Below are 72,089 nucleotides of genomic sequence, written 5' to 3'. Positions count from 1 at the left end.
TCTAGACTAAGCCCTATAGACATTGCAGGTCATTGTTGTATTTAAATTATTTATTTAGTAAATTTAAAACCGGTATGGAATAATAGACAGGTTTATCAGGTCACTCAATGAAGATGCTCTAAATAGTAAGAGCCGGGGGAGGGGCGCACTACACGCAAATAAAAACGATAAGACAAATCTACGGCTAACATAAACTAAAAAGAAAACAGAGTACGATTTACAAGAAAGACGTAATAGAAATAATGCGACGGATGGCGGTGTAAAATCAGTAGAAAATAATGTGAAGTTTATGTGGTCGTAATTTACGTTATGACTGGTCGATTCTAACAATCTCTAAGCCCAATTTGAATGTTTCCGGTTAAATTTTAAAATGGTTTTAATTCTCAGAATTATATTGAAATTGATTTTCCCTCTTTGTTTATATCATTCTTATTCAATGTTGGATCTTTTGAAATGCCACAATCAATATTTTAATTCGAGAGTATTATACAAATTGATGAAATTTAAAGACAAAATCTTTCCTGGCTATTATTTCATCATAGATGATCATAATAATATTTCAATTATTATTATTCAAATTTAAAGCTCCGCCATGCCAGAATAAAGCCTTAATGTAGAGCTTCTAATATTTTGACTGTCTCGATCAAGAGACATAATTCAGCAGACGACAACCATCAACAGAGTTCGCATTATTTCTATTGCGTCTGAATTGTCTTTTTTATACTTTAAGGGAGTGTGGGGGGGGGGCTCTGTTTTATTGTAATTTTCTTTTTTTTTCATTTTGAATGTAGCCTGTATCATTACAGGCCTGGGACTATACAGCGCAGTGGACACTTACAACCTTTTGATCCAGTCGCTTGACTTGCTAATTTTTTTTTATTACTTCATGCAATATCTGTGTAGCTTGTGTCTTGTCCATAGATTTGCCTTAAGCAGGTCCCGCGACAGGGCACTCAGAGAAGCAAGTCTCTCCGAGCGTGCTAGAAATTTTATGAAAGATACATGATCTCTAGCGTCATTGTGGCGTATATCTGGGGTAATTAAAGGTCAATTTTATAAAACATAGAATCTGCAATTTAACACAACAGGATATGACATACCAAATATATGTATTAAGTTTTAGTTTTACTGATGTAATAATAATCAGATGTACACGATTTTCACAGGAAATTTTAATCAAGCAGGTACATGTAAAAACAAAAACAGTGACCATCAGACGCCAAAATTTCAAAAAGATAATTTTGTCATCACATAAACTAGATGTTTATTTTTTTTCTTTTATTTTTAAATACCCAAAATTATGCTGAACTGGATTCAAACGGAAGGGGGACGAGATATCTTGACGGTGAAGACGGTCTCTAGCGGAAGAACGAGGACGGGCCGGGGCCTCACGGCAACAATGACGGTCAGGTGGCTGATAGTTTTCAATTCACCATTTTTTTCAAAAAATGTATAATGACAGAATTTGATTCTAACCTTACCCACGCCAATTGGTACCCACATTCGAAAAAGTCACTGATTTTCTTCTACTTTACGATCAATTAACAGTATATTCAAACAAATTTTTAAAAAAAAACACAATATAAATCGGCATACTTCCGGGTCCCTCTAGGCTTCGGACCCTTGAACAACTGTCCCAACTGCCCTCTCTCTCTCTCTCTCTTACAGCTTACATTGATTCAACATTACCATCAAGTTAGATTTTTATACTTTGTTTTAAATCCATGCACACACCAACGAGTTTGTTGCCGGCGACCATCTATCAGGAACAAACAGTAAGTGTGTGATGCACAAGATCCTGGCTACACGGTGGTGTTTTTTTTTATCATCATTATGTCTCAGACAAATAAAGTAATAATAGTTCTGCCACATTTTCTGATCACTCCAGTTCAGTTCTGTCTTCAAGTAGGTGTTTTTTTCAGTGTGATTATTTCAGACACCTACCTTTCAACTGTCTCACCCGTACCTCCATTTGACACTGTCCGTCATTATATGGACACGGTTACAGTCCCTGTAAATATACCCTAATTTTCCCGTAAATGTTTTTCTTCCTTTTCAGGCGTTTTTGGGGTGTTTTTGGATGTGGAATTGCTGTGAAGGTTTTAAATATTTAGCCAGCTTTGGTGGAAAAAGAGTATATTTGTGCCGAAGAATAACATGGGCAAAGGGGCCCCAAAGTCGTCTCACGTTGAACCGGAAGTAAAGAATTGACCCCATGCAGTCTACTTTAACTTCTCCTTTTCTCAGATTTCCATGATGAACCTCATACATTCTTCGGAGAAGATTATTGCAAGGTGTTATAGTATATGCCTTGTGAAGGAATTAGCTCAACGAATATTTTAGAAAGAGTTACAACTTGTGACATAAGCATGAAATAATGGGGCAATGATTGGTGAGCTGTGCCCATATCATTCGGCAAACCTCGGCTGATTCCAGTACTCTACATCTACCCTCGGTTGTATGACGAATTCTGCCATTGGGACGCGAATAAAAAAACCCGTGAAGAGTGTTTTATCTAAAGAAACTGTATATTGTGTGTTAAGCACTTACGATGTCTGAAGCTGTTTTCCTTTCAAATTTATCCGATTTTCTAAAACAAAGGATAACTTTGCGATGAAAACTCTACACGCACTTTCTACCACATATGAACCAATATGTGACAATTTCCTGCTCAAGAGTATGGCGAAGGAGGTTCAGAAATCTTGAGATACAGAACCTAGAAGTAGCATACTATAAACATGCATTTATCCGCACTATATTCCAAACTAGACAATCTGTAGCACCATGGGTCCTCTGTCAGACGTGGAAAGCAGCCATACCGCAAAACCGGTCGCCACATCCGCCGTCTAACCAATGCACTCCTTTCTTACTACATATTTTGGAACAGCCCTTGACCGTCTAGTATTGTCTCTAGTTGCATTTGTAATTCTTTAACGGGTTAGGACGTATCTTTAAATGCCATTCCCCATTAATGACGACTTCGCATTGTGCTTGAATATACAGCATCTTAAATAGTATGGTTAACAAACAAGATGCTAGGAACAAAGGTACGGTTTCTACAGTTTTATATCAAGCTGGTGACATAGTTACAAGCACAGATTATAATAAAGTCATTCTCTCTATCTTTCAATCCAGATGTTGTCTCTTCAACCTCACCCGTCTGTCCTAACGAATTTCTACATGATGTGCCCTCTCTCAAATCTTCATGATGTCTACCCTAAAGCGCACATTCTATAAATTATATACTCTCAGACTCAAAGCCATTTATTATTTTATTGGCTAATTATGATGTAATTAATCATATGATTGCTCACTCATACCAAATATGAAATGGTAACTTTCCGATCACGTGCTTTTAGACATAGACTTTATCCTTGAACTTAGACCCCTTTCCCTGTTATTCTCATAATATTTCATAAACAATTTAATTTGCGTTTTAAATAAACTCATACCATAGCTAATATACTGACAATGGGGAATACAAATAAAACATATGCATTTATCAAATTGTAACGTATGTCCTATGGTGCAGTTATATTCGTCTAATACAATTTCGCATAAATTATCAAATAGTACTACAAATCACCTAACTATATTACCTTTTCGCCACAAAATCGTGAATATTCAACACACCGAGAGGCAAAATGAAATGAAATGAAATGGAGTTTAACGTCCTACTGTTCTGCTCCTAACCTGGGCTAATGAAGACGGGCATACGCCATACAGTGTGCTATGAGGGAAATTTTGCCCGGACAGCGGCACTACGGCCTACTCTTATATCGAATTCCAACTGCCAAGGGATCTTTTACGCGCACGCCAATGAATACACGGGACCTCGGTTTTTCGTCCCATCCGAACGACTAGACAGCTTTCCTTGTCAGCCCCTCCGTCCTGCATCACTGACAAGGGAGAACCACGCCGGAAAATCTGGATGAACTTTCTCGGCCAATGCAGGGATCGAACACCCGACCTCCAGGCTAGCGAGCTAGCGTCTTACCCACTTAGCCACGTGATCCCCCCGAGAGGCAAAATGTATATTCAAATATTTTTCATCGAATCTACACCAAAGTCAACAACAATCGCCACGCAAAAGGCCGGGGGGGGGGGGGTAAACCTAATACTACAAATGCAGGAATTTATTGTTTCCTGTGTCCATGTCATTGTGTAATTTTCAAATAGGAATTTAAAAAAACACACGTCTCTTCGGTTTATTTGATAGTCATGTGAACTGGGGGTGCACTAGTTAGACAAACTAGTCAAACAAATTTGTATTTGGCATTTCACATAAGGATGATGTAAATGGCACAGCTGGCCCGCATTTATTTTCACGAGAAGCCCTCGGAACCCCGCATTTTTACTCGCTAGGTTGTCACACCCCGCTCGCCCCTCACCCATATGAATATCGTGCGATGGGTCTGAATATTATATCAAGCCACTGAGAGACTTTTGCCAAAATACCACACAAATTATGAAATGGTGTATGTTGAAAAGACATATGTCATGCAATTGGAATAGGCTGGTTGTGTTTAGGTGAAATATTTAATAGCTGTTCATTTCCATTATCCAAATTCTAAGCGGTTCACGTTTCTGGGTAAATTTACTTTTGGGTGTTCCATTTAATTAATTGTAATTGGATGAGGAAATCTATATTTGGCTTTAGAAGTAATTGTTTTATATTACCAATTAATATTAATATTGGTAGACATATATATTTACATAGCTGAAAGAACTTGTCGCATAAGAAAGAAGTTGTTTGAAATTCTTATATCAGACAGAAAATAGAATACAATCTGAGAAAATGAGAATGTTGAAAGTTTTATATGAAGGTACACTAGAAATTTATTTTCTGTCTATTTATCTATAAAACATGTGAGAACTTTCTTCGATTACTTTACTTGCACGAGTTAACCTTAAATCAATACATTTTATTGTGAAATGGTTCCGATGACCAAGCAAGTGCCTAGGTGCATTCATTTATCACTGGTACATCTGTAGGTAAGCGAGGATCGGCCATTTTAAAGGGCCTATAGCTATAGCTCTTTACTCAATGTTATGCATAATATTTGAAATTAGAAATACGAATTAAAGTTCACTAGTGGTCCATTTTAATCAGTGTTGTTCTTGTAATCGTGAAATTATGTGCTCCTGATATTCATTATTTAAGACACGCTGAGCATCTTAAATCAGTTTCCGATCTCGGGTAATGAACACATCCCACCTATCAATAAAATAAAATGTGGTATTATGACTTTTATTTCCAGGAGACGAGAATTCGACACCTCAGGCGACACAGTAGATCAGCTGAATATCAACAACATGAGTAAAGTGTTCTGAAAGCCATCCATAAGTTGAGTTAATTTTTGTAACACAGGCTATAATATCGTCTTTATCTGCTTTATTGGCGAGAAAAATGCATGGAGTTCGTCGACTAAGGGCAATCAGGAATGATAAGTTAGTCCAACAGTTTAGAATATAATACATGTACATCAAAAGAAACAGTACAAAGACTACACTTTTTTATAATGGCACAGATATTATAAAACCCAACACTTCTCTACATAGCACAGTTGTCAACTGAATGTCTGCTAGAGTTATTGATGTCAAAAATGTAGACATCACTGAACATGTCCAATCTTTAATGTTATGTAATTTATACAGAGCGAAAGTATTTAACTTCGTCTACTTTACAAAGTTGCTATATACTTTTATTTAGCTTTAAACGATACAAGTTTTAGGAAATGTCAAACTTATATCAGTTGTACCCACAGGATCATAGTAATTATTGGATAATTATCATATTTTATATCAGTTGTACCCAGGGTGTCATAGGTATTATTGGATAAGCTTCAAAGTAATTATTGAATAAATGTCATATTTTATATCAATGGTACCCAGAGCTTCATAGTTGTTATTGGCGCTTAGTCGATGATTATGGCATATTTATAGGCTGACTCAACTCTAAAGGGGGCCTGTGTTGAATTTTGACCTCTTGGTTACTAAACATACATTATGCAAGAGCTAAATCTGTCTATTGCAGGTCTTTCTTTAGGCCTGAGATGTTATCTAAATTATTAATTGGACATTAATTAACCTATCCAGACTAGATGGCATCGCTAGCCTGCGATCTTTAGTGAATTGTGAGCCGATTTACAGCATATCTTTCCTTCACGATTTAACGATTGTACATCAAACATCAAGCAGAATCGATGAAAACACGTAGTCAAAAACATAGTCCATTGGGAATTTTGGTCAAACGGAGTGGCGACATCAATGAGTCGCCTGATGAGGATAAAACCGTGGAAAGTGGCACTATGTGTTTATGAATGGGTACGAATAACATGTTCCGTGTTGTAAGAATAAGTTAGATAGAAAACACAGACACGTATTCCGATCACCAATAACGTAATAATGACGATCATAAAACTTTAAAATGCATAATTTAGACTAGGTGGTAAATTGCAAGAATTTGTAATAAAATGAGCATCATCTGTCATACCTATTTAGCTAAGAAATAAACACTCTAAAAAAGAAACGAACATAATATATTTATTTCTTACATATAATGAAATATGATACATCAAATTTTTCAAATTAAGTTATATAAATTAAAGATATTAATTTGAGTGCTAGGAAAGTAATTACGTTGCATTCTGTTGATTAACAAGCCGACAGCGAGGCTGATGTCCCCCCTCCGCCGCAATCCCAAAATAAATAGATAACAGATATAAATTAATTGCACATTTATCTTTCTGAAAACTATCGAACAATCAAACTGATTATCTACCTGGTAGTGAAACTATACACTAAATTTCATCACTCTCTATCAGTTAAAGTTCTCTTGTCTTAAAGCATCGACCAGTGAAATTCCTGAGCTCTGCTCAGCTTTAGCGTAAAATGTTAATCATTGAACTCAGTCAAAATATTCACTTAATCAACGCCTACACCAGGTTTAAACGTTCTACCTCAATTAGAAGAAGAGTTATGTCCCAAAAAGTGTGATGGGCAGACAGACGCACAGACAGACCCATTTGTATCTAAATTACCATGATTATCACAAATTCAATTACCGATCGGTAACAGCGATATGGATTTCACAAGAAATTAGGGTCATTTTTAAACATCTGCCATTTTCAAAACGTGGCGTTGTTTTTGATACTATTCTAAATGGAGACATGAACTATATTTCGCTGCATCATAAGGCCAGCCATTGAGTCAACTGGCGAGGTCTTGAATCCCCGGTTGTACGTGACAAGGAGTAGGGTCGCCTGTCCAACCTCGTGGGTTTTCTCCGGTTCCTCCGGTTTCCTCCCACTGCTAAAGACCCCTACGCTCAAGCGAATTATTGAAATAAAATTAAACCATACGTTAGTCCCGAAATGACCTAGTTTGTGTCGAGTGGACGTTAAACCCCTATTCTCTCGCTCTCTCTCTGAACTATATTTAAATGGCAGCCATTTTACTAGTAGATGGGCTTAAGTATTTTGTCAGTCCGTTAGAAGCATCACACATCAGGGGTAATAGCTCAAAATCAGTAGGAAACATCTGAAAGAATTGAACTATGTTCAGTAGGAGTAGGGGCAAGTATGTTTAGCAACAAGCATACAAAGAAATACGCATGAAACTAATACCCCGATACCAATCATTCCTTAAAGTTTGATCAAAACCTGTAAAGTAGGCCCAAGTGCCTGTATGTGTGGACGGACGGGGCGACATCAATATAGAACAACATTAATATGGGATTGTTTACACAGTCAAGACACAGGAAGTAAATTCTTGTTTGTGACCCATTGAAGAATCCCTGCGAATTAGAAAATTATACATTCACATCAAAAGTGGTCGTATGAAAATAATGGTTTAATCTTTAAAACCATTGTCGTTTTCTCTGCCACAGTGGAACCCCAGAGGAATCATCTGTAAAGCACACATTACCATATAATCTACAGATAGAATCATCTCTTGTATATTGGTAACATTCCTGGCTCTTGCTACATTCCATAGCACATTCCGTCTTCTTTATATAGGTAAATTCTTTTAGATAGATTTCCATAACCGGTACCATATTATACACGCGGCTGTAATAGTTGGTCAGGTTGTAGGTGCCACTTCCTGATTCTATAAAAAAAAGAAGACAGATTTAATTGTAGCCAACTGCTTTACTTTTCATTGGACTGTTTCATATTCAATAACAAACAGAATGTGGAGATGATTCAAATAGTACAAGAAGCGTTCACATAACTCTTCCAAGTTCGTACACAATATTTGCCAAATAGAATTTTTTAAAGTGCAACACGAATTATTTGTTATTAGCTCTGAAAAGATTGGAAGTGTTCTGTACGACACCATTCACAATTTTTTTAACTAAATCCGGCAATACTTGGATAGAACGTAACCATGACCACCATCATCCTCGTAAACATGTAAAAGTTATTTGAATGCCCATTTTCGATGGACGGTACTGTATTTCATATTTACCTTCGCTTGAGTTTCTTGTCTGACAAGCAAATGGAAAGTCTTTTCTCTCTATATGGATTACGGTACTGTCTTCAATGTGTGCTTCATTTATATGTAAACGGTGCTCGTCCTTCAATGTAAGAGCCGGTGAAAGTTCAACTCCAGTCAACCATTTAAAAACATTTCCACATTTGTATATACCTAACCAGACATCATTGTATCTGTAAAAGTATATATATATATATATATATATATATATAGTAATAATAATATACATTGGTAGACAGGACCGGCGGAAGCAATTCTTGATTGGAGGGGGGGGGGTACCATTCTAGGACTTTAGGCGAGGGTCCAAGGGCCGCCTAGGCCCCGGAAGCTCTTAGGGATCTAGATCGTCAGAGAAGCTTTCTGGCTAATGAAATTACTCAGCAATGAAGTGAAATTTTACGTTTTTTTCTAAATCCCTTACCATGCAAACACAGTCGATGGCGGTTTCCTGCGATGCTGAACTTGACAAATATATGCATAAAAATACCAAGGTTGTGGACCTTCCTAGGCTACAATTTTTGTCCGATTCATAAGATTCTAAAGTTCATGGACTTTGGTACGCTTCAGACCTTACCTATATCCCCATCTTTTTACGCAAAATGTGAAATATGTATGAATAGTTAGACCCTCCAAAGGGGCTACAATTGTTGTCCTATTCTGACGAAACTTAACAAATATGTTAAGGATCAAAGGATCTTGAATGAGAGGATGAGCCCTATTGATTTTACCTCTTCCCCATACATTTCTTTGAAATGTGGGCGTCCCTCATAATACACTGTGTAGCGTATGTCCGTCTTCATTAGCCCAGCCTGAGCAGAACAGGAAGTTAAAGCCCATTTCATTTCATTTTCCTACTTCTCTGCACTGATCTGACCATTGATGTTGTAGTGCCATTATAGTGTATAAGATTACTACCACCGAGGTGGTCCAAACAAAAATTTCTGACCATTTATAATGTTCGTATATTGCTTAATCATGTTTCCATGACTGTCATAATAATAAAGTTTGCTGCGTTAAATTCATATGTAAAAAATTATTTTGTAATGACATTCAATTGTTGATTTCAGCAAATATTTATACTGCCGCGAGAAGCAAATAAAGATTTATTATTTTTACAGTTCATATACAAATTTTAAAGATATATTCTGGGAGATAAGATAACGACATGGCAGTTCTCGCTAAAATAGTTAAAAACTAGATAGTGTAAAGGTAATTTGCTGAAAATTTCAGTCAAATTGATCCACCATGAGCCGAGAAAGAAGCTCGTGAAATTTTGGCATAGTCTCGGTCATCATTACTAAAATCATTAATATAAACAGCAAGTCTCGATTATCCACTTTTTTTTTATTTAATTATCAACGGCCGTTAGCGGCATATAGGAATCTAATCCAGCCAACATCGAAGGCTAGCCTTGACATCGAGAGCTTATTATGGTCTGGATAAGTTAATTAATGTCTAATTGATAATTTAGATAACATTTCAGGCCAAAAGAAAGACTTGTAATAAGCAGATTTTGCTCTTGCATAATGCATGTTTAAGTTCTTTGCGGATTGATTGCAACATGTTCTTGTCTTATGACTGCTGACCCAAGCGCGCCACCAATGATTTGCAGTTGAAGGAGCTAAATCGCTAATATTTAGTACGATAAATAGGATACCACTACATGATTCTGTAAGAAAATACCCACCGTGAAAATCCTATAAAATGACACTACTACACGATTGAGTCTATAATAAAATACCCACCGTGATGATCCATTAAAATAGTCTTGTTCTGTTTGTGTATTGATAATGGGTAAACTTTGCTCTAACTGAGCACAGCGTCGATAAGCTGTATAAAAATCTACAGCATCAGTACTTTCACTAGGAGTTGGTTCTAGTAAACAATTAAAACAAAGTTGAACATAAATACGGCAAGTACAGATTGTAATATACAGCTGACATTAGACTACTCTATGGATGTGGTCAATCTGGTAAATAATCTGCTTGACATCTGCTTCAACACTAGTATGTAGTAAAGTGATACCTTCTTTTTTATGATTTCATATTTTGTGATTATGCTCGAGAAAACTATTGGTGTAAGTGTGGATTGTAAGCCAGTGCCGCGGGGGTCCACGGTTGGGAGTAAACGGAACCTATTAAAACATCCCTAATCTCAGATCCAGCTGTTTAGACGCGTGAGTGTCGAGAAATTAGACCGTATTAAAACTTTCTTTCTTTCTTGAGAATTGCGGTTTATGTCATTTTATATTTATACAGTTCCTAACCTGTGACAGAGCCCGTACTACAGATATAGTGGTTAGGTTCTGTACATGGTGCTGTATACCACTGACCATCTGTTTTCATTACAACACATGTAGCTCTATTCTGAGGTTCGGAATCGGCCCACTTGACAACGGCAAATAGTTTACCATTATTCCACTGATAACTTTGTAGAGTTCCATTCCATTTTATACCAACTAATGCCTTGCGATCATGTCTGTCATAAATAAACACACCTATATTGAGAGAACTAGTAAGACCACAAAGAACGGTTTATTATCTGTAGTTCATATGGTAGTAATTTATGTTAACATTATAAAACAATTCACTTATACTTACATGTGGTTACTAAATAATGCATTTTAAGAGACCGCTAATGTCTACGCTTTAGTTTCTAATATTTACATTTTCATTAAAGGTATAATATTCCAGGAAAATATAGCATTGTCAGACCATACACAATCATAATTAGTACAATCTTTTAATAAATCGACCCTAAAGCATGTGCCCCACCGGAAGTACATGTACTGCATGCAAATATAGTGGCCGCGGGTTGGAGAGACCCATAGAGTAAACAAACTTAGGTATTCGGGTTCAATCGACATGCGCTACGAATGTTTCGAACCGGTGCTATGGAAATTCGTGGGTATTCTTGAGTATTTGTCACAATAACCGTATTTGTCGTAATAACCCGCGATGGAGCTTAGTAATATCTTAACGGGAGTTATGGCTATTTAAAGTTCCCATTGATTTCATGCCGCCATCTTCATTTGTCATAGATCGTTAGTTGACGCTTGGGCGACAATCCGTTTCCGTCGATGAACACGTGTTTCAAGAAATACCAATCTTGTTTTATTTATAGATAAAAGGAGTAATAGTTTTGACGTGGACAATACTATAATTAACTATGTAAATTTCCATATTAAATGACAAAATGATACCAGATGTTGTAGGAGTATTAACTTAGATATATGTATACATACATGTTTTCACTCTGTAAGAATTGTATAGCTTCGTCATACTCTTGTTGGGTAGACATCATCATTAAATCCATACTCCGATTCTTACAATATGCCTCGGCATACACTGCGGATCGTTCCTCATCCCCTTTTACAAGGCTACTTTCTGAAATACATAAGAACAAGTTTTAACACTACAAGTCATATCTCAAGTGCATGTTGTATTGTGGATGAGTTAAGACCGGTATCTTCTCGTCTCTTTCGGTCACTAAAAACATTCACAAGATATGGGCACGATATAAATAACATGGGTGAATTTAAAAGGTGTAATTTAAAAGGAAAAGTTATTAGAAATATCACAAAAGCAAACCGTCATAATGTAAAATAAAAAAATATTTAAATAAATTTGAAAGAGCAATGACCGAGGCCAGGCAAGGAATCTGAGCAATTAAAATAAATTTGAAATAGCACCAACCTGAGCTAAGTAAAGAATCTAAACAAACAAATTATCAAATATTGTAAAGAAAAGCGTCTCTTGAAAAGCAAATATAGGTTAATGATTGTTTCGCCCGCATTGGTCTTCTGGTCCGTACTCCGACGAAGACGTTAGCTCGCTAACCTGGGGTCCTGTGTTCGATCCATGCGTTGGCTGAGAAATTTCATCTGGATTTTTTTTTCGGCTTGGTTCCCCCTTGTCACTTGTGCAGTAAAGAGGGCCTGGCAAGGGATAACGTATAGTCGTTCCGATGGGACGAAAAACCAAGGTATCGTATATAGCGTGCACGTAAAAGAGCCCTTGGCAATTGGAATTCGGTATAAGAATCGACTGTAGCGCCATTGTCAGGGCAAACTTTCCCCCAGTCGGAGCAGAACAGTAGGACGTTAAACCCCATTTCATTTCTCCGATTACTATTCGCCACTGCAAAAGTCGACATATTCATAATAGCTTTGTCTCATTCTTATTATTTTATTATTTACAAAACATGTATTTTGATCCGCTTTACGTATTATAAGGTCCATGATACAAGTAAATGTTAACAGGGCTCACGCTGTCGGTCGCCAAAGTCGCAATTTTCGATAAAAATGAAAGTGGCGATTAAAATTTGATTTGGGGCATAATTTTGGCGATAGCGTTTAAGGGTATTTATCGTCGATTGACGTGGCGATAATTAATCAATTGACAATCATCTACATGTATATATAAAGCCTATCTCAAGTCATTATTTACACCTGCTGATTAATCCAAGTGGTGATAATTTACTGGTTTTTTTCGTCTTGAAGAGAAATAATCAAAAAGATCGACAATTCTTTTCCAAATAAATATTTTAATAGTTAAATCTGGTTTACTGTGGATTCATACGACTTAGAACATTATACACCTGGCCGAACATTACGTGTACATTAGATAAACTACTTTTAAAGCCCAAAACTGTTCAACTAGTCTCTTATGGTCAGTGCTTTTTGTCCCCCGCCTTTCGAAGAAAGCTGGGGACTAATAAAATGGGTTCGTCCGTCTGTCTGTCTGACCGTCCGTATGTCTGTCTGTCCGTCCGTCTGTATGTCTGTCCGCCTGTCTGTCTGTCCGTCACACAGGTGTTTATTAGGTCAATGCCTTGATGGAGTTCGAAGATGAGCATTTTCTGCTTAGGGTAAGCAGAGATAAGCAATTTGATTAGTTAATGCTTAGGGACACGATAACTTTAGTTCTAATTAAGCGAGAGTGGTGAAACTTGGTGTATAGTTTCATTACATCTCGACGATGAGAATCGTCTGCTTGGGCTAAGGAGCAATAAGCATTTTGATTGGTCAAGACTTTGGAACATAACTCTAATTGAGGTAGAATGTTTAAACTTGATGTAGATGTTCGTCTTGACTTAGTTGAATGATTATCATATCGAGCTAAAGCTAAGCAGAGATAAGCACTTTCCTTGGTCGATGCTTTGGGACAAGATAACTTTGATTCTATCTGATAGAGCGTGATGAAACTTAGTGTATAGTTGATAATCAGTTTGATTTCTCGATATTTTTGAAAAAAAATAGATGTGCGATTAATTAATATGTGTCATCTATTTATTTGGGGATTTCGGCGAGGGGGATCAGCCTCACTGTTGGCTTGTTTAGTTTCAAGCACCTGTTTTATGGAATAATCTACCATTTAGTATAAGATGTTGTACATCTCTATATGCTATTAAAAACAACTTAAACCACATTTATTTAATCAGGCTTTTAACTGACTCTGTATACAACTGTTAACATGTCCATATTCTTGTTGTTTATTTATGATTACATTGTCACTTTGTAAAGTGCCCCTGAACATGTTATAAACTTTCTGCTTACAGAATAGTTATTATATGATAACTGTTCGCTGTACATATTATTTGTATATTTATGGGAGGGTTGGATGGCTGAATGGTTAGCGTGCGCGCGCTGTATCATAAAGTCTGTCATTGAGTCGACTGGCGTGGTTTCGAATCCCCGGTTATACGTGACAAGGAGTAGGGTCGCCTGTCCAACCTTGTGGGTTTTCTCTGGGTTCTCCTGTTTCGTCTCACTGCTCAAGACCCCTACGCGCAAGCGAATTATTGAAATAAAATTAAAACCATGTTAGTCCCGAAATGACCTACTGTGTGTCTAGTGGACGTTAAACCCCATTTCTTTCTCTCTTTGTATATTTATACATTCCTCTTTAAATCTTTGTAAGTGTACTTATTTACGTACGAATAAATGAATTATTATATATGAAAGGGCGCACTATAAATATGCTGTAGTAATAATAATAATAATAGGTATACGCCACCCATGTTCCTCTCTCCTCTTGGAAATGCTGCATACCCCACTCGTACTCATCTGCCCTCTAGGAAATGCTGCATACACATGTTGTGCCCCTGTCCCACTCAAAGAAATGCAACCATAAATGCCCCTCAGCCAGGGATTGCCAGATCTCTCTAACATGTTGCATAATGTAAGCTAATTTGAACAGCTGCCGGAAAATGGGGGCATAATAAATATTTATTTACAGACAAGCGAAGTTCTCCAGATCCCTAATGCCCACACTTTTCTCTGAATTTTATGGATACAGGTCGACCAGATCTTGGGCTATTTAGTGAAAAAATTCCTCTGTGCCATTGTTTTAAGTCTACGAGTGCCGAGAGGTTTTTGTTTTGTTTATTATTGTAGCAACGGTACTCAGCTTCGATTCATTATTTTAAAATTAAGTCATTTAATGGCGATCGTGTTTCAATCCACCTAAATCTCTGCCATCCGATGGTCTAGGGAGTTGATTATAGGCTTGTCGTGTGAGTAAATGTGTAAATAATAATTTTTACAATACAGATGTGACGTCATCCTGTGATGATGGCGTACCATTCCATTATTTCAAATAATCGTACGGGCAATGTGCCAAGTGTAACTAGTTAAAATATTGAACCCAAATGACGCATTACATTGCAAAGCACGTGCAAGTGTCTGTATTTTAAGTTGTTTAATGGTCTCGAGCTTAAGACATTGCGTAATATATTGTAAAAACACTCGGAACTCACGGTCCTCTTGTTGTTACAATATATTACTTAATGTCTCGCTCTCGACCATTAAATAATACATATAACATTTGAAGCCAAAATAAATACCTGCAATGGGCAGATTTACCTCTTACATAATGCAATTTTTAAGGTAAGGTATTGTGAGTCAGCGTTGAGAGGCTGTTAAAACCTTTATTTCCATCGTGTAGGGTAATTAAACAACGGCGTCCCGTAGGACAATCAAAAGCAATAACAAGGGTGTCCTGTGGGATAACCTAAAGCTATTAAAAAACCCATCTGAGACAGGATAATTATAACACAAAACAATACATTAATATGCATATAAAAACAAATTCACATAGTTAACATATAAAAATGAAATTATACATGGCATCTAACATCTTTGAGATGCTTGCACTCATCCAAAATGTGCTTAAGGAACATGATAGTGTCTCCTAAGAAAGGTCTAACGTGATGAGGTTTGTTGTTTCCGCAATATTCCATGGCGATTGTTGGCGGCTATAAATGGAATGATTTAAAGATTCATTATGGGAGATTCGATAACGAGTTGGCAGTTCTCACTATAATAAGTACAATCTAGATAATGTAAAGGCAATATGCTGAAAATTTCACTCAAATTGATCCATTCTGAACCTAGAACTAAGCGATTGAAATTTCCGCCTAGCCTCGATCAGCATTACTAAAGTCAGTACGATAAACAGCATAGTCTCGATTATCCATTTAATCGTGAAGGAAAGATATGCAGTAAATCGGCTCATAATCCACTAAAGATCGCAGGCTAGCGATGCTCACGGGCTAGCGATGCCATTTAGAGTTGATTATGGTCTGGATCAGTTAATTAATGTCTAATTAATAATTTAGATAAAGAAAGACCTGCAATAGACAGATTTAGCTCTTGCATAATGTATGTTTAAGCAAGTTTTAAAATCGGTATATGGTATCTATAATTTTGATAGGGGGAATATCTATGAAAGCAATTATAACGCCTTCATGTAGGAAAATCAAAAGCTATTACAACCCCGCCATATAGGACAATCAAAAGTAATTAAAACTCCACCATAAAATACAATCAAAAGCAGTTACAACCTCTCCATGTAGGACACTCGTGTGGAATTACAACACCGCCATGTAGGAAATTCAAAAGCAATTACAACCCCTCCATATAGGGCAATCAAAAGCAATTACAGGCCCACCATGTACGACAAGTAAAAGTCATCACAACCCCACTATGTAATACAATCGAAAAAAGCACAACCCCGCCATATGTAGGACAATGAAACGCAATTATAGGTCCACCATGTAGGATAATCAAAAACAATTACAACTCCGTCGTATAGGATAATCAAAAACAATTACAACCCCACCAAGTAGAACAATCCAAACCAATTCTGTCATAGACTTAATGAAAATAATGTGAATGGCCAGTTAGTGAGTTATGATGTCGTTGATTTGTTTACGAACATACCTCGGGAAGAAGCAGTACAAGTGTTAAGGCAAAAAATTGAATCCATTTACCAAGAACTAACCACAAACCTCAAAATCGACAGTATCATTCAACTAATAGAGCAATGCATCAATTCTTCATATTTCTCATGGCAATCCGATCTTTATGAACAGGTCCATGGATTACCCATGGATTCCCCCATAAGTCCTCTCATAACAGAAGTGTATGACCTTTTTTGAAGAATCTGTCCTAAAGTCTACCCCTATCCCACCTATAACATGGATTAGAAAAGTTGATGACGTATTTGCCATTTTGGAACCAGGTCAGAATCCACAACACCTTCTTGAACACCTCAATAGCGTCCACCCTCGAATGAAATTTACTGTAGAATTAGAAAAAGACAACCAATTACCTTTCCTAGATGTATTAGTAATCAACTCCGCAGATACCCTAAAAACCACTATTTACCGCAAGCCAACCCACACGGACCAATACATACATAATAGTTCTAACCATCCAACCAAAGTCATAACAGGGATCATAAGTACCTTAACAAGACGCGCAAAATTAGTATGTCATGATGATCTACTCGATGCTGAACTACAGCACATCAACCACGTCCTTACACAATATAACAACTACCCTGTCAACACAGTTAAAACAACCATGAAGAAAACTCTGACGCACACTTGCAAACCACCCGATGCCATTACAAGAAATCAGCTAGCCACCATATTAAAAGAATTTTAACAGAGCAAATCGGCGCAGAGGTAGTATTCAGCAGCGGAACCACACTCGAAACTATCTTTAAAGCTGATGGTAGGATACAAAAACCAAGAGATGATCCAAAGGGTGTTGTATACAAGATAAATTGTGAGTGCGATGCGGCGTACATTGGAGAAACATTTCGTCCGATTTCAGTGAGAACAAAAGAACATCACACGGCAGTTATAAAACAAGAAAATAATAAATCAGCAATAGCAGAACACATCTACCAAAACCCAAACATAAAATCAAATGGGAGAATACAGAAATACTAGCCAGAAACTTATCAACATGGAAAAATAGAATTCTACGAGAAGCGCTAGAAATTCAAAAATATAAGCCAAAATTAAATAAGGACTCAGGACATTTTCTCCCAAATCTTTGGGTGGATTTATTTAATCCCGATTAATGTGTGTTTTTTGTATGTTTTCCTTCGCCTAGTTTTCGATTTCTTGCCTGTGCGGTTAAACCTTTTCATCTTGTAGTTATGGTTTCACCTGCTAATTAGAGTTTAATTGTTATCTATATATTGGTATCTCTCATCTCGTTAATCTCTTATAATTATTAGGTTGATCTGCTAAATTCAAATAATTTCTAATTGTTATCAATACATTACAATCTTTCAATTTGTTAATCCTTTGTAATTGTTTATCCATATTATTACTTCTTTCATCTTGTTAATTCTTAATTAATGATTAATCTGTTACATGGTTTCCAATTGTTAACTATATATTGCACCACATTTTTGTTATAAATCATTATTTGCTTGAAAAGGATAATCGGTATGTGTATCGAAACGTAGCATGTTAATAAATTCATAAGTAGTATATCCATATAAGTGTTTTTAATTTGTGAAATCTACCTCTATATGTCTTATAAGGATTATCAATTACAACCCCATAATGCAGGATAACCAAAAGCAAATACAACACCACCAGGTAGGATATTCAAAAAAAAATTACAATCTGCCCCGTAGAAGAATCAAGGAATTACAACCCCGACGATTTTTAATTTTTTGGGTCTAATCTAGACATTTTGAAACAGACTAAACGAATTAATTTCTACAATTATACCCATCGGTATTAACACGCGCTTCTTTTTTTTATGATTAATTATTATTGAAAGAAATTCCATTAGAGATTGTTAATACTCATTATAAATTTACACATGAATACTTACCACATAGAAAGAAGATAGAAAAGAAAACCAGCCATTGAAATAAATACATCATTTACCAAGATTCTATATTGCGAGCAATTGCAATGTCTACCAGTTAAAAACATTTGAAATTGCACAATTATATTGTCGCAATCTGTTTACACTAAATGTGACTGAAATGAGACACTTAAGGGTTTTTATTATGTAGTAAAACATTAATCGCGAGCGTCGATCAATTTCGAAATGCAATTAACATTCAAGAATGCAACACAGGAGTGGCTCCAGAAGTAGGGGGGGGGGGGGGTCTCGCACACGAACACATCTCTAGAAATCCAAAGTATATTTTTAGGTGCACATTTTAATAAAATGAGTGATGCGGTTCCGGTGGATTCGCTTTGCCAAATACCAAAAGGGCGTCTCTTTGATCGAGATTGCAGTCATCGGTAAAAATCAAGAATTTACGTATGATTTACTGGTACGAAATAAATTTATTTTCATAAGACAAGTGATGTAGTTCAAATTATAAAGTTATCTAATTCAGCTATGTTGTAATAAGGAACGTAATACTCCCATGCAATAAAAATTTTGATAAAAAATATTCCTGATTTTAAGATATATATTTGTTTTATTTGCATATCTGGGCTGTCCCAATTGTACAGTATGATAAGGACTGGTCAGTAATATTTGTTTCTATAAATGGACAGACTAACTTTTATTTGGTTCCAGTAAATAGTAGGACGTGCATTCTGGATTTTAACGAAGCCCCCAATCTCGACCAAAATGACATTTAGGCAATTTAGCAAAACGAACCCACCCTTGCGGTTCTGGGTTTGGCCCACTGTTGGCCGAACAAGCTTTTCGGAACTGACTTACCCTGCTCATTGACGTAATTAGTTGGAGCCCGGTAAGTGAGAAACAGCGTCTTCTTGTTTGAATGGTACAAAAACCTAAGGCCCATCACTGTACTCATTCGTGTGGCTAAATGGCACCTCATTTGCATGAAATTTTAAAAATAATTATCCCTTTTGACAGATTAATTTGGAAGTTTTAAAGAAATCGCATCACGAAATTTGAACACTTCCGAGAAGCTATTTAGATTTGTTTGGTTATCTATAAATAGTTACCTGTAACAACTGGTTTTCTATTTGGTATAAGAAAAATCCAACGAGTGGTAGATTTAAAAAAAATACATAGTCCAGGAACTAGTCAAGATTTAATTAACATTTCGAGTTTGATACATGGAATAAGTAGATATGTGATCGGAAATGCTTTTGGGGACACCACCAGAGGGCGCTGGTCATATTACCGCTTAAATTGGTTTTATAACACATCTCGAGCACATCCACGAAACCTGTGTCAAATTGTTCCATAGGATTCACCATGTTGTGCTTGTACTGAAGCTATGTACTGAGATGTCCATTTAAGCGTGTGACCGAACCTTGACCTACTCTGAAGTGCGTCAACTCCTTAAATTGCCAGTTTGATACCTATTTGTGGTCGACTGAAAGTGTGTACTAAGGTTGGTTGAGCGTGGCCGAGGGGTGGTGACCTTTAACCTACTCAATATTGGCTACTCAGGATTCATATTATCCCAGGGAGTCACAAGGAACAGCTTGCTACACATTTTGTACTTGTCTTGTACTGAGATATGCCTTTAAGGTTGATTTAAGGTTGATAGCGCCTGCCCGGCCAATGGTGAATATAGAGCTACTCAGAAGTGGATTAACCCCCAAAATTGACTCTCCAGAATGAAATATATTTCATTTGGAGTCCTTAGAAACATTTTGACACTTATTTCGTGATGTCCTCCAAAGACATTACGTAAGGGTGGCGTTCTAGTGTGTGTGTGTGTGTGTGTGTGTGTGTGTGGCGGGGGGGGGGGGTCACACATCTACTAATTCAAGGTGTCAAACCTTTTGTACTCGAAATGCTAATTAAATCTGTGCTAGCTCCTGGACATACATAAAAGACATAGATAAGGTCATCTAATGCAATCTACAAGTATTAAAATAACAAAACCTTGCCACATAAATATTGCTATTACAGAAATACAACATTGAAACCAGCGGAACTAACATCCGCATGTTCTACCGTCTTTGTTAACCACGAGCATATATGGAATACAAAAGAGAACTTAGAGACGAGAACTAAAGAACTGTATTTATATAGATACAAAGTGAGTGAGAAATATTTGCTTTATTTGCCCGTTTATACATGTTTTTACTATTGTACGTTATGAACTTTTCAAAACGCCTAGAATAGGTAAAATGCACACACACAAAAATCAATACACATATAAATGACTTTTTTTATGGCGTGTTAAGGACGTTGCCAAGTCTAACATTCCCATTAACATTTCAGACTATTTCTCGGTGATACTTTAGTACCTTGTCTCCGTTTTTTTGCTAAAACGTAAATCGTCAACACAAAGAAACATTCACTTTGCCGAATAGGTCAGGATAGTCGTCAAAGGCAGGGAATCCCTGACCTTGGTTGATCCAAAAATAGTATCCGAATTTGTTTGGACCTCACGCTAAATAAAGTAGATCGCCTTTCCTGGTTTTTGCTTAAAATATGCTTCTGTGGCCTTGTTTTAGTCATTTCTGGTACACAGCAAATAGGCTAGGGGGAATTCCTTAGATCTCTAATAACCAGTCTTTTTGACAGCTGCCAAGAACGAATACATGGCTCTGTTCGTTTTCTTTGTTTTGTGGGACGAAGATCCCATATTATTTTTCATAAAATACACTAACAGGAGCGGCAAAGTCTACTCATTGCTAATTCATATTTTTTTCGATTTTTTACCAAATCCTTTCTTTGCCAAAGGCACACCTTGGAACACATGAGAAAGTAGCGGCACGCCTGGCGAAATATGTATGAAAATATTTGAATTTTGCAAAATAAAAACATGGCAAGTCAGACGGAATACAACCGTAGACACAAACTAGTTATAAACACATAGAATGACTCAAACTAAATAAAGAAAAACACAGCTATGAACTTATCAGTAGATACCAGTGAATACTCTGTTGGGATCATGTGGTTCTTCACCATTTTTTTAGTGTGAAGTTCAAAATTTCGCGGCACATTTAAAAAGATCTTGCGGCACACTTGTTGAGAATTACTGTATTACACGAATACGTCACGATTCGAAAGGACCTTTTTTGTAAACCAAGGAAAACGATGAAAAATATCCAAGTTCTACTCAACCGATTTTAATAAACTTAGCATCAAATTGAAGCTTGCATGCGAAGTAACATTTCTATGGGACAAATTTCGATTATATGAACTAGATTTTATTTCAGACCAGTTTACATAACGACCTATGAAATTTTTTGATTTTCTGGAATTTTGGCATTATTTGGCGCCATGAAACAAACACTCCCGTAAATTTTTCAAGCACTAGCTTAGCTATTTGCATCCAAAAAATTATTTAATTCGGATCAGGCAATACTGATAACTTTTCAGATTTATGACGTAAGTTGGTCATATTTAAGCTGATTTCAAGATTTAATATCTTTAAAACCACAAGAGATATGTGCCCAAACTATGACTTGAATTGCATCTTCAGATGTCTTTTTAAAGATCATATCAAATTTATGTTGAGCAGAGTTTGAAAAATAATATAAAATTAATTGCCGAGTTACCATAGGTTAGACATGGCATTTTAAAAAAATTCCTATATAGCTCTTGGTGGCTTTACGTCTGGGAGGGTCTGGGGCCCCGGAATTCATCCTCTCCACAACGGACCACTGAGAAGGATGACTAAATCAAATATTTGCTCCAGATTGTTGTCTGGGGGGACCATTCAGAATTCTACACAATACTACTACAAACCATCCTTAATTTCCCATTGACTTCAATGTTAATTCTGGCTCACTTGCCTGTCTCTAAATTTTCCCAAACGGTTTTCACTATAGAGAGCAACAAATCGTCAAGTGCAGTATTGATCGATTTCCTAGACATGCTAGTAGATGACTTTTCAAAGATGAGCATTAACAACAGACCTTGTATGTGTTTTGTTCTTTTTTTATCGATGGTGTATAAGGATACCAACTACCCTTAATAAAACCAGCTCGATCTTTATAACAATGATTTTATATTTCTGTATCGGGTTGCTGTTTGGTTTTGGTATAAACATAATCTTTGTAGAGTAGACATCTATTGATCTATAAACACCGAAATACATCCGGGGTTTTTTTTGTTTTTTGGGGGGGGGGGGGGGTTGAGTGGGTTTTATTTTTTAAGAATTCTGCTGGGAATCCTAAACTTTTATTTGTCAGGTTTTATAACTCTAGGGGCTTTGCCGGCCCTTATTCAAATTCAATAGAAGACTTGATCTCGCTGTATGAAATGAAATAGGGTTTAATGTCCTATTGTTTTGCTCCGAACTGGGCTAATGAAAACAAACACGCGCCATACAGTGTGCTATGAGGGAAATTTTGCCCGGACAGCGGCAGTACGGTCTACTCTTATATCAAATTCCAAATGTCAAGGGATCTTTTACGTGAACGCCAATGTGTACACGGGACCTCGGTTTTTCGACTAGATAGCTGTCCTTGTCAGGCCCTCCGTCCTGCATCACCGACAAGTGATCTGGATGAACTTTCTCGGCCAATGCATGAATCGAACAACCCACCTCCAGGCTAGCGATCTCGCTTTAACCCCGCTCATCTTATCAAGGTCGTCAGGTAATACCCTAGCTGCATATTTCGACTTGAGAGCCTATCAAATTCCACGATCATCGCGAATAGCAAGTCGCGCTTTCCAACTAAAATAAGTTCGTTCAATGTCAAGGTTCACGTTTTTGAAGATAACGTAGCAATAAGTTCGGGAATTGTAAAGTAATATGGGATGACCATATTATTTTGTCATTAGCTCCTGGACTATTATGCTTATATAGGTTTTGGTAAAACTCCTTTGTTTCATTTTTTGTTCCACGCTGTACTAATATTAGACCGCTAAAAGAACCTGGCCGAAAGAAGTAGTTTCTAATACAAGCTCCCGCGTCTCGTGAATATTTAGTAGGTCAATGGTGTAGGATAGGGGACATGGTAAGGAACAGCGTATGGTCGTTCGGGTGGGACGAAAACACGAGGCCCCGTGGACACATCGACATGCACGTAAAAGAACCCTTGACAGCTGAAATTCGAAGTAAGAGTAGCCCGTAGCGCCGCTCTCCGGGCAAAATGTATAAACTAAAAGCTTTTTGAAATTTAAGTTACTTTACTTACTTTAACTAGATATAAAAGATTCTACAGCAAAAAGAGTGGCCGATGGTCCGTCGTCCTTTGCAAAGAGTGTGGAGTGGGGGCTACCAGCACGTTAAAGAGATATTAAAGAGGGTATTGATATTGGAGGCAAACTATCAATTAATTTCACCGTCTTTGTACCCCCATTTGCATGGCCATTTCAGTTGAATTTTTGGTCTACAATCCAAGAGGAGGATTTGAATTAACATTTTCTGCTAGGTACTGGTATATTGTCATGGTTTCGAGCCACCCAACGCAATTCTGGAACCAGGCAACAAGACCAGAATTTTACATCCATGTAAATGGGTAAATCAATGACGGTTTGCCCCCATAATGAGGATAAAATATATTCTAAACGATAATGATCTCAGAAGTATTTCTGAGTATCTGCACCAAACAAAACCACCAACAATCCAGCCACTGGTTTTAAAAAATATCTTAGGTTTCTAATATGTGTCTTATGAAGAAAGGAATTTTATAAGATAAAGCGTCAATTCCGTATTTTATTATTTCAAATGATATAAAAATCTGGGTTGCATGAAGGCAAGAATTATAACAAGATAAACCGTTTCAAATTTGTTTCATAACAAAGATACACGCATTTGCCATGTAAAATATGCCCATATTTGCACTAGGTGGACAGAGAACATGGAAAATCATTAGATCCCCTCCTTGAAAGTACTGCTTGGTGAGGCGCGGATATTAGATTGTACGGTGTGAACGGCTGATAATAAAGTAAGCATTAAAAACACAACACAATTTATATGGAATACAATTACTGGTTTATACACATATAGCACGACGTTTCGACAAGTATTCTCTTATCGTTATCAAGTATCGTTTTATAACTATGTTGAAGGTTTTGGATATTCTGTTTTCTTGCATCTGAATGTATGGGGCATACGAGTAAATAATGTTCGGAATCTTCACAGTTGTGATCACAGAGGCAAGCAGGGTCATCATGACTATCTGAGGAATTTATGGCCTTGTAGATTTACCGCATTATCCTCACATCACATTTGGAAAAACTCTGTTAAAACTGTAGTTTCTATTGCGTTCTATTGGACGAATCACGTCACATGACCATTTAAGTCAACACGAATCCTCTCAAAACATCCCACTTTGTTTGATTGGGCGCGAAATTTAAAAGGGGATTTGATCAAAATTCGAGGTATTTCTCTAAGAACTTTGATTTTAGGAATGAGAATGCTGTTATTAACACATTCTTTCACTAAAATGTTAAATTGCTTTTTGATGGAATTGAGATGGGGTTTAACGTCCCACTGTTCTGCTCCGAACTGGGCAAATGAAGTCGGACATACGCCATACAGTGTGTTATGAGGGAAATTTTGCCCGGACAGCGGCACTACGGGCTACTCTTATATCGAATCCCAACTGCCAAGGGTTCTTTTACGTGCACGCCAATGTGTACAGGGACCTGTGTTTTTCGTCCCATCGGAACGACTAAACAATTGTCCTTTTCAGGCCCTCCGTCCTGCATCACTGACAAGGGAGAACCACGCCGGAAAATTTGGAGGAACTTTAGCGGCCAATGCAGGGTTCGCAAAGGTGGCAAGAGATTCGATGTCAGCTACTGACCTACTCGTGAACCCACTGCTTCACACCAAATTTGATAAAGGTCTGTTAAAAATTGGTCTCTCTCGCGTTCACAAAGTATTCAATAGGAAGATCCGCTTAACATCAAAAACACAATACAGAACTTTATGATCACACACAAATAATGTGATACTTGCTTTGATTTGATCTGGACATCTCTCTTTAGCCACGCATTAAGTAGTTGGTCCAGCAACCCTGGTTACTTTTCACGTCAACCTTTTACAATAATATGGGTTATTAACAAATTGTTTATATAATAATAAAATACCTCTTAAAGACTCCTCCAATGTTTAGATAGTTTAATTAATTTATATTTTAAAGCAATGGGTGGCAATAGAATTGATAATATTTGGAATGAAAGTTTATCCGATGACTTACACATATTATAAATTGAAAAGATATTGATCATAAGTTAGTGTTCGAATTTAGTGTACTTTATGTCACATAATATGGATGCTATTATATATGGCGGGGTATCGGGTTCAAATGCAATCTAGGCAGAAAGTCAACAGTAAAAAGTAAAAAATCTAAAGTAAACAGGAAAATTCTTATCTAAAAGAGTATTTTTATGGTGAAAACCTATAAATTAATGTACTTAGTCTGCAGAAACATCAAGCTTTTCAACTTTCATGGACATAATTTCTACTTTCTACTACCAACTTTTGACTTTCGATTTTCCGCTTTCTACTTTATATTGTCAACTTTTGACTCTCGACTTTCCACTTCAGATTTTCTATTTACGATTTTCTAACGCAGATTTTCTCCAATACTATGGTGGCTGATAGTGGCCATGTAATTTTTCGCCATTTTCATAACCCGTCAACACGACATAACGACAGTATTAATGATAGCATACGTCAAAGTAGACTTGGATATTATAGACTTTTGGCAAGCGGAATCTTTCACATCCGTATCGCGTATCAGTATCGTATACGTGATACGTTGCGTCAGTGTAGTTTTAGAGTTTTGACAGACGTTCGTGCCGCGTACGTATGAGTAGTTGAGCTTAGCTTAGTTCTCTTACGTCAACATGACGACGGTTATCTACCAAAATCACCATCAGTGCTAGTCAAGTGCCTACTGTCTGATTCATCGTAAATTTTAAACGGATTTCTTCGATTATGAACAAACTACTTAACGTTGGTTATTATAAACTTACCTGTGTGTTTGTAATGAACTCCCGTTCGATAAAATCCATTGCACAACTAATTATCACAACGATGAAAACAAGTTCTCTCTTGAAAAATTGAAATATCACAAACTTTTCCCAGAGAAAAATACCAATATGGAAGATGGTTACGTCACTCTGCGGAAGATATCATTTCGTATTAGGGGTGACAGCATAGGAAATTCAAGTACAATTACGACAAGAATCCATGACCACTCGGACCAAAGATCACTCGGTTCAAGACCAGTCGGACCAAGTGATAGACCACTTAGCCCAAACAAATAGACTACTCGGACCATACAAAAAGACTATTCGGACCCAACAGAAAGACGACTCGGACCAATAATAAAATGTTGTTTTAATAAATTGATAATTGCGTTTGTTTTAATATAATTACTCGAACCAATAATAAAGTGTTATTTTAATAAATTGATAATTGTGTTTATTTTAATATGACTACTCGAACCAATAATAAAGTGTTATTTGAATAAATTGATAATTGTGTGTGTTTTAATATGACTACTCGAACTAATAATAACGTGTTGTTTGAATAAATTGATAATTGTATTCCAAATCGCAAAATATCGAGAACCACACTTGTAGTCACGTTTAAAAAGGGGCATATAAACGTCCGGTCTTCGTATTATTATGTGCTGTTTATATTAACGCATCAAGGGCGGATAACTTGAAAACGTGTCTCCACCCCCCCCCCCCACCATATATAGTAACCCAGGGTTTAGTGGGGTAGAACGGAATGAAACCACTGGGGATACCGCGAATGTGGAAAAAGTAAAATTAGGCTATCAGACAAGAACAGTATACCCGTATATGTAGAAACTGTCAAAAGTCTGGACATACCGAGTCTCATTGCAAGAGTAAAGAAAAATTAGATTGATATTTTTTTTTGGCACCATTATTAATTAATTTTAAAACTAATCGTTGATTTATTTACGTACACAAAATTGAACCAAACAACTCTAAATATAAGAATTCCGTATAAGAATTATTTGCTTCTTTGTATTGTGATTTAATAATAAATAAATAGCAAATTGTCTAGCCTTATAATATAATTTAATTGGTCCGACTGGTCTTGTTTTGGTCAGACTGGTCTTAGTCCGAGTAGTCTTTGGTCCGAGTGGTCTGGATACCTACGACAATTGGCATTGAGTTTGAGCGTTCGCACACATAACTACCCGCATTCCTGTATTTGGTTACCGTCTTTTACATTCTAGTAAAATCTCTGCAAATTTTATAGCTTTACTTTTTGAAATATTTTGTTCTAATTATTTGATTAGCGACTCGGATGGGATTATTTACTTTTGAACACGCATGCCGCACAAACACAACTATACATTCGTTTTACGGGCTTTATCACACTTCGGTCAAAACTGTCGAATCGAGAATTAATGTTCCGCTTCTTACGGGGTCATACGGGCTTAGTAGCATTATATACCCACCCGGGCACCCAATACGGCAATAGACACGCTGAGGGCTGCCGCAACACGCTTAAAGATGTTACTGAAGCGGTTATTATTCGATCGAAAGAATGCGTATAAAATTAAAAATACACTCAGAGAATTCGGAGGTAAGCTTCATGATCCTTGTTAAATTATTTATAACATAAAGAAGATAGGATATTTATAGTTTATTTATGACTTTATTTTTACGAGTATCCGTGCAATCAGTGATATTTTAATTGTGAAGAAAATTTGATAGACTGGCGATCAATGGTTTCCATTAAATCTCCTATGTAATTGCCTTCAATTGATATTTTTCGTCGCCCAAACCCATATACGATTAAAATGATCGCGCTGTCAAACTATCTTTCAATGTTAACCAACCCCCGCAACAGGTATATTGGATTCGACCAATACGTCACGAAGACATTGTTGACATCGACTCTGTCGAAATTACAAGTAAATTTTCAAATTTTTCAAGAGAGAAATTGTTCTCATCGTTGTGATAATTAGTTGTGCAATGGATTTTATCGAACGGGAGTTCATTACAAACACACAGGTAAGTTTATAATAACCAAAGTTAAGTAGTTTGTTCATAATCGAAGAAATCCGTTTAAAATTTACGATGAATCAGACAGTAGTCACAAATGCCTAGACTCGACAGCAATTTTGGGTTTCACTCATTTCAGAAAGTTTATACCCCTTTACGGTAGAATCACTTCAGTTACAGATTTGCATGGTCCCACCTCCCTAAATTTGGCACGTAGATCATTCAGCATGCAGACAAACAGGAAAAATATGAAAATACCGAGAAAAACTTATCAAAAATAATGATTAAATTCCCGTCTTTATCATGGTTGAAATCACATCAAATATACACCTTCGTGTTCTAGGATACACATAGATTCATAAAAACGCTATGCAACAACATTTCAGCGTATACAAGTAGCAAAAAAGGCGATAAAAAGACGACGATGTTATACGGACCCTTTCCGTGTGAAAGCTGTTCGATACGTGCTGCCGCATCGGTGTGCTGGTTGGTTGGTTGGTTGGTTGCTGGGGTTTTACGTCCACTTCCACCTAAGGTGATATCGTAGACAAAGATGTTTCCTAAGAAACTTACTGGAGGAAGCCGTATGGATTAGGCTTGGTCCAGTTTAATTTGAGACATAGTGTCTTGGCAGGGAATGCCCAAGTTAAAAATCTCATCGAAAGGAGAGGAGAAAGTTTTGGGGGTAGAAAAGGGGTGGCGAGCGGGCGTAGTCTGGTCCGCTTGGCCATTAATGTTACGATCTTTGTTTGGGTAGGTAGGGGTAGGTAAGACTGTCAGCCGGGCCCCAGGGCCGACCTAGGTTCAGGGGTGCAGCGATGTTCTGGACCGGAACCAAAACAGAAAACGGCCCTCCACAGGGTACCCGACGTCCCTTCACTTAGGGACGTCCGACTAGCAGTAGCCCTCGGGATGATCACTTATGGATCCCGTCCGTTGGGTCTTGGGGTGGGCCCCAAATCTTCACAGAGTAGAACACTCTTTTCGTCTCTGCGGGGTCACATCATCATATCAAGGATACCGATCTCACACACACGAATTCGTAGATTAACTCATATATTTCGTGTTTGCTTACTTTTGGATAAAGTAAGTTCGGAACACTGAGAGCTGTGTTAAGGGAACTCAGTTTATCCGTGAGGGGTTTCCTTTCGGATGAGAGGCGAGCACAGTCTACTAGAATATGAGTAGGAGACACGTCCGAGCCACATCCGTGTGCTGTATCACGTATGAGAAATACACACACATTGATGACGTCACACACAAAATCCATACGGATACGCGATGCGGACCAGGAATTTACGCTTGCCAAACGTCTCTAATATCCAAGTCTACTTTGACGTATGCTCTCACCAATACTGTCGTTATGTCGTGTTGACGGGTTATGAAAATGGCGAAAAATTACATGGCCACTATCAGCCACCATAGTATTGGAGAAAATCTGCGTTAGAAAATCGTGAGTAGAAAAGTGGAAAGTCGAGAGTAAAAAGTTGACAGTAGAAAGTAGAAAGCGGAAAGTCGAAAGTCAAAAGTTGATAGTAGAAAGTAGAAATTATGTCCATGAAAGTTGAAAAGCTTGATGTTTCTGCAGACTAAGTACATTAATTTATAGGTTTTCACCATAAAAATACCCTTTTAGATAAGAATTTTCCCGTTTACTTTAGATTTTCTACTTTTTACTGTTGACTTTCTGCTTTTTACTCTAGATTGCATTTTGAACCCGATACCCCGCCATAATTATATTGTTAAAGATACCAAATGAAACTGGGGGCTGGGGCGACTGGTTAGAGCGTGCGCGTTGTATCATAAGGTTTTGATATTGAATGAACTAGTGTGGTTTCGATTCCCCGGTTGTACGTGACAAGGAGTAGGGTCGCCTGTCCAAGCTCGTGGGTTTTCTCCGTGCCTGTTCGGGTTCCTCCTAATTGAAATAAAATTGAAACATGTTAGCTCTCTCTCTCTCTCTCTCTCTCTCTCTCTATAAGGCAGGTAAAGATAAAAGATACAAATCACAATATAATTGCATTTGTCACCACCTTTAATCCTCACTATATAATTTTTCCAGCGTAATTAAAACACATTTTCCACTACTTCAACAAGATAAAAAATTTAAAAAACTTATTGATACACAAACATTTATCCCGTCAAAAAGACAACCTAAAAACCTTAAATCACTGTTAACTAGGGCTAAATTTGAATCATTCAGTCCAATTAAGGAAGTTGTAAAATGTGGAAGGGATAATTGTGGCACGTGTAGATATTTAATTGAAGGTAAATCATTTATATTTGACAGTGGAAAAGAATTTTTTGTCAATGAAAGTATGAACTGTAAAGTAACTCATGTATTATATGTCATAAAATGTAGTGACTGTGCCGAACTGTACATCGGCTGCACGAACAAGTTACAAATCAGATTAACGGTTCATAGACAACATATCAGGGAACCAAATTTAAGGAAGATCCCTTTAAGTGAGCACCTTGATATCTGCGGTAAGGGTGAATTCAAAATATACCCTTTCTTTAAGATGCCGTATTCAGATCCCATGAAGATGAGATTGAAGGAACAATATTTTATTGACAAATTCAAACCCAAATTAAACATTTCAAAATAATTACAATATTATGCTATATATTATATATTATCTACTTCATTATTATTATAGTATTGTATGTTTATTCTTCCATGACGTCACGTCATTGTTATTGTTATTGTATGTCTTGACAAGCTCAGGCGAAACATGTAGACAATTAAACAATTAGGTTACTAATATCTTAACTTCAGATTTCTATTGGATTCCTATTTGACTTTGATAATGAAAACATAAAGCAAGTTAGCTCGTTTATGTTATCCTTTAACCAACTTTTAAGGGCGAAAGATCAGCACACTAGTGGATCACAGGGTTGGGATACCACGCTAAAATATAAAACATCCCCGGAATTATTAGAGATCTAAGTTTACGCTTATACAGTTGGAAAAAACACACCAATACTATATAAATCCATTTTATTACATATAGAAAATATCAAGTCATGCATAGGGTGTAATAAAAAAATATACAAACAGAAATACGGGCGAATAGCGTACAATGCGACATTTGTTAATGGCAAGCCTTTGTCAGGATGGAAGTCGAGACCAGACTCGGCTTATAATCAGTTACATTGGTACTACACGAAGGTTTCCGGAAGCTTCCGATCCAAACGAATTAGAATTTCGGTCAAACGAATTAATATTTCGTTAAAATAAATTTATTAATATTTCATTTTGATCAAACGAAGTAATATTTCGTTTAAACGAAGTAATATTTCGTTTAAACGAAGTAATATTTCGTTTAAACGAAGTAATATTTCGTTTAAACGAAGTAATATTTCGATTAAACTAAATAATTGTATAAAAGTGGAATCGTGCAAGAAAAAATTATGTAAGAGTGAAATGATGGGTGTACTTATGAGTCTCCGTATCTGCTAGACCACGCAGCATTAGTATTTCGTTTAAACGAATTAACATTTTGTTTAGACGAATTAATATTTCGTTTAAACAAAATAATTATATATGAAAGGAATCGTCCACGAAAAAGAATATGTTAAGAGTGTAGTCGTGTACGTAAGGGCCTCCGTATCTGTTAGACCACGGAGAAGAACGATATTTTTACCATTCTTTAAATACATTTAATCAACTGTCAGGAAGGGCCAAAACCAATGCCAGGTTACGTATTGTGTTCTACAAACTGGATAGAAATTCGGCTTCTAGTTCAGCAATGGCTAGCGAGGGATTGGGTCATTGCTTAAGGAAAATGTATTTTCCCTACTTTTCGGCATTCGCAATACGCGACACCCTTAAACAGCGTTCTTTGTTACCCTTTGACTGCGATTCTTCAAGGTTGTCCCTGAACTTAATAAAGTAGAGTGGGCACAAGTATCCGTGGACAGACAGATATGGCTGCTAGCGACCAATAGTCACGCAAACACATAACACACAGATGACAGGGGACGTAACTCATGGACACCGTAGCTTCTTAATACATTATCTTTATCCTAGAAATAACAAATTATAAATAAAGCGATTAATGGATTCGATGTATAGATTTGATATCGATGCTTTACATCTCCTAATATTCAACATAATATAGCCAATAGCACAGATTAAACACAACAAAAGCCACGGGAAAAAAATATCTAGATATCTTGTCCACTAAATGACCCACATCTCGTCCCGTAAGTAAAGACGCCCTTGACATAGTTCTTGACAATCTGGGTTTGCCTTCTCTATCTTTATGCATGATTCCTGTTACTTGTTCTTCGTAAATATGGTAAAGTGATGATGTATTCTTAAAGATAGAGCAAATACATTATAAATAAACATTGTAATAAAAACCCCTAATCGTATGTTAAAACTCAAAATGATCTAATTAATGAAAATACATTCAATCTAGGGGCTAAGAGAGATGAAATGAAATGTGGTTTAACGTCCTACTGTTCTACTCCGACTGGGCTAATGAATACGGTGGGTCTAATTGAAGATGACGCGCGAGAATTTGTTCCCCCTTAGTACCAAACATATACGGTGGCTTACATAATATGCTTCAGGTCGACTCTAAAATGTTCCACACAGCCCAAAGCCCCCAGCCCACCCCCGTTAACAAACATTAATATTGGTTTGGGGGTTTTTTTTGTGCCCCCTCCCCCCGCCCCAAACACACACAGGTTCTTGTTCCTCGTGCAAAATCAGCGGTCATCATGCCCCTAGTTAACCTCCATTTAATCAACGACAATACTATTAAAACAAGTAAATCATTATATTTAAAATAAATGTGTCGATTTGATTACGTCTAATGTGTTGAATTGATTTGTGAAGTGGATATAGGGTTATAGTTAAAATAGTCCACAGATACAGACAGTGTTGATATATAGCTAACTGTGTGTTCTACTGTCGACAGTGCAAGCTAAAAACAAACTGGCTTGCTCTTAATATTTCGAAACAAAAGATTAACCGTAAATGAAATAACGCACCAGATCAACTCAATCTATGCTTTATTTTGAACTTAAAATGACTTTAACAAATGGTAGAAAGTCATTTTCTATTTGCCGTGGTTTAATGTTTAAACTAGATGGCATTCACATTTTTAGACATATCTGCCTTGTATCGATGCGACATTAACACTTTAATATTCCATAGGAATAGTCCCATTGTGATTTGATCTAAGTAGATCTGTTCTTGGATTCTGGGGGGTTCACCCTTGGTGGAAGTGAATGTAAAACTCCAATAACGAACGAACCAATGCACGATTCTGGGTAATGAGACGCGTCTAATAAGGTCATTTTGAATATGACATTACATGAAATTTGTTACGTTTATTTTCTAGTTGAAAGTTATTAGTTATCTTCATATCATTGACTTTATTGCGGATTGAATCATTGGATCGATTTTATTTTAGTTACTCACCAAAGACTCTCTGCTTGAAGTATTCGTGGCACTACTGTTGCTATTACTGTTACCGCTACTGTTGGAAAATTTCTTGTAACGTCTGGATAATACGGTCACAAAGGCGTATTCCACATACGCAGCAAAGACAAATACTAAACACGCGGACATCCAGACATCAATAGATTTGGTGTATGGAACTCGGGGTAGTTCCGAACGCACACCGGAACTTTGTGTAGTTATGGTCAGAACTGTTAGAAGACCCACAGAGATTCTAGCCGGGATTGCGTGAAGATCAATCCAGAAGGAAACCCATGACAAGACTACAATCAGTACTGTTGGGATATATGTTTGCGTAAGGTAGAATCCAATCTGTCTCTTCATCTCTAGGGCCGCATACAAACAGGGAAAGTTGCCTAAAATGAACAGAAAGTAATCATCATAATATACATAAAAAGGGAGACAACTGGAACAAAACTATGCATTCTAATTGTAGCAATGGGTCGAGCTTAATATTTAGTACCTTCAATCTTAATAGTCAAGTCCAGGAGAACAGCTTCACACATAACAGCCAACTAGAAACCCAGAGGACAGATACGCGGTCAAGATAAAACACAAAAGAACATGTAGTCTGGAGACTCAGTGCAGGTGCGGTGGGGGCTATTAAATGGGCACAGAACCAGACCTAACTGAAAGTGAAATGCGAAGCCATTCTTGTGTCATGAAAACATGCTGAAAATGATCGAAAGTAATCACCCTTTCAATAAAAATGTAAACTTGCTAAATTCACCTTTGTTCTTTGTGACCCCACAAGGTCAAAAGGTCATGTTTTCTGTTTTTGCACTAGGAAGATGTAAAGCAATAAATGTCAGCATAAATTATAAAAACTAAAGCGAAATCTTTGGAGCTTCGAATAAGATCTTGCATAACAGACCCAAAACACCTCGGCGCCTGTTTCAAAGATTCGTAGAAACTGTTAAATCAAAATCTCTCCAATTTAGTTTCACAATGATTGCTATATACTAAGCAGCAAAATAAACGTTAGTTTGGTATGTTAATCTGAATAGACGCATTGCATCAAAATTGCCAAATGTTTTATTGTATATTTGTGACCACATCTCCAACTGTACCTGAGCAATAAGGCTCCTTCCCAAACACAGAAATGAACCCAGGAAATGTTCTCAAAAACGCAACCTGACTTCTGAGATGGTAATATGTTCTCCATGATTTTCATGTAACTTATGCTTCACGTGCTGTTCACCGTGACCAGCCATATAAAATGCACCCCCATACCTGGTTGAATCATTCGCACTAAAACGCCAGCAGCATGCCACGACTCACGACAGCTCAGAAGAACCAGGCGCTTGGAAGGCTCGGCGCTGGCCACACTGCCCAAGCTGTTGCCAATCACTTCCAGGTCAATGTTCGGACCATCTACAGGCTTCAGCAACGCTTTCGGGCCACCAACACCTCGGTTGATCGTCCCCAAACTGGTAGACCAAGGGTTACCACAAGGCGACAAGACCGCCATATTGTGTAACATCACGCGCAGAATCCCTTCACACAAGCATCTGAGACAGCACGTCAAACAGTGGGAACACACGGAAGATCCACCAGAGAGAACATCCATTACCTTACCGTGGACCGATCTTCACCCCTCGCCATCGATGTGAACTTCTACAGTTTGCCCAACAACACCAGAACTGGCGACACAGGCAATAGAGAACTATTATCTCATGACCAATGTGTAATGGAACGAGGCTCATGCGGGGGGGGGGGGGCTCCAAGCTTAATGGTTTGGGACGGAATCGGCCTGAACCAGAGAGTGGGTCCTGTGGTGTTCAAAAATCTTTGTCCAGGGAGAAGAGGTGGCAACACAACAACAGTGCGCTACATCGATCAAGCTCACAGGCCTCACGTCATACCACATTTCGCACGTCATCGAAACAACGTTTTCCAGCATGACAACGCCCGTGCCCATAGCTCCAGAGTTACTCGGGACTTTCTACAGCAGAACAGTGTCAACGTTATGCACTGGCCAGCCCTTAGTCCGGACTTTAACCCGATTGAACATCTTTGGGATGAAATTCAGAGGAGACTTAATAACGTCGTACCGAGACCAGGGTGGTTATTTCCAATTAAAGCATAGAAACCCAATTGTGTGCTAGCTTGACTTAGGGAGCGGTTGTTATTTTTTGATTAAATGTTTAGGCGGTTTGGGGAATATTGAGGGGTGTCAACGTGCAAAAAACTCTACAATTAAACGACGGAAAAAGCAGTTTACAGAAAATAATTAAGAATTACTTATGGTAATTATGTATGGTAAATGGACAGGTAAGTAACGAAAAATACATTCTGAAAAATGGACCTTCCTTCGATGAATTGAGCTGACAGACATGGCGTCTAACAACAATATTTATGGCTTACGGTGTCTCCCGCCGAATATAAAGTTTCGAGAGGGATTTGAAGCAAATTTTTGATAGATTAATTAGTTTAAATGTATTTTTAGTTCAAATATATCATCAAATCACACAGTTTGTATGCTAGAAAGTATCTCTAAGAGTGTTTGTGTACCTATGGGTATTGTGTGGCGTGGATAATTAAGATCGACATGTTACTTACAGACGCGACAAAAAAAAACATTAAAAAGAATCGTAAAAATCGATTCACCGTGTCGCGTTTCAAATCGTGAGAAGGTGAATTGCGATACAATGATTCAACGATATATCGTGCCAGCACTTTTCCATAAAATTATCACAGAGCTTTAGATACTTACGTACATCAAAGATAAATGTTTAGAAGAGTAATTCAAACCCAATGTAACTTTATTCACTATCAACATTTCTGGACTGGCTTCCTTAATCCTAGCTACCCTAACAGAACATATTTCGCCTTTAAACTATTTGATGTGAAACATAACTATTTATGGCTTTTAAAGATGCATTATGCAATTGTTAATTATACACATGTCAATCTCATAATCAACTCTTATAGACCATCGGATGGCCGAGATTAAATGGATTGAAAAACGATCGCCATTTGATGAGCTAGTTTAAAAAATGGATATCGTAATAACAGTAGCAATGTGAATCGAGACTACGCTATTCCTAAGTCTCGGTTGCCAAATATCGTTGCTACGATAATCAAGTAATTTGAATGATGTGTTCAATATATTCATCTTTCATTATCTAATTTTGAACTGGCGCGAACTGCCAGCTCTTTATCAAAATCTTACATAATGCATCTTTAAGATGGAGGGAAAACAGATTATTATACATTACCCATCTGGAGTTTAGTTGTACAATCATGAGCAGAAATAGACGTTATTTTGAAATCGGGAATGTTAGCAGACGGCAGAAGATTGCTAAATTTTCGTTTCGATGACCAAACGAGTAACATATCTTCTGTCACATATCCATCTGAAGAAGAAGAAAATACAACTGTTAAGTGCGAGAGAGAAACTCGACACAAACTAGGCCATTTCTGGACTAAAATATGGTTCAATTTTATTTCAATAATTCGCTTGCGCGTAGGGGTCTTTTGCAGTGGGAGGAAACCGGAGGAACCTACTCCTTCTCACGTGCAAGTAGGGAATCAAAACCACGCCACTTTACTCTAATGAAATGAAATAAAATGAAATGAAATGAAATAGGGTATAACGTTCTGCCTTACCCGGAGCTTCTCCTTTGCATGAATTTTACCTTGGACGCTACCCTGCAATGGCCATTGTGTATTTATTAAGGAATCGAGATCGAAGAGGCCTTTTAATCAATCTGACGTCTCCACCCCAAGCTGGCCTGAGCCTATTTTGTGACTTTTCTAGTTAGTTTCTTAGGAAACACTTGTCTATTTTATTACCCAAGGTGGTAGCGTACTTTTTCTGCACCGACTGGGCTAATGAAGACGGGCATACGTCATGCAGTGTTCGATGAGGGACATTTTACCCGGACAGTGACACTACGTTCTACTCTTATTTCGAATTCCAACTGTGAAGGGTTCTTCATCAGTCCGGATGGAGCAGAAAAGTTTTTTAAAGATATGTCTTTTATTCAAATGGTTCATAAATATTCGTTTATCTGTTCGCTATTAATCTCCCTCGTAACACAATGTATGGCGTATGCCCGTCTTCATTAGCTCAGTCGGAGCAGAACAGTAGGACGTTAAACCCCATTAAATTTCATTTCTGTCCGCTATACTCTGTAACACTATCGTAGTGATAACAGAGATCAGTTTAGTAAATGCAGCATTTATTTACAACGGGAACAGAATATCAAACAGTTACATAGATATAACATGAACTAAACTACACCGGGAACTATATGACACTACGGGGTAGATGTTCGGCAACAAAAAGGAATTAGCTGTGACATTATCGTCTATGACTTTCTTCGACTTCAGGTTGTGATAACTATTTCCAATGATCAATTAAGTCTGTAACATTGTTTATGTTCTTTCTATATTTATATATCAAATACAGCAAACTACAAAGTTAAATCCAGGAAAACTACAACATCTATTATAGAAACTTAAGGCGTTATTAAAATATCTACGGTCTGAGTTTAGCATCCTTTACAACTCAGACCTAACGGTTTAAATACCACATTTTGTCTATATCCCAGCCTCTCAGCCGAGGAGGCTATGGTGTTCCCCTTTCGGGCCGCTCTATGATATCTGAGGGTAAATCATACCAGCTCTATTAGGGTGGGACAATTACCATTTTTGGGTAAGTGTTTCGTATAGGCACCGTTTTACGTCAACACTATTCTAGTTAATTGTACTAATCCGTGCACGAGATGACTGGACTACAGTCCCCTACTTCCAGCAATGAATACTGACATAGTCTAAGATAGTAGTAGAATAATGCAAGCTACTTCATTACCCTAGTTTTCATCACACATCATGTAGGTAACGAATTTCTATATTAAACAGAACACCTTTCTTAGAACTCAAATAAACCCTATAGTTTTACAACTAGACTGCGACCGTAATGCATATAACTATACTAAATCCACCATTCTGCTCCTCTGCCAAGACAGCGGCTGAACTCGGGTGAGTCCATGCACTCGTCCAATCCTCTCTTCTCCGCCCGTCTGTGGTCGTCTGCCTAAACTCTTGAATATATAGCGCCGGAGAATAGATAAGCTCATGGTCATGCAAGCAATTGTCGCTTTTATCTCGTCATGGCACGCTTACTGACCAGTGCGTATTCCTTTGAAGTAAAGCGGAGTGTGTGCAAAGATCATATGTAGTTTGTAAATGACATATGGGATTAATTACATGTTTAATTAGATCATAGTCAGTTCGTGCCTTAACAGAAGTTTATACAGAGTTGAAAAGTCAATATCATATATTATCAAAAACCAGCTGAGGTCATACAGTTCTAAGCACCTAAATTACAGTTCAATTTGATGAAAGTTATGGAGTACTTTGTTACAACGTCTGTCCAACCTCGTGGGTTTTCTCCGGGTCCTCCAGTTTCCTACCACTGCTAAAGGGGCCGTTCGCATTTGCCTATTTTTCGACGTTCGAACTTTTCGGAGGAATCAAAGACACAGCTAGAATTTTACATGTTGAACTATTTTGAATAATTTTATTTTATCACAATCTTATAAACTGTTTTGTTAACACACAGCTTCCCAGTGTAAACTATATCAGATACTTACAACTTTCCATTTTAAACTGACATACTTGTTTATCCAAAGGAAATTTTCTCAGATCCATCACACATCCTATTTTTAGTGATAATCTGTAATTACAAAGAATACATCTGAGAGCCTAAATACATAACCATTGATTGGAAAATATATTTATAAAGAATATATTTGAGAGTCTAAATACATAACCATTGATTGGAAAATATATTTCAAAATATATTTGTTGCTAAAACTATTATATTATTGTGCGAGATATTTCATGGCTCCATGGAACCTTAAAATAGATGAAAATGGGTCTAAAAGCTAATAATAATGAAATATGAATGTATATAATTTAATTTATAATTATTTATTTTTTTTAAAAAATTGTAATTTCTAATCAATTATGTTAGGTGAAATACATGGACAGACCAAATTGAACGACAGTTAGTTATGCGGTTTTTTTTTTATTGTTACTTTGTCGTTTGTTAAAGATACAAATATGAAAGATTAGATGAAGAGCTGGCAGTTCTCACTATAATAGTTAACAACTAGATAATATAACGGCAATTTGCTGAAAATTTCAGTCAAATTGATCTACTCTGAACCGAGAATTTAGCGATTGAATTTTCGGCCTAGCCTCGATCATCATTGCTAAAGTCGGTACGATAAAAAAAACAGTCTCGATTATCCATTTGATGAATAAATCATGAATGGAAGTTGAACAGCAAATCGGAACCTAATCCAATAAACATCGCAGGCTAGCAATCACATCAAGAGTTGATTATGGTCTGGATAAGTTAATTAATGTCTAATTAATAATTTAGATAACATTTCAGGCCTAAAAAAAGTCCTTCTTGCATAATGTGTGTTTAATTAACCATTACAAATTAATTCCGCATTAGACCAATATTGAAAATTATGAAAAATACTGGGTTACATGTTTAGCTTCTTTAACATAGGTACCTTTATAAACGGCATGTGATTTTAATTGCTAGACAATCTAAGTTAAACATATGATCTATTTAGACTACAACAAACATCTGATAACAATATTGGCAGGGGTGGAATGGTCGGTGGGGTGGGACCACCAGGTAAAAATGGACCGCTGGGCAAGATACACATACTGTATACCGAAAAACAATTAATGTATATAGTGTTGGGTATTGCCACTTCAGTCTCGATACGATACTTGTTGCGATTCAGGTGCTACCATTCGATCCGTATCGCGATTCATAACCAGGTCAGTATTTACCAAGAAAACAACGGGGTCAATGAATAATTGATGTTTTTAAGTCCTGTCGATGTCGTAGAAATAAAATTGATTTATATCACGACATTGATGTGAATCGAAATAAGGACCAAAACAATATAAGAGTGTTTGTGTGACGTGGATAATTAAGACAGGTTACTTACTGAAGCGACAAAATAACAGGAACAAAATCATAAAAAAATGCGATACATCAATTCAATGGTATGGCGCCAGCACTACTCCCTTTATGCAATGGGATTGTAATACTATAGTGTTTATTTTAGTTCTAAGAAAGCTGTTGTTTAATATAGAAATTCATTACCTACATGATCTGTGACGAAAACTAGGGTAATGAAGTAGCTTGCATTATTCTACTACATTATTAGACTAACTCACCGGCAGCTATGTCAGTATCCATTTTGGAAGGTTGTTACTATCGTCCAGTCATCTCGTGCACAGATTAGTACAATTAACTAAAATAGTGTTGACGTAAAACGGTGCCCATATGAAACACTAACCCAAATATGATAATTGTCCCGCCCTAATAGCGGACGCATTATACTTTCTATATAGGAGAGACCGGGTTTGATTTACTCTCCGACATCAGTTTAGAGGCTATGGTGTAGACATCATGACAAGACTGTAAAGAAGACATTATAGAGCGGTCCGGGGGGGGGGGGTTAACATCATACACACAGCCGCCTCGGCTGAGAGGATAGGATAGAGACAATGAAATGAAATGAAATGGAGTTTAACGTCCTACTGTTCTGCTCCTAACCTGGGCTAATGAAGACGGGCATACGCCATACAGTGTGGTATGAGGGAAATTTTGCCCGGACAGCGGCACTACGGCCTACTCTTATATCGAATTCCAACTGCCAAGGGATCTTTTACGTGCACGCCAATGTGTACACAGGACCTTGGTTTTTCGTCCCATAAGAATGACTAGACAACTTTCCTTGTCAGCCCCTCCGTCCTGCATCACTGACAAGGGAGAACCACGCCGGAAAATATGGATGAACTTTCTCGGCCAATGCAGGGATCGAACACCCGACCTCCAGGCTACAAATGTGATGTTTAGGTCGTTAGGTCAGGGTTATAACGGATGTTAAACTCAGACCGTGATATTTTATTAAATTATAAAGTATCTATAATAGATGTTGTAGTTTTCCTGTATTTAATCTATGTAGTTTGCTGTATTTGATATATAAACATAGCAACAACATAAACAGTGTTTCAAACTTAATTGATCATTGGAAATACATCGTAGTTATTACAACGTGAAGTCAAAGAAAGTCCTAGACGATAGTGCCACCCTAGTATCACGAGCCGTTCTCTGGAAGTTCCTGATAAAAGTCACATCTGTCCTACCGTAGTGTCACAGGATGACCTAGTAGGTGACGGGCCCCGGGTAAAAAATGGGCCGGTGAACTGGATACAAATACTGCAGAAAAATCAATTAATGCATGGACGACCTAGTAGGTGACGGATGCCCGGGCCAGTTTTAATTGGCTGGCTGTATTTAATGACCGAAAATACAGAGCTCCGGCATGAAATTTAAAGTTCCCATACAAAGCCCGGAACCTGTTTTCATTACTCTAGTTGGTATAGTAAAAGTAGAACGTTAAAACTCATTTCTAAGGGATAAACAATACGAGGTTGCGTGGACAAATTGGTAGTGTCCATTAAAGATCCCCTAGTCTTTGAAGAAGGAATGGGCTAAAATGCCGCCTTTCTGGCACAAAAAAAATATTTCTTGTGACTTTATTATATTGACGATATCATTATTTTGCTTATATATTATTTATAATGTATCGTTGTTGGTCGAGAAAGTTCATCTGGATTTCCCGATGTGGTCCCCTTGTCGATAGTGTAGGATGGAAGACCGGGCAAGGAACAGCGTATATAATGTTTTAGATGGGACGAAAACTCAGTCCAGTGTACACACTGGTATGCACGTAAAAGAACCCTTGGCAGTTCGAACTCGATATAAGAGTAGGCCAGGGCGCCGCTCTCCGGATAAAATTTTCCTCATAGCCAACTGTATGACGTATGCCCGTCTTCAATAGCCCAGTCGTATCAGAACAGCAGAACGTTAAACCTCATTTTATCTCTTACCGTTGACTATAAATGAGTGTTCCATCAGGGTGAATTCTAATATACATGTTAGGTATAGTTATATCATGTTGATGTTCAGTTTTGGCATCAGGAAAGAAGAGGTCTGGTACCCAGAATGAATCTAGACGTCTATAATTCGTCTGTATAGGATGTGGGATAATATCTTGTTTTAATCTAGGATCCAGCCACGACTGCCGAAAGTATAGACTCATGCTGTATTCCTGAAATAATTAACACGATTCATTTTAAATATTGTTTTGAAGTTGGGTTGTCGTCACTAGAAATCTTATGTCTTTTATTTGTATAAAAAAAAATATGACTAACAACTAAAAACAAACCTTTGTGAATATGATTTCCTTACGTTAAATGTGAAATTTTACCCCAAGTACCTGGGAGTTACCTATTTCTGATTTGTTCTATGTACAAAATGGTATATTTATACAATTAGGATGTCCGTTCACTAATTTCTTATAAGTAATAACTTGAAATTACCATAGATAAAGCGTTGACGGGTCCCAGTGCCAAGATATCAAAATCTATACTCACGACCGTTGGTTCGCCTGAAAATAATGAAACAGAAAACAGTAATATTGCATGGAAGGGAATCGAATTGTCCAGAACGCTTAAATTTTGTTCAAATAGCAGTCGCTTGTCTAATATCAAATTGTGCTCAACGTCTTATATCAAAATCAACAGGGTTTAAATATTTTATATTGACATATTACATAAAGAGAGTCAATTGATGCTAGTGCTCAATGCCTAATACCACAATGTGTAGAATGTGTAATATAAAAATCAAGAGTGTAAAAACATTTTCCTATTGGCATATACATGAACAATTGATGCTAGTGCCCAAAATACCAAAATATGTATAAGGTCTAATATCAAAATCAAAATGGTCTCAAGACTTTCCAATTAGAATATTTCTTTAACTAAATTCAAAATACCACTGCAGTGTTTTTAAAATGACGTATTATAAGAGTGACAAATTAAATGAATGAATGAATCGATTTCTTATTTGATTTGTTCCGTAAGGGACAACCTGCAATAGTGATAGAACAAATGTTTTTCTTTAAATTATTTTTGACATTTTCTTGAAACAAACCATCAAGGACAAAACGAGCTATAGCTCCAGTCAGTTATTTAGTACAACTAATGATAGCTAGACTAATTGAAGTTGCATTAATGGATTCTCAATTATAATAGAACCGTGATAAACATCGCGTCAGTAATATTCTAATTAATTAGCACCGTACCTGTAATTGTATATGGTCCAATGCTTGGGTCATAATTAGAAGCATTGAACAGCTGATCGAGGACTTCTCTTTCTGTAATCAGCCCATGACTTTAATAAACAAAACAAAATATTATAAGCTCTATCAACGTAAAATTCGCAAAGAGTAGTTGTGAACCCGATATGGCGTACTTCCGTCTTGATTAGACCATTTAATACAGCAAGGTATGGTGTTAAACCCCCTTTCATTTACTGTAGTTTATAAAGTTGTTGACCCTTTCTACACAAAGCTTGACTAAACGTCCCTGAATATGTTAAATATTATATACAACGGAGAAATTAACAAAAGAATAGATAAAACTTCACATTAACAAGTACGAGCCTACTGAACCAGGACTTGACAATACGATGTCATCGCATCCATCTTGGAAGTACACGCAACATGCAAACGAATAGGCGTACCAATTTTTATGTCCATTTTCTTCAAATTAACGGACCAAATTAGGCATTTTTTGAGTGTATCCCAAGAACAAGAAGGACAAGAAGGAGATTAACATGTGTATAGAACCAGTTCCTAGTTTAGAAAGCTTGCCATCCGGTAATTTCAAAGAGAGTGGTGCATCCGTGCTGATATTATTACAAGGTCACCTTTGTATATAGCTGCTGGGTTGGATGGCTAAATGGTTAGCGTGTGCGCGCTGTATCATAAAGTCTGTCATTGAGTCAACTGGCGTGGTTTCGATTCCTCGGTTGTACGTGACAAGGAGTGGGGTCGTCTGTCCAACCTCGCGTGTTTTTCTCCAGTTCCTCCGATTTCCTCCCACTACTAAAGACCCCTACGCGAAAAGCGAATTATTGAAATAAAATTAAACCATATGTGTTAGTCCCGAAATGACCTAGCTTGTGTCGAGTGAAAGTTAAACCCCATTTCTCTCTGAAACAAACCCAATAAATCTTACCATTACACCAGCAATCACATCTTTCAAATAGTACATGACCTGGAAAAACTGAATAGATGGGCTAAAACATGGCTGGTATCCTTTAACCGCCTTAAAATCGAAACATTGATACTAACTAACAAGAAAAATCCCCCTCTTCCAGCCCTCAGATTTGGTCAAATTCCTATAACATCTTGGCTTAATCCTTCAAACTGCAAATGACATTCGCATGTATATTCAATTATTAATAAAACAAGCAAACTAATTAACTCTTTACGGTCACATAAATATAGGCTTAATCGGAAGTCGAAAATCCCTACAAACTTTTACACTTTCTTTGTTTTATCTTATTTTACTTCCTTTCGATTACTGTGATGTTGTCTGCCATGAGTGCATCTATGGTCATACTAACAAACTAGAAAACTTACAGTTAGACCCACTTAGAACTATAAGTGGAGCTGTAAGGGGTACGAGCCATAAAGTCTTATACAACAAAGCCGGGATTATAACGCTACAAGAAAGACGCAAACGACACAAACTGACACTTATTCATAAAATTATTAATGATCTAACACCTGCATACCAAATACTTATCATCTATGGTATTCACAATACCAACGTAGAATAACAAATTTTTCGAACTCTTTTGGACCCTCTTGAACAAAAGGACTGAACAAACTTGATATCAATATAAGAATTTCTCTGTCTCTGACTACTTTCAAACAAAAAGTAAAACTAAATGATCTTATTATTCTAAATCCATTTTTACAAGGCAAAAGAAACAATCAGATTGTACATAGCAGATTGTGGCTTTCTTGTAGCGACATTTTACGACATATCTTCGAGTAGCCATCATGCAGTTGCGTTCATCGATTTGAAGATTCTGAACATTTTCTCTGTTGGTGCCCATTTTATTCAGATTCCCGATAAAACTCAATAAATCTTTCACCATTACATCAGATTAAATCACTTCTGTTTGGTATAGATAATCAGGCTGCAACTACATCTTTAAAATAGTACATGAATACTTTGATGTCTCCAGCCGTTCCAGTATTTTATTTTCTTTTCTGAACAATTTTTAATCATGTTATAAAATAGCGCTTCCTCTTTTTTATTTGTTATAAATAGTGTATACAATTTGTTTTCTTGACATCATGATTTTCCCCCATTATTTCATATGTACATAGCAGGTCTGTTTATAATATGTTCTATATTCCTTGTATGATGAGAGGAGCGATATAGACTATGCAGGGAAATCCCTATGGACGTTCTCAGCCAACGCAGGAATCGAACACGGGACCTCCAGGTTAGCAAGCCAACGTCTTACTCACTGAGCCACCGTGACTCTAGCTAATAACATGCATTATGTGCGTGTTGCAGGATCGTGACTATTTTTAGTAGGGTTTTTTTTACATTGTCACTGATACAGGTGATATAATGATAATGATCACAGTTATGCAACCAGGTTCATAAAGAGATGATTTACAATCTCATAAAATTAATGATCACTAATCACATCATTATATGGCTTCACTATTTTCTCGGGGCTTCCATTGTGCAACCTTTATGGACAATTTCAAACAGACTCTACTTATTCACTGGCGTGTCTGTGTTGCATGGAACACATATGAAACTGTAGGCTAAGATTAAAGACAGTGTGAAATTGTTATTACTTTAATGCACAAATTGTTATTATCCTCATGCACAAATTGTTATTGTTCTAATGCACAATTTTTTATTATTCACATGCATAAATTGTTATTATTCACATGCATAAATTGTTATTATTCTCATACACAAATTGTTATTATTCTCAAACACAAATTGTAATTGTTCTAATGTGCAATTTTTTATTATTCTATTACACAAACTGGTTTTATTCTAATGCACAAAAAATGTTATTATTGTAATGCACATATTGTCATACTAATGCACAAATTGTTATTATTCTTATGCATAAATTGGTACTGTTCTAATGCGCAAATTGTTAAAGAATGGTGCACTTTGTTCGGCCCACGTGATACACTACTACTAATACCTGGTGCTTTAACGTCTGCTTCCACGGAAGTGATATCGCAGACAATGCGATACACATTATTATTTTCATTATATAGTAGATCCTGAATCTCCCTTTAAATAGTAAATAATATATTTCAGAAATAAAAGGCATGTATATATATTAATGAATATCGACTGCGGGACTGTTATGGGTATTGGTTTACTGATATCTAATATAACGAGTATATGATATTTGACGATCTGGATATGTTTAAATTAAGAATATGAGCATATAATGTTGGTTTACTCGACACAGTGTTTATCATAGGACAGACATGAGATTAAATGCTGACAGATACTTTAACAGAATTATTAGTTTTAATCTTTGAATTTCACATTCGGTATTTAATGAGTTCTGAAATTCGTCGTTTCGGAGCTAAAACGTAAAAAGAGATTCTGTTATATTAGATATAAAAAACTTTAGTATAAATTCTATATTAAAGAATAATATAGTAAATAGAAAATATCCGTGTATTACCATACTTTTTTTTTAATTTGAATAAAAACAGGGGAATATACGGGCTATTCCTATTTTTCTCATTTTCTCTTATCTAGTGACATTCAATTATTTTTTTGAATTGTCAGATATCCTCTCACAGTCGCATATAACAACCTTTGTTCTTCGAATTAATTATCAATGAACAGAAATTTGCCCGTGTATCTGTTATCGCTCGTTACTTCAGTCAGTTATATAGAAGATCAACTCGTGTTTCCTTTTGCTTTTGTCACCTCCGTTTCGTCAAATATGCGTTACGCATCTATCGTAGCAATGATCTCTGTGTTAAAATTATATTTGGAACCTGTTTAACCAGTTCTATCACATATGTGATAATGATTGACACCAATATTGTCCTTTAAATACGTACACAACACGATAAGTAGTAGGCTTCCTACTTTGATGTTGTGACCAAGGGCTGGACCCCAAGCGCTACTTATCTTGTTCTTAATCATTTTCTTCTTGGGGCGACGCTCTTAGAAAAGAACATAAGGCTCCGCCAATCCAAGTATGATCGACGTACTTCAATTTTTGTTAAGATGCCAAATTCCAATATGACGGCGATGACGTCATGCTATGGACGCTTGTACTTGATATTAGAAATATGATACTTTCAGACGAAGATATATTTTGTACGCCGACTAATTTTTCATGGCGAATTTTCTTTTCCACCGCCTACATATAATAGTGTGCGCAACACACTTTGTCCGTGTATTTTCGTGTACTATTTGGTTTTCATCGCTTCGAACTTGGATGATTTTTGTTTGGTGGTAATAATGGGAGCCACGGTGGCTAGGTGGTTAAGACGCTGGCTCGCTAGCCTGGAGGTCGGACGTTCGATCCCTGCATTAGCCGAGAAAGTTCATCCAGATTTTCCGACGTGGTTTCCCCTTGTCAGTGGTGCAGAACAGAGGGCTGTCTAGTCCTTCGGATGATACGAAAAACCGAGGTCCCGTGTATACATTGGAATGCACGTAAAAAATCCCTTGGCAGTTGGAATTCGATATAAGAGTAGGCGATAGTGCCGCTGCCCGGGCAAAATTTCCCTCATATCACACTGTATGGCGTATGCCCGTCTTCATTAGCCCAGTATAGGAGCAGAACAGTAGGACGTTAAACCCCATTTCATTTCATTTCATTTCTTTGTTTGGTGGTAATGGAATACTAGTATAGAATTATGGACCGTATATAGATGGACAGGCAACGAGTCCCGTTGGTTGGTTTCTCCAGTTTAGAACTTTGAAATTTCCAAATGCAGCAGTTGAAAAATGTGAAATGATCGATTTCAATATTTTCGTAGTTTTTGTAAATATTTTGGTTTTGCTTATTACTCCACATTCCTGCATGTATGAAGGATTTTAAAATTATGAAACTAAAGTTCGGGTATAATACTGTCCGGAATGTTGATTAATTGTGAAGAAGTAAAAATTAAAAGAGTGTTTTAGTAGTTTTGTTTTTAACGAAAACTCGACATGTTTTGGGGTTTTTTTTTCGGATTCACATGGGCGCGTCCAAAGTGAACAAAGACGATGCGTTGATACATTTACACCCCAATCATCAGTGAGTATAGTAGTCCATGTATGGTTTGCCGTGGCACAGAATTCTAACGGCTTAGTGGACGTTGCCTATCCATCTATACAACGTCCATGATAGAACACTTGGAGTCCACGACAATCTCCATTACTCTGTGTCTATTTACGCGTAACAAATGAAGTCGTATTTGCAGTGATTTTATTACCACAATTCAGGTGCCAGGGCGATTTATTCTTGTGCTTTGGTGATATTTTTGGACTAAAAACATATTCAAACTGTTGTCTTTCAAAAGTTTGTTTCAAATCCCTCGTAAAAGATTGCAAATCGTAAACAATTACTCAAAGCCATGAAAATCTACTTGTGCACCTTCGTTTGTCACTTGACTTTATTGTAGCGAGGATCCATTACAGGTTGTATTTGCCGTTACTCGCTATCCATTTACCATAAATATCGAAGCCGAAGTAAATTCTTGGTTTATTCGCTGTCATCGTCTTTTTCTGCCGTTTAATCTGCTGTATGTTTAAGTTTAACCGCTAGCCATTTGATCAAAACTACGAAACTCTCTTTACGTCATTCGAGCAGACAGGCCGACGTATTGTGAGTTAGTTATACCCTTACCGTTTTTTCCTGTTTGCGCCACATGGTGTTTTACAGGGAACCCGGTATCTTCATAAAAGCCTAATTTATCGAAACAACTACCGTATAAAAACGTTTGTTAGAATGCATTTTTAAGCGCCATAACACAGCGTGGTCCATATCGAGCCCACCAAAGCGGTTCAACATGGCGTCCTTCCAAGAAAATTGCGTTTGTATTTAACGCTCGTGGTGGATCGAGTGATCTGTGAGATTATATCTTCATCTGATGTAGACATTTTCGTTATGGATTATCAAAGAAGCGGACAAACACCCATAAGATAGATTGTAGATAATTCGATAAATTCATTTTTCATTTGAAGTTAAACAATATAGATATGTCGATATAGATAACTGACTGTGACATTTAAAAGTTAAAATAATAAGAAGTCTATCTTTAATAAATGAAATTTTTCAACTTTTTACACGATAAATAAAGTTTTTACCCAAATATCTGGAAGGTCATCGATATATCAACTATGCTATAATTGGTGATAAACATCAAATATGGAGGTTAGTTATGTTTTTATAGTGACGTCTACACCCATTAATGATTAAAATGGAATCTCGATTGTGTTATTAAACTGCAAATCAGATATTTACTTATTTTAAAAAACGTATTTCTTCAGCCATTCAATACGAAATTAGTTAGATATCCCAAGCGAAATTAAGATGGAATTTTAATTCGATTAACAAAAATATTTTTGCTGTATATTTACATCGCTATTTCAAGCGCCAGTTGAGTACATATAAAACATCGACTGTCCAAAACTGCGTTACAATTAGGTCCCCCATCGTAACTGCCACAAAGTATGTAGTGAATTTCTTTATAGTCCACATTTTAAAATTATGCGAACTCGTTTACCATTGAGATTAAGTTGGATGTGTTGATTAGTGTTTGATCCAAAACCGGAACTAAAATCAGTAAACAAACCGACTTCCGCTAAGTATTTCTAAACGAACATTAAATTGTTTGGATTGTACCCCATCACCTTTATAACACATCTGGGGCCGGGTGCGCAAAATCAGGAAGCCACGGTGGCTAAGTTAGTAAGATGCTTCCTCGCCTGCCTGGAGGGCGCGTGTTCGCGCCCGGTGTTGGCCGAAAAAGTTCCTTCTGATTTTCCGGCGTGGTTTCAGTGGTGTGGGACAGGGGGTCTGATGAGGACGGTTGTCTAGTCATTCGAATGAGACAAAAACTGAGGTCCCGTGTGCACATTGGTGTACACGTAAAGATCCCTTGGCAATTGGAATTCCATATAAGAGTATGCCTTATTGCCGCTGCCCGGGCAAAATGACCCTCATAGCACACTGGATGGCGTATATGCTCGTCTTCATTAGCCCAGTCGGGACAAAACAGTAGGACGTTAAACCGTATTTCAAAAACAGTAACGGGTCGTTATCTTGCTAACATGTCGTTTGTTAACAACCGTTAAATTTCTGTTGCTGGAAAGTCAATTTCATTAGCCGTTAGCTAACGGACTGATTAAAGTTAATCCAAGAGAAGACTCTTTGTTTATTGGCTGAATTGTACATTTTATATTTAATGTAGATGTATAACAACTTCATACAAGTTAGTATTAACAAGAAACTGAAGAAAGTAGGACAACTGTGCAGTCTGTTTACAAAACTTGATTAAAGACAAAACGCTATAAAAATATATATATAGTACTATAGTATTTTCCTAGAAAATGTAGCATAAACCTGTAGGAAAAATTATAGGATTTGCACCACATAAACTGGAATATTTGGACCGTTGAATACTATACAATTTCATCCTGTAGAAAATGGGAAATTGTAGCCATTGTGTTCGATATTACAACTGCAAGAGATTTATCTCCTTTAAGGGAGGGGGGGGTGGTTAGCACGTGCGCGTTGCGCGCTGTATCATAAGGCCTTTCATTGAGTCAACTGGCGTGGTTTTGAGTTCCCGGTTGTACGTGACAAGGAGTAGGGTCGCCTGTCCAACCTCGTGGGTTTTCTCCGGATCCTCTGGTTTTCCTCCCATTGCTAAAAACCCCTACGAGCAAGCGAATTATTGTTATAAAATCGAAACATAATGTTAGTCCCGAAATGACCTGGTTCGTGTTGAGTGGACTTTTACTCTCTCTCCTCTCTCTCCTCTCTCTCTCTCTCTCTCTCTCTATATATATATATATATATATATATATATATTACGAATTACAACAAGTAGAATTTACGAAAAATAAATAAAAAATAAAAAAAGAGCCCTCAAGAACTTAAAAATCTTCAAAAGACCTATTGTCGGAAAATAATGATAATCGGCTCGATAGATGGCAATTGCATACTAGTCTAACATATGTATGGTTATTATACAACTAGGGATTTTAAATATTTATTCATTTTTAACATCGATATTTTCTTTCATTATATATATCATTAACATGAGAATATGACTGCATGTATCATACCGATGTTTCAAATTAGTTTTAACATCGGTTTAAAGGAGCTAAATCGTTACTCTATGGCACCCAGAAATGGACACAAATGGGTCGCAACGCAAATAATAATGTAATGTGGATGTTTATAAATTGATTTGCGTTCAATCATTTCTGTTTTTACTGTAATTTCTAATCAGTTATTTTCGGTGAAATACGCTAAGAGTGCATATTGAATGGCAGTCTTTGGCGTCTGGTTATTCCAGTCTACTCCGACAGTCTTCCCTTGTGAGATATGTTTAGCCTCGTTCATCCAATCACTTCATTACAAATGGCGCTCGAAAGCATTCTGGCACGCCATTCTTGTGTCCAGTTAAAATTTTTCGCTGTGTCTTAAATATTGAATAGCAGAAGCCTACCTTTTCATAGCAATATTACAGCATTAATGGTGGTTAAAATTGACCAATAAGTCGCGTTTGCAATGTGAATGATACTGAGTTAAAGACTTAGCTACTTTAAACATCCTTGATATAGTGATAGACAAAGATCTGACAACAGTGCCAGATTTAAATGAAGAGAGACCATAGTCTATGCCACTTTATGAGACTCCTCCCTTTCCCACACCCAGGATGAAGGTATGTTTTAAACAAATTGAACTTCGTCGTGGATGATGCTAGAAGTTTAAAGCCAGGCTGACACTTGCACGACTTTTGGCCACGATTTTGTCGTGGCAAGTCGTGCCATTTTGGGGCACGAACTGGGAGGCTCCCGCACTGTTCACGACTAGTTCACGACGAGTTCACGAATGCGTGCCCATTAGTGTCCACATTGACACGAATTGGCACGACGAGTTCACGCATAGTTTGTGCATAGTTTGCGCATTGTTTACGCACTTCCCGCATTGGCACGACGAGTTTGCGCAATTCGGACGGTGTCGTACCGACGTGGGCACGCCATATAAAAAGGGGGCCTCCCCAACCCCTGGTCATTTTTGGATAGGCTGTGGAAGAGACAACATGCTGAATGTCAGAGACACAATCATTGCAAAGAAGAGAAGACGCACCCTTCCGCATCGTCCCGACGAGTCACGAACAGTGTGCGTATAGTTCACGACCCAGTCGCTAAATTTTGTCGTGACCAAATTTTGAACATTTCAAAATTCTCGTCCCGACATGGCACGCAGTCACGACGGGTCTACGCACACTTCACGCCAGTTTACGACTAGTTTACGACTCGAGTCGTGCCAATGCGTGCCACGGAATCGTGCAAGTGTCAGCCTTGCTTAAGACTACAGTGCACGTAACGCGAGACTTTCACTTGGGCTACAAATACAATTTAGTGCGAAAGGGTTTCGACGGGTTTACGATATATCTACACATTCCGAAATTCGTAGACCGGCCACGAAAGTTTTGACAAACAAAAACAAAACGCTCGTGGTCGAGCTAAGAACTGCTACAAACAAAACGAATGTGTAAGAACTAAATAAAAATCATTCTCGGACTCCAGGAACCATCTGCGATTTATCTACGAATCGGGAAAAGTTTGTATTCTGGACAATTCGTGAGATTCGCAGCCCACGTGAAAGCCTTGCATAAGCAATGCTTATGGCGGTGTCAAAAATATCAAACACCTTCGACACTATCTTTAAAGGGCATTTAGTGAAAATAATATATAATAACAGACAGCTTTATGGATAACATTCACTAGGTTTTATTAACTGCAACGCATTTATAAAAAATATAGAAGTTTTGAATCAATAACTATGGGTGTTATAATACACATCAATATTATCATTAAAAATATACTGGCGGATCTCAATCATGTTTATGATTACGATGATTATTGTTTCCAATAGATGTCTTTTACCAATTTTGATTTAAAGAAAATAAAATTCAAAAGATTACCTTGCTCTTAGATAATCCAATAGAAAAACAATCAGAACCGTGAGAGCATCCATCATTATTACAGCATCGAATCTTTGTCGATATCTTTTTTTCTTGTTATAGTGAATCCAATACAGGGACAACGCCCATAGCCAGTTATCCCAATACAATAATCATAGGTTCGATTGTGAGCAGTTTATGAATTTGATTTCCGTGATGATTTAGCTGTCGTGCGCTCAACACCGTGTACTTCTTCTGTGTGTGTGTGTGTAATGTATAGTCGTTTACATAGATAGATAAGGTGTTTATCGATTTGCCGACAGTTCCTTGCGTAGATAATTATAATAATGTCCAAGATTTTAGATTTGGATTTACTACATCCTGAGCTTTAGTCATTTAAGCAGATGAAATCTATATAGATATAGACTAGCAACTAATTAAGAAAATATATTAATGGATAATAAATATATTAGCATCTAATTTAAAGGGACACACCATGCACTTACACAGCGTGAATTGAAATTTTTTATATCATCTAAAAAGAAAAAGCACAGATCTATATTTCGTTTCGTTTTTTATACTTTCGATGGCCTACACTACATGAAGATCTGACCGGTTGTAGCGATAGGTCGCGTCAGAGGTCATACGACCCGCTTTTGACCTATGATGTCAGACATTTGATTAACCAATCAGCCTTGATGTTACTAGTGGATTACCTACAGTTCCGTGCAAAACACGCCTAAAGCTCGCCTTAACAGACCGTTTCATTGGCTAATACCTCACACCATCCAGACGCGTCAATGACAACAACTCTTCCAGATCCTAGTGTAGTAAAGACAAGTAAAACGAAATTTTGAACTATAAAAAACGAAACGAAGTAGGATCTGTTTAAATCAGATTGGGTGCGTATAGGGGTCAATAGCAGGAAAGATATCACGATGTCAGTAAGGTAATATGTCAACATTATTGTGATCGTTGAGATGATTTTACCCCTGAAATAAACATTTTTTCTGAGTTAATTCTATCAACAATGTGTCGTCATTTCTTATTAACGTTTGCGGTATGATAATGATATGCTGAAGCATTGTCAACATATTCCATTTCTCCGTTATATAATGTCGACATAGCGAATGGCGATAAATGGATGTCGAAAAAACGCACACTTACGCATTTAAAAAGAAATAGTAACACACAAATTGGCGTGTTGATAAAATTGTCGTTTGAGGTGTAAAATGATCTTAGAATACTTACCATTACTATGATAAATGTTTCCAAGTGTCGTTTAACCCAAAATAGTCTTTGAATATATACTTGGGACTGCGCCTTTAAAATGTTAAAGTAAATGAAATGAAATGAAATTTGGTTTAACGTCTTACTGTTCTGCTCAGACTGGACTATTGCAGATGGGCATTCGCCATACATACAGTGTGCTACGAGGGAACAGTTGCACGTACAGCGGCGCTATACGGTCTACTCTTATATCGAATTCCAACTGCCAAGGGTTTTCTTACGTGCACTCCAATGTGTACACGGGATCTCGATTACTCGTCCCATCCAAACGACTATATCCCTTGCCAGGCCCTCCGCCGTACCCCCCGAGACACCGTGACTCCGTACAGTAAATTACTACATTATTATGATTGTGTGCTAGATCCACCAATCCAATATCTATATAACCTTTCAAAATGTGTAGCATAAAGTGTTTTACAGAGAGTGTGCATGCTGTGGCTCGTGCACCATTCTTGCATTATTTGGGGCTTAATGGAGTCGTGGTTTAGACGTAGATTTCAGAAGCAAAGTTGGGTGTCTAATAAATGAAAAGTGGCTTGAAGTGCTCAAATTAGTTTAGTATTGCATCTTAACCTGGTTGAATGGGGGTTGGATGGCTGAATGGTTAGCACGTGCGCGCTGTACCATAAAGTCTGTCACTGAGTCAACTGGCGTGGTTTCGAATCCCCGGTTGTACGTGGCAAGGAGTAGGGTCGCCTATCCAACCTCGTGGGTTTTCTCCGGGTCCTCCGGTTTCCTCCCACTGCTAAAGACCCCTATGCGCAAGCGAATTATTGAAATAGAATTAAACCATATGTTAGTCCCGAAATGAGCTAGTTTGTGTCGAGTGGACGTTAAACCCCATTTCTCTCTTTCTCTCTCTTTACCTGGTTGAAGTCATTTAAGGTAATTTACGTATGACATGGAAGTCAGTTAAGCTCATCAGCACCAGAAGTTCAAGACAATTAAGTTAATGTACGTCTGAAATGGAATGATACCTTGTCCAGATACCGTATTGAAGATGCAATCACTAAATTGACTATTATTTGATTAAAAAATAAGATAGTCCATTTCATTGGTTTGTTTTGTTGGGTGACAATCTGAGATATAAAATAGTCAAATAAAAAAACTGACTTCCATTTAATCGTATGGACCATCATTGAATTCTAATTCGTGTTTATAATTTCAAAATGTTATGGATAATATTGGGTTAGACATTTAGCCCTTTAAGCTGTTAGACAAATGAAATGAAATGAAATGGGGTTTAACGTCCTACTGCTCTGCTCTGACTGGGCTAATGAAGGGATCCTTGAACGTGCATGTATACACGGGACCTCGGTTTTTCGTCTCATCCGAAGGACTAGACAGCTGTCATTGTCAGGCCCTCCGTCCTGCATCACTGACAAGGGGGAATCACGCTGGAAAATCTGGATGAACTTTCTCGGCCAATGCAGGTTTCGAACACCCGACCTCCAGGCTAGCGAGCCAACGTCTTACCCACTTAGCCACGTGATCCCCAAGCTGTTAGACATTTTAAAATGAGTATATTCAACAATAAACAGACGTATTGCCGCTTTAATATTATTGATAGCCCTGGAGTTATTATTAGTATTTGCTTACTGTACTGATTATGCTCGGGAACTAATATCAGAAAGTGTTCTCAAAGAAACCATTCATAATTTATTCAAATAAATTCACGCGCTTATCAGTCATTGTTTCGTGTCCCGTACTTTAGATAAAATTGGGATCGTTATCAACCTGCATTCGACACTCCTGCGTAAAATGGGATTTGAAATAATCACACGCTTATCAATCACTGCTTTTGTCTCGTACTTTAGATAAAATTGGAATCGTTATAAATAATTATTATGACTGTCATATAAGCCTTGATTACTGTACAGACTTAAACAGCCGTGTTTATCCTCGACATTGCTCATTCTGTTTAAAACACACTTTTAGCGTAATCTAGAAGCGAGAATGGGAGTTTGGGAGAGACCACATCAGTGAAATATCACAGGGCCTCTCTTCATCTAAATCCGACACTATTTTTATATACTCTTCAAAAAAAGTAGGGGATATTCAGAAACAATACAAAACTGTGTAAATGCACTGCTGTTTTTATTAGAGGTAACAAGTGTATGTTAATAACAGGCCAATTGCCTACACATGAACATAAACAGTTCATATAGGCGACTTATCTGACGGCCTCATTTTACTCGCAAAGAGATACACCGTCAAAAGTGAAAATGGACGTTTTTGATTTTTGTCTTAATAATGAGTAATTGCTCCACCAATCCTCAGAGATTCAGCAATTCGCCGTGGCATGCTTCTAATCAACCGTCCAATCACGATTTGGGGCAGCCTGACCCACTCCTCTTGCAGTGCCACGGCCAATTCTTGCAGTGTTGTCGGTTGACGTTGACCTGCCTATTGCAGGCCATTCATTAGGCCATGAAATTAAAGTTATATGAATTATTAATTAGGCATTAATTAACATACCAAGACCATAATCAACTCTCAATGTCATCGGATGGCTCCGATATTAAGTAGATTTAAATATGTTTTGCGGTTGATGCGGTTACCATAAAATAGATAATCGAGACTTTGTTCATTATCGTAACAATGTTAGCAATGACAATCAAGGCTAGACTGTAATTGATTCGCCGATAACTAGGCAATTTGATTATTTTTTAACTATTCTAGCGAAAACTGTCAGCTCTTATCCAACCTTACCTAATGCCTCTTTAATTTTTGTTACTTTGTTTTATTTTATTTTATAATACAGATGCAATTGTAGAGCATAAATTCAAAAAGTTAAAAACTGAACGGACTGTGACCGTTTAATAAAATACCCAAATCTTGAAATTACTGCCCAAGTAATCAATTAGTTTGGCCATAGACACCCAAAGGCAGGGAGCATATCAATACTGAACTTTCCTGAAAATGGTGTCACCAAGCGCAAAATGGGCTGCCCATTAAATGTCGAAGAAACGTATGACGATATTTAAATTAATGTAGCCTAATTTCAATTTACTATGTATTAGCTGATTGTTTCTATCTTCAATATAAAAGTAATGCGGTATATTATGGTCGTTTTAATCACGTTTACAACAAATGATGAGGCATAATTTGAATTTTGTAGTTCGGGTTTCAGTGAGTTCCATTCGCTGATCGTGGAAGGAATAAAAGAATTTGAAAAAATATTTGTTCTACAAAAGTACCCCTCGAGAACAGTATTATTTCTAAGATAATATATCGATAACGTTAGAAATATATGAGTGGGTTAGTCTATTGATTAACTGAATCATAATTAGTCGTTTATATATCGTTTGACGCAAGTTAATCACATTGTATATCGGTGAAAATTGAGGCAAAAAAGCAGCTGACATCCCAGCAGATGCATGTCGGTGAAAATATAGATTATTTTGCATTAATTAGATCATTTATTTGCCATTAATTATATCATTGTATTTTATGAATATGATTGTCAAAACAAGTGAAAAAGATTATTTAACCGTTGAAAATATTTAGACGACCTTTCACGCTTTATCAAATTATTGATCGAAATGACAATAAGAGCCAAATGACAATAAGAGCGAGATGGTTTGTTTCAGTAGAATTTAAATTTCTGAAGATTGTGCCGTCGGTATGAATACATAATACTAACAGGATGCTTTGGGGTCCGTCCGTCTGTCAGTCTGTCCGTCACTTTTTTGCGACACAATAACTCTCCTTCTAATTGAGTTACAATGTTCAACCTTGGTGTAGGTGTTTATTCGGCAAATGCCTTGATGGTGTTCTAAGAAGGACATCTTCTGCTTAGGCTAAGCAAAGATAAGCAATTTGATTGGTTGATGCATTGGGACATGACATTTGGTTCTAATTAGGTGAGAGTGATGAAACTTGGTGTATAGTTTCATTATAATACCTTGACTAATTTCAATAATGAGCATTTTCTGATGGGGGTAAGAAGAACTTGTGTACAGTTTCATTACATTAATACCTTGACTAAAGTTCGACTAAACAGAGATAAGCACATTGATTGGTTCCGACTTTGGAGCACGATAACTTTGATTCTAATTGAGTGAGAGCATAGATTCATTATATCAATACCTTGACTAAGTTCGATGACGAGAATTTTCTGCTTAGTCTAAGTAAAGATAAGCAATGTAGATGTAGATGTTTCTTAGGTGAATGTCTTGACTGAGTTTAATGATTTACATTTCGAGCTAAGCAGAGCTAAGCAATTTCATTGGTCGGTACTTTGGGACAAGATAACTTTGGAGAGGGATGAAACTTTATGGTGTATAGTACTTCAAAACCTTGACTGAGTTAAATCGTGAACATTTTCTGCTTAGACTAAGTATAGGTAATCAGTTTGATTGCTTGATACTTTTGAAAAAAATAAATGTGGTATCTATTTATTTTGGGATTTCCACGGGGGACTTCAGCCTCACAGTTAGCTTGTTTTTGTAAGGTTCTTAATTCGTTTGTTTTGTTTGTTTTTTTTTTTTTTGTTGTTGTTTCTATTATCTTGTTTCCTTTTTCTCCTTATTTGTGCCTGCCTCGATAATCAAAAGGACACCCGCCTGATGCGTTATTTCAATTATAGTTTATTTGTTTCATTTTGACTGACTACAATCGATTATACAATATACAATGGCTTTGTTTATTGATGTACAACTTTTCAACAAAAGTCAGCTTGTCATTCCACAAAACAAATAAATCCCAATGAAAAGGATAGTGCAATGAAATTAAGGGGCGTATACCTCTATTCTTTGGAACCTTAAAATAGACGAAAATTCTTCTAAATTATTATTATTTTGTCGTCTGTGAATCAGACATTATTAATTACTTATGCATTGTCTTTTAGAATATGTTTGGGGTTTTTTGTTCATTACAGAAAGCGCCTGAATCCATAGAGTACACAACTCGTGTACTGATTTTAAAATAACATTTTGTCTTAAATATTGGATATTAGGATTCCATATTTTCGTGGCAAGATAGCAACATCAATATTGATTGAAATTGACCAATTTTAAATTCTAATTCGTTTTTTTTTATTTCGAATATTATTGAAAATATTGAGTTAGAGGTTTAGCGCCTTTAACGAACAGGTCCCTCCGGAAAATCAAGAAAAACAAAAACGTTTTCTTCCGGTGATGAACCGATTCAAAGAAGCAGGATCCCGTTCAAAGCTTGTTCAAGACATACAGACAATAATATATTAAATGAATTTCTAGTCAAATGTGAATTTTGTTTTAATGCCATCTTTATTGAAAATCTACAATACTGTTATATTTACTGTGGATACTATCCTTCAGGTTGGACTACAAAATTTCTGAAGGCAGACCACCATTAATTTCCTTATTGTCTTTAATGCTAATTCTAGTCTTTGTTTTTTAAAAAAAAAACAATATTTCATTCATTTGAAAAGGATTGAACAACAGGCAAAGCCTATATGAGTTCTTTCCCATTGACACACACACTAATAAACGATAAATATAAACATACATGTATACATAAAAATAAGATTAAATATAATAAATTTTTCCCAAAATTTTCGTTAACGGAAAGCTCCCAGCCACAGACGGGGCAACATTTGTCAATGGTTTTCTCCAGAGCTTGTATGAAGATCACCACTGAAATTTACAGATACAAATGTGAAGTAGCATACAATAAAAATAATACCATCTTGTAAAATGTGTGTGTGAGAGAGAGAGAGAGAGAGAGAGAGAGTACCGATATGGTGGAAGTAAATTGTGGTTCGCCTCCTTATAGTAGGCTTGTGTACAAAATATATGACAATTATATATAAGACTAATTGGTTACTTCATAAAGTTGTTTACAGCGATAATAAATAATAGATTACTGACCTTTGATGAGAATAATAATTGTGATCAATGGCATGCACATAATAGAAAACAAACGTAAGAGAATATATTGTGGATAAATTGATTTTAACAATTGTTTTGATTTTATTTCGTGAGAATATATCTGGTATAAATATGACAAAGTGGGATATATATATACAGTACAAATAAATGTAAAATTACAGTGAAAAATATGTAATTTCTTTAACATAACGCTGTAAAAATACCACTGCATGTTTTTATACTATAAATTTACTGTTTTAGTGCGGTAACATGAAACTAGTGTAAAATATTGGTGAATTAACAATAAAAGTGTAGTTTTACAAGTTAGAACTCTATTTTGTTACATGTAACCTGTATTGATACAACTATGTTTGTTAACATGTATGTTGTATTTTAACTGTTTTATGGGTAATTCTACTATTCAAGCATGTTTAAATACAGGATTTGTGTACAATTTACAGGAAACGTGTAATTGTACATCTCTTTAGAACTTTAACATTGATAGACCTTTTAAGGCTTCATTACTTTTCGTCTATAGTCCACTTATGAGGGGGGGGGGCTAGGTGGCTAAGTGGGTAAGACGCTGGCTCGCTAGCCTTGTGGTCGAGTGTTCGATACCTGCTTTGGCCGAGAAAGTTCATCCAGATTTTCCGGTGTGGTTCCCCCTTGCCAGTGATGCAGGCCGGACAAGGATAGCCTTGTGGTCGAGTGTTCGATACCTGCTTTGGCCGAGAAAGTTCATCCAGATTTTCCGGTGTGGTTCCCCCTTGCCAGTGATGCAGGCCGGACAGTGGTCGAGTGTTCGATACCTGCTTTGGCCGAGAAAGTTCATCCAGATTTTCCGGTGTGGTTCCCCCTTGCCAGTGATGCAGGCCGGACAAGGATAGCCTTGTGGTCGAGTGTTCGATACCTGCTTTGGCCGAGAAAGTTCATCCAGATTTTCCGGTGTGGTTCCCCCTTGCCAGTGATGCAGGCCGGACAAGGATAGCTGTCTAGTCGTTCGGACGGAACGAAACACCGAGGTTCCGTGTACACATTGGCATGCACGTAAAAGATCCCTATTAAACTGTTAAAAATATATATATATTTACAGTTATAAGGATACTTAAAATACAGTGTCCGATTTGGTATATTACATGGTTTGTTAACTTAAATGCATATGAATACAAGGCTTATGTAAGATTACATCAAACGTAATGTAGAAATACAACCATATTATATCAGTTTACATTATGTGAGCTGTATATTAACAGAAATGCCATTTGAATTATTATTTTTACAGCAAATTGTAAATTAACTGTCAAATATTGAGAAGATCGGTTATTCCCTCTTTGGCCACATGTAAGATTACATCAATCGTAAAGTAGAAATACAACCATATGTCATTTTACATTATGTGAGATGTCATTTGAAATAGTATTTTTACAACAAATTGTAAATTTACTGTCAAATAGTGTTCAAATCGGTTATTCCTCTTCGACCACATATCGAATTTTGTGCAAAATATTTACTGTTATGTCAGTCAGATTAATTTATTTTAGAGAAATAGGTTATTCGAAATCTGAATGCACCTAACAGGCGTATGGAGACAGTGATATACCATACATTGGGTTGTGTGGGATATTTTGCTTCGTGTCATGCCTCCTACTCTTTCCATTGTGAGAAGCAGAAGAGTAGGACGTTAACCCCCATTTAATTTAATTTCTTTCCATTATCGAATGAAGTTTTGCATGCTCGGCTGAAAGGTTCGCAAAAACTTTATGTGTTCCCCAGGTTCGAACCTAGGACTCCTTAGCCGAGTGGAGACAAACACATTCCCTTTAATAATGTCACCTTTTCAAAGTATATTTCAAGTAAATATACGCTTCAAACTGTAGTTTTACCGTAAAATGACTGGCAGAAAGTTGCCAGTAAAATCACTGTATTTTAACACTGACTGGTAAATGTACCCCTAAATGGTAGATTTAGATTTACAAACACCGCGTAAATTTACAGTGAGTATAAGGTAACTTTGAGGTGAATTTACAATCACAGTGTAAATTTACAGTGAATGTACATTTACCTCACTTTCTATTTACAAGTACAATGTAAATTTACATCGAAGTTATTTTACACTCTTTTTAAATTTACATGCTGTTTTTTTTAATACTACGTGCAGCATAAACGTATAATAGCTCTCTTGTGCCAAAGGGGTTTGATTCTTTCTCACTTGTATCACAGTAACATGATACTAGGGTGTTTGTTATTTATTTATTTTACGAAGTGTTTACATTATTTTATTTCGAGTCAGTTGCTTGACTGATTAATATTGAAACTCGAAAAATGCTTTGCTTAAAGGGCAAGACCAACGATTTTCAACAATGTTCCATAAATTTTAAACATATATTCAGCAATAATCCCCTAACCAGTTTTTGTAAGCCAGAAATCTATTTTTAGTAAAACCGGATGTGACGCAATTGGTTCAACACGCTCGCTAGTCTCTATAGGAAGCATATAGATTTGGCATATGTTTAGCGCTTTATTTTATTCAGATAATTAGGATATTACAAACATGAAATTATGCGTTTTCAACTTTTGATACACCTAACCCTCGCGTAAAGACACTCACGCTAAACAGTACAGTGCCGCAATTCACGCCACAAGGCTAATTGTTTTAGATCACGCGGTTTGTTTGACATCTTGCAAGTGACAGCTATTTTGTCTGCCCGGACGTATTTTTTCTTCTTTTTTTTTTTTTTTTTTTTTGCTTGCTGACAGTGTATTTCAATTTTTCCCTCTGTTTCTTCCATTCCCTCTTGAGAATGACTGGGCTCGAATCTGTGTATACGTCATTACTGCAGACCCATAAGAGATATCTTATATCCCGATACGTGGGTGTCTGGCGTTGACATAATTTGGCAATTAATATATTCATTTGAATATACACGTGTCAAAGGTCCGTTGAAATATATGCAAACACTGTCAGCACGAGCAAATCTTTTTAAGCAGACGAAAAAATTTCATGTTTGTAATATCCTAATTATTTGTCAATTTGTTTAATTGTTCGACCAAACGACGATGCTTGATTAAAATAGAGTGCTAAACATGCCAAATCTCGATGCTTCTTATAGAGACCAGCGAGCGTGTGGAACTAATTGCGTCACTGTCGGGTAATTTCTCGCTTACAAAAACTACTTTGCTTGTCTTACATAGGGGGTTATTTCTGAATTTATTTTTAAAATGTATGGAAACCTTGTTGGTCTTCCCCTTTAAGGCACAGTGTGTCGACCATTGGGTGGAAATATTTAATAATACCGACAAAAGGTATGAAAAGTAATTTTATCATCGGTAGTTGGTGTGAAACAATATCGTCAGATTCATACACCAGCAACAGGTGGTAAATCACTATTTACTGTCGGATTTTTTTTTTTCATTTTTTGGTTTTATTTTTTTTTTTTAAACATTTTTACAATTAAATTTTCATGTGGACGTATATTGTCGTCGCCCCCGTCCGTCCGTCCGTCCACAATTTTTATCCGATTTCAATGAAACTTGAAATATAGGTTTATTACCATAAGATCTCGGTTCCTGTCGATATTGGCATGTATCGGACCGTAACTTCATGGATTATGGCCCCTGATTGTACGAAAAATCACGTTTTTGGCTTGTGAACACTGTAGAGGTCACAATTTTTATCCGATTTGGTTTAAACTTGAAATGTATGCTTATAACCCCTAAGATCTCGGTTCCTTTCGATATTCGCGCATATCGGAACGTAACTTCCTGAATTATGGCCCCTGATTGTACGAAAAATCGCGTTTTTAGCTTGTGGACCCTATAGAGGTCATAATTTTTATCCGATGTAAAAAAAACCGTATTATTATATCACCGTTACACCCTAAGGACGACTGAGTTCGAATTTCGTGAAAATCGGCCCAAAACTGACAGACAAAATGGCTGCCCTTCGTTCTCAAATAGCGTAAAAAAATATGGTATATCAAGGTTGTGGACCCTATAGAGGTCACAATTTTTATCCGATTTTGTTGAAACTTGAAATGTAAGTTTATAACACAATGATCTCGGATCCTTTCGATATTCGCGCATATCGGACCGTAACTTCATGAATTAGGGTCCCTTATTGTACGAAAAATCGCGTTTTTAGCTTGTGGACCCTATACAGGTCATAATTTTTATCCGCCCCTCGTTCTCAAATTGCGTAAAAATATGGTATATCAAGGTTGTGGACCCTATAGAGATCACAATTTTTATCCGATTTTGTTGAAACTTGAAATGTAAGTTTATAACCCAAAGATCTTGGTTCCTTTCGATATTTGCACATATCGAATTGTAATTTCCTGAATTATGACCCTCTATTGTAGGAAAAATCACTTTCGTTTTAGCTTGTTTTCTATCCATCTCTCGAAAATGTGGGCGTATCCTGCCTGGCAGCCGCTGGTTCATTTTTAAGTTGGGGATAGCCATGCTAACAAAATTATACCAACGCAATCTTTATTTTAGAGGAGGGATTGAACGGGGGCACCTATCATTCTGTAAAAACAACTGGTGCATCACTTTCTATATTTCAAATTACTAAACACCCTAATAAGCTGCAGTAAACTACCTATTTGAATTTATTGGATTTTATTGAATACCTTATGCTGCAGTAAAGGTTGGTGTGAATTTGAATTTATTGAACACCCGAAGTTGCAATATGGCCTGGTGTACATAACGCTTCTCTGATGTTTTAAGTATAAAAGTATCACAAAAGAATAGAACAATTATAGAAGATACGAACTGAGACTAAGGTAAGATAAACGATACACTCACTGACTTTTATCATGCTATTATATTATTATTTTAAAAATTTATCTTTACTAAGTTACTGCGCTTTCAATGTTTGAAATAGATTATAATGAATTCTTAGCATTCTAAAATAAATTAAATAAATTATCGACCTTAAAGTGTTAAAATATTGTTTCTTGGTCCACACGTTATTTCTGGCAACGGTACAAAGGTATTCTTATTTGGAATTATAGAATATACAAAAGACACCCGATGCGACAGCGAGCATGAACAGCAGCACATCAGTTTTTAAAAACACGTACGTATTTAGGACAATATTGGTGTCATTCTGGTTAAACATGTTCCCAAAATAATTTTAACACAGAGATCATTGCTACGATATAGGCGTTATGAAGATTTCAAGAAAGGGAATTGACGAACGCAAAAGGAAAACACGGGTTATTCTTCTATATAACTGACTGAAGTGACGAGCGATAACAGATATACGGGCGAATTTCTGCTTACTAATAATTCCTTCGAAGACCAAAAGTTGTTACATGAGACAGTGGGAGAATATCTGACAATTAAAAAAAAAACCAATTGATTGTCACTAGTTAAGAGAAAACGGGAAAGATAGAAAAAGTCCGTGCATTACCATGTTTTTATTCATTCTATACCTAATTAAAACATGATAATGTTTAACCAGTTCTATCACATATGTGATAATGACTGACACCAATATTGTCCTTTACTACATACGTGTTTTTCAAGACTTGTGTGTTGCTGTTCATTCTCGCAGTCGCATCGGGTTTCTTTGGTATAATTCCAAATAAGACTGACACCAATAATGTCCTTTAAGATAGCATCTTCTTTACAGATGGCGAAAATTACGTTTGCTCTTTTAATGGTGATAATGATGCTAGGCATCATTTCTGACGAAACATTAGCTAAACCTGGTATCCACTTCACTTACGAGAAACATGTCCACCATGGTCCCAGTGCTCCATCACCGCCATCGGGTGGTGGGCGTGGAGGTGGACGTCGCGGTGGTGGACGTTGGAAGAAACGGCATATCGTAGAAAACGTAGATGATTTGGAGGAGTTCGAACGATTTGTAAATGAAGGAATGGAAGATCTTAAAGAACAAAATTAACATGTACGTGTACTTCAAAAACAGTAAGTTTTCAATTCTATACATGTAATTACATTGCTTTCTGTAAATTCAATGGATTTTGTAGCGGTTCACGGGGAAAGGTTACGCAATATTGATTGCGAAAGTTGTTCCGTTTACACATTTCCAAAACCATGAGTCTCTGATGTGTCTACAACATTCAAACGTCGAGGAATCAATATGATTAGAGAAAAATTAAAATGTCTAATCTTTGGGAAATAATCGGTTATTTTTGTGGAATTCCTATATTTAATATTGGATACGAACATTAGGTACTGCCACCCCTTATGGATGCAGTGACAATGTAGCTAGTATTGGGAATTTATCAAGCCCTGCGTGTAGCGATGTTAATGTCATGACGTTATTCACAAAGTTTCATCGTCGAAAACGCAGTCATGGACATCGTCGCTACACACCACCTAAGCTCAGCACTATATCACTGGATGCCCTTTTGGAAATTATTTAGGAACCACTAGGGCCACATCATATCCGTACTAAATTATATTCTATTCCACTTACTATTTTGAAATTACTTAAATCTGAATGTTTGGATTCAAATTGTACTGATCCTGCATCCACTGAATACAGGGTTGTATCCATTGTTCTTGACATTGCCCACCGTCGTTTGGACATTGCGACTAAGCCTGATGCGTCGCACACCACCAACAGTTCATTTCTAAAACTGAAATTTGCTAATAAAGGCATTGATGCTATCGGGTTAAGCCAAATATTACACCATAAGCAAGTCACAGCACACATCCCTCCTTACTTCAAAACTGTTACTGTTCCTAGGATTTCTTATACTAAACCCATTGCATCCAAAATATTTAATTACAGAAACGCATTATCTGACATCAATGCAAAAGACTTATATAATAACCCTCTACCATGTTCTTGCTCTACGTCGTCCTTCCTTTACCCACCAGCTGGACATGTGGTCACTGGTGATTTGAACATAGTCCAGAATTATAAGCTACGTGAAATTTTGTCCAAAGGACCCAAATACCGGGAACCGCAACCATTTTCATGGGATCAAAATTTCAAACTTATTATGGATGCCGTAGAGGACTACGCTAGATCCGAGTATCTCGGATACTCTCTCTGATTTGATTAAGTCTATCAGTCGTTTACTTAAACGAAGAATATACATGCAACGTTTGTCAGTTGACACTAGGCCTAAGTCTTTTTTCAATGATGTTAGCATTGTTGAAAATCTCAATGCCTTGCATGACAAGTATGTCATTGTTCCGGCTGACAAGGCGTCCAATAACATAGTGTTTATATGTAAACGACATTATTTTGACTGTCTGTTCAAAGAACTTAATTTCGGGAAACCAATGGACAGTGCTACATATAAACGATATACTCTTAGTAAGGATGAAATTATATCCAATCACAAATCTGTACTCACTTCATTTGGTACTCCGTGTGGAGACACCTATACAGATTTGCCCTTGTTATATTGGATATCTAAACTACATAAAAATCCCTACAAGCAACGTTTTATAGCAGGTTTATCCCGTTGTTCCACAAAACCACTTTCAAAAGTATTGACATCTGTACTAACGGCTGTTAAAGAGGGTATTCAAAAATACTGTGACAAAATATACTCTCGTAGTGGTATAAATCAAATGTGGATATTGAAAAATTCCAAAGAATTACTTGATGGTTTGCAATCTAGATCCCTTGCTTCAGTCTCATCTATTCAAACGTTTGACTTTTCTACTTTGTACACTAAAATTCCCCATAGTAAATTAAAAGCCCGGTTGAAAGACATAATTCACAATGTCTTTTCGTCTAAATTAGGTACTGCTAGATATCAATATTTAGTTGTAAATTACAATTCCACATATTTCGGTAAGAATCACAGTGATTCCAAAAACAAATTCACGGCAACCGTGGCTCATATTCATGTTATAAAAATTCGATTATTTCCATCTTTTCTTTTTAGGTACCGTTGAATGTGTAAATGAAGGTGAATAAAACAAAATAATGCAGATAGTTGTGATATTTGTTGTATATTTGAGGAGTTACGAAACAACTTTAAATGTTACTATTTATAGTTTCTCGAATATTATTGAGTGTTCAGGTGGTCGAATGGTCTAACGCGTGTCATTGAGTCAACTCCCAGCTACTGTACCTGACAAGGAGTAGGATCGCCTGTCCAACCGCATGGAGTTTCCCAAAAAACTCCCCAACACAAAAACGAATTATTGAAATACAATTGAACCTTATTTTAGAGACGAAATGAGCTAGTCTGTGTGAAGTTGACGCTACCTCCCCCCCCCCCCCCCAAAACACACACGCTCTCTTTTGATCGAATATTATTACACGTATTCGGGGTCTCTAGCCAATCAGTATATTCTCTGATGAATTGACTCCTATAGATGAACTAGTCCATAGCCTTTTTATACGCCCATATTTTCATCTGGGCGTATTTTGTCGTCGCCCCAATCCCATTTCCATGTGGACGTATATTGTCGTCGCCCTTGTCCGTCTTTCCATCCGTCGAAGAAAGACACCTCTTACTTAGGCAAAGTATATAATTTGATTACTTGATGCTCTCGGACACGAAATTTTGGTTCTAATTAAGTGAGAGTGGTGAAACCTGGTATATTGATTGTTTCATTATATCAAATACCGTGACTAATTTCGATAATGAGCATTTTCTGATCAGGGTAAGCAGAACGGTAAACATTTTGATTGGTCGGACTTTGATGCTAATTGAGTGAAAGTGGTGAAACTTCGTGTATAGTTTCATGACATCAATACCTTGACTAAAGCTCGATGATAAGCATTTTCTGCCTAGACTAAGTACGTCAATCTGATTGGTCGAGACTTTGGAACACAATAACTCTCCTTCTGAGGTAGAATATTTGATGTAGGTGTTCATTGGATGAATGCCTTGACAGCGTTCGATCATGCGCATTTTCCACTAAGACTTAGCATAGATAAGCAATTTGATTGGTTGAGACTTTGGAACACGATAACTTTGATTCTAATTGGGTGTATGAAACTCGGAGTATAGATTCATTACATCAATACCTCGACTAAAGCTTGTTGATGAGAATTATCTGCTTTGTCTAAATAGAGATAAACAATTTGAATGGTCATGATTTTGGAACATATCAACTCTGCTTTTGAGGTAGAATGTTTAAACTTTGTGTAGATGTTCATTAGGTGAATGTCTTGACTAAGTTCAGTGAAGGGAAAGCTCCCCACCACAGACGAGGCAACAGATACAAATGTGAGATAGCATACAATATAAATAATACCATCCTCTTAGATTAGTTACCTTCTAAAAGTAAGCCATGACTATTCAACAGCACCTGAGAGGAAATGTCAATTCAACCCCATCCTTGGATTCTGGACCAAAAATGGCCATGTGTGTGTGTGTGTGAGAGAGAGAGAGAGAGAGAGAGAGAGAGATGGGATGATAGAAGTAAATTGTGGTCTGTATCCTTATTGTGGGTTTGTTTACGCTAATATAACACTAATTGGGTACTTCATAAAGTTGTTTACAGCGATAATAAATAATACATTACTGACCTTTGATGAAAATAATAATTGGTATCAATGACATCCACAGTCTGTTTGTATAAAACATAATAGAAAAGACTTATAAATAAAAGATTTTGCAAACAAAAGTAAGCGAATGTATTGTAGATTCATTGATTTTAACAAATGTTTTGATTTTATTTCGTGAGAATATATCTGGTATAAATATGATAAAGTGGGATATATATATTGAATCACAGTCTCTAATTTAATCTAGACAAAACCTTTATAAAGCGCATGCCATATTGCTTTCCCAATACAGAAGAAATTGATCCCTTCTTCTCTTCGGGTGGCAGTGAGTTTAAACTCTCACATCTGACTGTTGACCAATATAAACATTACATGTTGACATTCTTTAAGAACCAATACAATGGTGGGGGGTGGGGTGGGTCCTCCACACAAAATAATTTTTTTTTCGGGGACTAATATATCTTTATTTCTTAATGCTAATCAGCAGACAACCCTACTTCTTGCCACATAACTATACACCTAGGCTTGAAACCATGGTAAGCAACTTAAAGGCAGACCATTATGAACTAATGCGCATACATACGACAACTTTTCACCCCACCTCCAGCACTAATTAGAGCTCCCTCGACCCCCGGAAAAAGATCTTCGCTATTCGATCGTCCGATGTTGTTACAGCTGTTCAGACAGCATGTGGCGACCTCCCCTTTCCTCACCTATTATCGATTTATTTACATATTTATGTTTTATGTACCAATTTGTTTTATTAATTTCAAATCGACTCCTCGTCTTTTAATATTCACAACAGTAGAAATATCTACTATGACCAATTAGTCTTAATTCCCATGAGTCATCATTCCCATTTGTCTGAATTCCCATTAGTCATAACTGTGTTCTCGTATAATTAGTAAGGGTTGAGTAAGCGCTTGACAGCGAATTGATATTAAATAGAATACATAATACATGTATATATTCTAACAATGTAATATATATATATATGAATGCAAATACTTCTCGTGAATAAACTCATTCACACACGAACACATACGGACACATTAGTCCCCTGATCCGTAACTGTTTTCCCTATACATATAGTTCGAGGAACCATAAACCTTATAGGGAGCCGCAGTGGGTCAGTGAGTAAGACGTTGGCTCTCTAACCTGGAGTTCCCGTATTCGATCAATGTCCTGGACGAAGAAGTTCCGTCGTGGTTCCCATTTGTCA

The 72,089-nt window shown here is 36.9% G+C and overlaps 1 protein-coding gene and 2 long non-coding RNA genes across 4 annotated transcripts; 1 reads left to right on the top strand and 2 right to left on the bottom strand.

Annotated features, from left to right (window-relative positions):
• Positions 1-32,722: 32,722 nt before the first annotated feature.
• On the bottom strand, positions 32,723-37,496 carry LOC126829841 (glycine receptor subunit alpha-2). The gene is made up of 3 exons (XM_050559981.1): positions 37,367-37,496; positions 34,107-34,501; positions 32,723-32,991 (listed from the first exon to the last, which is right to left on the bottom strand). The coding sequence occupies exons 1-3, from the start codon at positions 37,482-37,484 to the stop codon at positions 32,773-32,775; spliced, it is 732 nt and encodes a 243-aa protein (XP_050415938.1). The 5' UTR covers positions 37,485-37,496; the 3' UTR covers positions 32,723-32,772.
• Positions 37,497-43,100: 5,604 nt separating this feature from the next.
• LOC126830069 (uncharacterized) lies at positions 43,101-54,470 on the bottom strand. Its single transcript, XR_007683690.1, has 4 exons — positions 54,284-54,470; positions 44,345-44,433; positions 43,581-43,648; positions 43,101-43,309 (listed from the first exon to the last, which is right to left on the bottom strand). It is a non-coding gene; the product is annotated as an uncharacterized LOC126830069 (long non-coding RNA).
• An 11,619-nt stretch (positions 54,471-66,089) lies between these two features.
• Positions 66,090-69,340, top strand: LOC126829648 (uncharacterized). Of its 2 annotated transcripts, none has more exons than XR_007683481.2 (3): positions 66,090-66,191; positions 67,046-67,344; positions 69,291-69,340. It is a non-coding gene; the product is annotated as an uncharacterized LOC126829648 (long non-coding RNA). The 2 variants fall into 2 exon arrangements; XR_007683482.1 differs by lacking the exon at positions 66,090-66,191 and adding an exon at positions 66,468-66,487.
• The last annotated feature ends 2,749 nt before the right edge of the window (positions 69,341-72,089 follow it).

Source organism: Patella vulgata, chromosome 8, assembly GCF_932274485.2.
Source record: "Patella vulgata chromosome 8, xgPatVulg1.2, whole genome shotgun sequence".
NCBI classification, from domain to species: domain Eukaryota; kingdom Metazoa; phylum Mollusca; class Gastropoda; family Patellidae; genus Patella; species Patella vulgata.
Note: the sequence above shows the minus strand (reverse complement) of the source record. Positions and strands in the feature narration are given on the sequence as shown.

Excerpts from the sequence above, each read along its gene's own strand:
- LOC126829841 (XM_050559981.1), bottom strand. The coding sequence starts at position 37,484 with ATGTTACTCGTTTGGTCATCGAAACGAAAATTTAGCAATCTTCTGCCG. Across the intron at positions 34,502-37,366 it reads TACAACTAAACTCCAGATGG|GCAACTTTCCCTGTTTGTAT; the intron begins GTAATGTATAAT and ends TGTTCATTTTAG. Across the intron at positions 32,992-34,106 it reads CTTCAAGCAGAGAGTCTTTG|AATACATCATCACTTTACCA; the intron begins GTGAGTAACTAA and ends TCTATCTTTAAG.